Here is a 72,089-nt window from a genome sequence, read left to right on the forward strand (position 1 = left end):
GAAGTATTTCATGGTGGTTACATTTGCAGGGGGTATGGGTGAGTTGTGGATTGCCATGGTGATTAGTTTGTGGTTGGATCTAACTAGGGACGATTTGACTACTGGTGTAGAGCAACAGTTGCCCATGTTAGTAATAACCATGTCAAGGATGTTGTTTCCTCTAGTGGGGTTAAGAATGAGCTGGTCCAGGGCATTGGAATTTATGAATTCCAGGAAGTGTTGGGCCAGTGTATTGGTGCATGAGTAGTTTTCCCAGTTGATGGAGGGGTAGTTGAAGTTACCTAGTATGAGAGTATTGGGTTGGACCCTAATAGTTTCCATGGTGCTTAGGAACATGGAGTGACAGTTTTGGGACATGGTTGGGGACCTATAGCAGGCTGTGACCTGAATCGCCATCTTAGCCAATGTTAGTTATAACTGACATATCTCAGATGTGTTATGCTGGGTAACTAGTCTGGAGGTGTGCATATCTTTTATGAATATGGAGACACCACTGTCTTTAGAGCTTCAGTCCATGTTCTAGGGCCGAAAGGTGTAGAATGAGTTATAGCCTGGTAGCACAAGGGTGCTTTCTGCTGCTTTAAACCAGTTCTCTGTTACAGCACAAATGTCGATGCTCTCCATTTTGAGGAGTCCTTCGAGCAAGTGCATCTTGAGATTTAGACTTCTAGCATTGAGCAGCATGACCCTCAGATTGCATTTATTTATAGCTGTTAGATTAGTAATTTGGTCTTTGGAACATCGCCTAAAAAAAGGCACTATAGGGGTGGCAAGAGCCTTAGCCGGTATCCGGAAACCCAGGGTGACAGATCTAGGCCATCTCTGGCAAAGCATCAAGGTCTGTCAATCATGTCATCCCAAGCAGACAGATACTGGATCCCCTTAGAATGACACCAGAAACTTAACCAATTGTTGAAGTCAGTCATTTTCTGCTTGTACTGTGGTATAATTCTGGGTGATGGTAGGATTCTGCTCCTTCATGTCTCTTTTCATGTAGTCCAGGCAGGTGCATCTCAGGTCATTCACACCCACATGGACAATGACAAAGTCATACCTGTACATGTTGTGGAGTGACCTGAGTGGGTGTGGTATGTGTCAGATTCTGGCACCTGATAGACAGCTGACTGTTACCTTCTCCTTATTCAACCTAGTGATTGGGACATCAGTGTGCCTCACTATTGAGTCACCTATGATTAGTGTATTGGGCAAGCTGTTTTGCCTTAGGGGCTTAGATTGAGGGGCACACTGTGTAGGTGAGCCATGTGTCTTGTGGTTTGTGCTGTGTTCTGGTGGTCGAGTGCATTTCTGCCTTGGGGGTCTCTGCTGTTTGGGTAGATTTCTATTGAGGTCCTCCACGAAGGTGAGTGCGTGGTTTGTGTTTTTATGTGAGAGCTGTGATGATTGGTGTTCTGGAGGGCTATGTGTTGCATGTGGTGTGGTGCAGGTTTTGACCTTCTCCTCTTGACCAGCTTCTTCTCTCATCAGAAGCAAAATGTTAGCACCAATCCCACGAAGAGAAGCAGGCCACGGCCTGTTTGGTGATCCACAGTCTTGTCCCAGATGATGTAAGGGTCTGCAGGCTTGTAGCCTTTTTCTGGTAGATGCCATGAATTGCAACCAGACTAATCAGGTACATTAAGCACAGACACTCTCCAACCAGAAAAAGTCAGGAATCAATGCACTCTGCTCCTACTTTCACCAGGATCAGAATATTATCACAGATTCCAAGCTGTCACCTATAAAGCAGTTATTAAGCTTTCTGGTGATCAGCAGTCTCCAGTAAATAATTTAACTGCACTCCTTCTCTCACCAGGAGAAAACAGAAGCACTGATCTGACTACTGAGAGGCAGAATGTGGGCTCTCCAATAACTGGTGGTCTTGCAATAGATGCTTAAAGGTAAGATGAAAAAAATGGTTTATCCTGAACACTGCAGTGCGCACTGGAGGAGTTAGATATGAAAGTAGATAAGTTAAGTTTTACCTGTCTAAAAAGTTGAGCTTTAGTGGAGAGTCACTATTTTAAAACAAGATAGGTTGAAAGGGGGTGGTCACTTCTGTATTCTGGTACTATGGAATACAGTAGGATGGCCAATAAATTTAAATAGTTGAAGGGGACTGATTTCACAAAACGATAATTGTGTCTTACTCAAACCAGCCAGTAAAAGCCAAGAGGAAATGAGATATATGGTCAAATTGACATAAGGGGCAGGCAGCTAGAAAGACAGTGGTGTTTAAGAACATAACAGTAAACGGATAGGAGGGTGGGAAAATTTCTGTCTGACTCACAAGAGACAGAGCTGTGGTCTCTTTTCAAGTTTTAATATGCAGTTAAAAGCAGAATACAAGTAAAACACAGTATAAAGAAAAATCACAGTATACAAAATAGAAAAAGGCAATAAAGTAATACAAAATGCAACAAATAAAAAGCAAACTAACCTTTCCCTCACAGCAAACTGTAGCAGAGTTTGGGTAAGCTTTATTTATTTTATTTTATTTTAAAATATGCAACTCTGACCCTTGCTGGACTTAACATGGAGTGCAATTGGAAATCTCTTGTTTAATTTTGCAAATATTTTAATTAACTGATTGTGTAATCGGTGGCAGATTTGTTAATACTATTTAAAATGTGTGTTTTATCAGTGTCTTTACTCCTTGAAGGCTTTTTCTGAGCCGAGGTACTAAAGTGTTATTTTATTTTGTGACAATAAGTTTGGTGACCTGGCCTTTATTGTTTTATTTTGATGTAAATATAGACTGGAACAAAATCAACAACCCTAACCCCATCATGTCATTCAATCTATTTAACTACACTCAACTTACTAACACCATCACTAGACCCAACAAAACCAACCCCCCAGGCTCCATACTAGACTGGATCCTAGTATCTCATCCCAATAAAGTGATACAGTCTGGTTTCATACCAGACCCATTAGGAGACCACCTCCCTGCCTTCACCCATCGAGCTTCTCTCACCCCCCCCCCCACACACACACACACTCCCACCAGTTTATCCACACTTGGAACCTCTCTAACTTTAACCCTACTACTTTCTCTGATTCATTCAGGAATACCAATTGAAACCCCCTGAAAACTCTTCCATTAGACTCAGCCGTTGACTTTTTCAATTCAACTTTCTTAAATGTCCTTAACTCCCTAGCTCCAGTAAAAACAAAAAGAGTAAAACCTAAGACCACCTCGTGGCTTAGTAAAGACACCAAAAAGATTATGCTACAAAGAGATAAAACCTGGAAAATATATCTCCAAAATAAACAATCAGACATCTTACTTAAATACAAACAACTAAGAAACCTTGCCAAAAAACAAGTTATCAAAGATAAAAAGTCCTACTACATCAAAATGCAAACAAATCATGCAAAAAAACCCAAAAACTTTTGGAACTCTATCAACTCTGTCCTTAGGCCAGGTACTAAAAACAATCCCTGCCCCGACACCAGCAAATCTGACCTTGAAATTGCCTCACTATTCAACACCTTCTTCACCACTTCTATTGCTGAGCTAACCAAGACCATTACCAACAACAACCCTCAACCCCACCCCAACCAAACATCCTCTCCCTCTTCTCCCCCCTACTTTCGAACTCAAACCCATCTCCACCTACCAAATAAAGAAACTACTCTCTAAACTAAAGCCTTGCTCCAATGCCCCAGAAAAAATTCCCTCCTCCTTCTTAAAAATAGCCTCCAATGGTATTGCTCTCCCTATTAGCATCCTGATCAATAGATCCCTACTTGAATCAATGTACCCAAAATATGGCACTCTGCATATATTCTTCCACTTCACATGGGTGGCAAAAAACGTAACGTATCTAATTTCATCCCATAGCCATCATTTCCCCTCTCTCTAAACTCCTTGAAAAATGCATCCACCTCCAGCTCTTGCCATTCCTTACCAAACACCAGCTACTCTCTCCTACCCAACACGACTTCCGCCCAGGACATAGAACCAACACCGCCCTTCTCTCCTTTTTACATCCTGTCAATTTAGCCCTTGACTTCAGTAATTTAGTATCCTCAGTTCTGCTGGACTTATTTAAAGTTTTTGATACCATCTCCCACCTTCTAAATCATCTGTCTAATCTCAATCTCTCCCATAAAACTCTCTCCTGGTTCTCCAGCTATCTTTCCAACAGGTCCCAGGCTGTCAAATGGGGCCGGGGCACCTCCACCTTCTGTCCTACCCCCACTGGAGTACCCCAAGGATCCATACTTGTCCCAATTCTATTCAACATCTTTATCAATGACTTTTACAAGGCCATACCCAATACTAAAATTGTTCAATATGCTGACAATTCTACTTTGATCTGCTGCGCCTCCAACTTAACAGATCTCCAACTACTGACATAAACAGCCTTCTCAACTACCAAAAAGTGGATGCTCCAAAATCACCTCTTATTAAATGCTAACAAAACTAAAATCCTTTTATTCTCTCCTTCTAAGTCCTCCCCTATTGATAAAAACTAATTCCAAATAATCAGCCATAACAACTCCATTTTAGAGGTCGTTCCCTCCGCCAAACATCTTGTTGTAACCATTGATGAACACCTAAAATCTAATACTCACATCCAGCTAAACATAAAGAAAACCCACATAAAACTCAGCCTACTTTATAGAAACAAACACTTCCTCTCTCCTGCTACCAGACTAACTCTCACCACTACTTATCTCCTTCCCTCTCTACTGTATGGCGCCCCTCTACTTACTAATTTATCCTCCTCACTATCCGCCAAACTAGAAATATGTTACAATAAAATCTCCAGATTTGCTACCAAAGCCAAATCTTCCTCTCATCACTGTTCCTCCCTTCCCTCATTAAATTGGCTTGAACTCCATAATCAACTTGACTTTCTCCAAATCATGACTGCCTATAGACTACTATTCCAACCTACCAAGTGCCCTGCACTATCCAATATCCTACAACCATATACTCCCCATAGAACACTTAGATCTACCCACCAAAACCTAATCACCATCCACAATCCCAAGCGCCCAGCTGGTCAACTTCTGCTTTCCTTCACCTTAGCCAAAAAATGGAATGCTCTTCCCTCCACACTTAGGACCTGCGATAACCTCAAAAACTTTAAAACTCTTCTTCATTCTCACATTTACTCAAACAGGAAATGCAACTGTACTCTTCACCCTAATCCTCTCAATGTCTCCTCCACTTTTACTCCTGGTTAACCTCTCACCTAGCTAACCTTGCTCATTTGTATTATGTATATATAACTATACTGTAAAATCTAGCCTCAAGGCCATTTGCCTGTCTTTTACACCTAAACAAAATTGTAATTGTTTGTTTCTTTATGAATGCTACCTGTTTATTTGTAATTAATGCAAAGTTTCTTAGTAATTATTCATGTAACTATGTATTGTTGGAGCTTTTCTCCCCGAGCCTTCACTGAAAACTGGCTCCCTGAGCCCAGTGGGCCTCCCTGGTTATCAAACTAGAATAAATAAATAAATAATAATAAATAAGTTTATTTTATTTGTTTGTGGTGGCATCACCTTTTGTCAATGCTCCTTTTGACGGTTCCTCCTTATTTGGCCCCACAGTAAAAGACACACACTCCAGGTGTAAGAAGGATGGGAAGACCCTGTCTGCAGTGGGCATATGTTTTTCAACTCCTCAACAGACCTTTTCCATGAACCAAAGAGGAGGTCGTAAGATGTGGTTCAAGAAATCGTAGGGTCCTTTCCAGGACACACATGGAGGTAGCTACCCCAGGAGCAGGGGGGAGCAATAATGGCAGAAAACACCAGTGTGACAGAGGAGGCCTGCAAAATCAGGGGCCAAGGGATTCTTTTTTCTAACTGACCCTTTCAGCTCTCCTGAAAGTAGGCATGATTGCTTTCCTCTGGAGGCAATCAGAGGTCACATCACACCAGGAAGCCCATCGAAGTTTAACAAAAGATACCTGGTAGAGAGGATTGCTTCCAGAGGTTATATTATTCCCTTTTCCCTTCCGCTACATGTATTCAGGAAAATCCACAGTGTTCCACTCAGAGGGAGGTAGCAGCACCAGAAGTACAAAAGCTGCTAGATAAAAGAGTAATCCAAGAATTCTCACCAGACCAGATACAGTACAGAACTTCCTCAAGATTCCTTTTAGTGCCAAAGAAAACGGGACTGGAGACTGATTTTGGATCTCAACATGTTAAACAAAGCACCTCAACATACCAAGTTCTGGATGGTCATGGTTCAGTCCATTTTGCCCTTTGTGAGCAAGGACAGTTGGATGTGCTTGATAGACCTTCAGGATATGTACTATCACATAAAGATGAATTGACAATCCAGAAGGTACTTACACTTCCGTCTGGGAGCCAGTCATTATCAGTTCAGAGCACTGCCCTTTGGTCTCACCACAGCCCCCTGGGTGTTCGCCAAGTGCATGGCAGTGGTAGCAGCTTGCTTGAGACTGCAGGGATTCTGGGTGTTTTCCATATGTGGACGACTGCCTCATCACCTCCTAGACCAGGCATCAATTGGTACAAGCGAGATACCATGTGTTGCAAACTTGTTCACATCTTGGCATAATGGGCAGTTACAGCAAGTCACAGTTTCAACCCACTCAAACTGTAGAGTTCATAGGGGCTATATTCAACATGGGGTCAATAATAGCATCTCTTCCAATGTCGAGACTGCAGACGATAAAATCTCAGGTCAGGAAAATACTCTGCAGTACCAGGATTTCTGCACAGTTGGTTTTCAGCAGAAGGATCAATGTCAGCAGCAACAATCCTTCTGACCTTGGCAAGATATCACATGAGGGTTCTGCAGTGGATACTTCAGGCACAATGGTTGATGATTTCTTAGCACATGTCTGCAAAAATACATATTTTTCAGGTTTGCAAGTGATAGCTTTCCTGACGGATGCAGTTATAGCAACTTTTACCGGGTCTTCCCTTTGTCCTCCCTCCACCCAAGACCATAGTGACCACAGATGATTACCAGATCTGGTGGGGGACATTTCTTGGGCAGGACATTCCAAGGCACTTGGTCTACTGAAGAGGCCAACTTGCATATCAGTGTCCTGGAGATGATGGCAGTGCTGTTGGCATTGCAGGCATTCCAAGATTATCTTCCTCTCAGAACAATTGAGACTCAAACAGATATGTCAGTAGTTTAGTACATCAACAGAGAAGGGTGAACCAAGTCCTACCCCCTATGTTGAGAAGCCCTAAGAGTGTGACAATGGGTGATCACCTCCAAATGGTTTCTGATTGCAATGCACATTCCAGGGAAGGCCAGCTTGATGGCAGACAAATTGAGTAGGTCCATTTTACTTCCTCTTGAGTGGTCCCTCAACAACAGAGTGTCAGACATGATCTTCTGGCAGTGGGGCCAGCCTTGCTGTGATCCCTTCCCATCTCTCATGAACAACAAGTGTAAAGGCTTTTTTGCCCTGATCCCCCCACTGGGGGAGACACTGAGGGATGTTGTGCTCCACAATTGGCCCCTGCTATTCTATATGCTTATCCCCCATCTCATTTGATCTCCAAATTCCTTCAGAAAGCAGTCAGGTTGAAGAGCAGAGTCAGCAAACCACAATAAGAACAAAAGTAGAAATAACCACCAAAATGCTGCTGATCCAGGAAAGACGAATTTAATAAAACTTAGCACCTCAGCTTACAAAAAGCCTTCCAAAAGTAAAAGACACATTTATAAATAGCCCTTATATACAAAGAGTAACAATTAAACAAACAATCAAATTATTATTAAATAACATACTTCCAGTTACATTCTTTATTGAGCCCAAAGGGCTGCAAAGTACCATACTTTAAAATTAACAATGTTTCCTTCTTTAAAAGTCGTGCATTCACCTAAACATACCTCTACTTTATTCAAAATACAACCCTGTAAATCTTCAGTAACAGAATTATGAAAAAAAAATAAAATGACCACCCAACGGATTATCTATTCTTTTATTCCTAATATCTCTTAAATGCTCTTGAAAATTAACTTTAAAGCTTCTATAGGTTTCCCCAATGTAAAACAGGTTACACATACATCTTAGGGCAAAGTCATCCTCATTGCCCCTTTTTGGCCTTGGTAAATTTGGTTTCCCTTTCTATGGCCTCACCTCCTGCGTCCTCCTTGTATTCTAGATCCAGTACTGAACTTACTATCTCATCCAACTGGCCTGGTTCACTCAGACCTTCACAATCTCAAACTGACTGCATGGTTTCTCCAATTCCATTAGTAGCCAGGCAACCTATGCTTTCCTCACCTGTCTGTTTTATTCTCCTGTCATCACATAAACCCTTCACGAGGAAGCTCTACAAAAGTAAGTTGAGAAAGTTTGCTTATTGGGCTAAGCAAAATCAGGTAGATCCCTTTTCAGCACCCATTCATTCTATTCTTGAATGTTTGGCCAAATTTCTCAATAGGGGTGCTAGTGCATCTACTGTCAAAGTCCTACTCACTGCCATTTCTAAGTTTCATGTGGGGTTTCAGAATTAATGTTTAGCTTCTAAACCATGTAAAGCCTTTTTTAAGGTCACCCTACTTCTCAGGTCACCTTATAAAGACCTTGTGCCACCTTGAAATTTGAACCTGGTGTTTTAGACCTTAACACAGTCTCCCTTTGAATCAGCAGCTACATGTGATTTGAAGTTTTTGTCATGGAAAACCATCTTTGTAATTGCTATTACTTCTGTCAGGAGGATCTTGGAGTTACAGGCCTTGTCTTCCAAACCTCTGTACTTGATTTTTGACAAGGACAGGGTCTCCTTGCATACCAATGCCTCTTTCCTGCCTAAGGTGGTGTCAGACTCCAACGTTAATCACCCATTCACCTGCTTGTATTTTCCCCAGCTTCACAAATAAGGGAGAATACTTATTATATTAACTGGATATTCATAGACAACTGTGTTTCTACTTGCACAAAACAAAAGATATTAGAAAGCTAAACCGACTTTTTGTTTCCTTTGCATTTAATAAGTTGGGGAAAACAGTTTCTAAAATAACTTTATCTAAATGGCTAATAGATTGCATTTCTTTTGCTTACAATAAATTGAATTCTTCTTTGCCAAAAGCATTGAAGGCTCATTCAACCAGATCTATAGCTACTTCCACAGTATACAAATCCAGAGCATCCATGGATGATATCTGTGCGGCTGCTACTTGGTCCAGTCCCCATATCTTTATCATTCATTACAAATTGGACATGGAATTAAGGGGGAGAGCAGCCTTCAGATCAGTCGTACTCAGGAATATCCTTCCTTAGAGTCCACCCAAGAATTTAGGTAGCAGGAGACTCTGTCCCATTGGTTCCGGAATGAATGAAAATTGACAACATTAGATAAAAAAGGACTTCCAAGATGGCTGCACATTGAGTAACAGTTTTATTCTAGCTCTCCCAGTGTGAAAAGAGAAACTCAGCAAAGAAGTCCAGTACACTTGTTTTTATGGGTAAATTTCAGTAACTAGCTAGTAAGTGTGCTGCCTAGATGCCGGTAAAAAAGAAATACAGAGGACCTGGAAAAATCAGCTACAAAAAGTGAGGAAGAAACACTGACTAGGGAAAGTTCTGCAGCTGTTCAGCAAAAAGCAATGCAACCTCTAGACATGAATTCCAGTACACTACAGGAAGATACAAGACAACTGCACACAGACCTGGTTAAAATAAACGAAACACTGATGGAGTATATTGGCACAAACAACAAATGGCTAGAAAAAATGGAAGACACTTTAAACAAATATTCAGATGAGGTGATAAAGCTGCAAAAATTAGAGGGTGAAATGAGGAAAAGGCTGGCTGAATATGAGACTGCTCAGGAAGAGATGTTTCAAAAAATAATAGGATTAGAGGACAGAGCACATATGGAAAACCTGAGATTTTCAGCTGTACCAGAGAAGCTGGAAGGAACAGACTGCATTAATTTTATGAAAGCAGAAATAAGCAACTGGACTGGTATTCCACAACAAGAGTTATTAGTTGAAAAGGCAGATCATGTGTATGTTGCAAACCTGGCTATGAGAAGGCATCCTAGACTTTTAATAGTAAAGATGCAATCCTACCAGCAGAAGGAGCTGACTTTGACAAAATTGTGGCAGAAGGACAAAGTAAAAAAAGTGAGGGACAGGAGAGTGTTTGTGCAGAATGATTTCTCATTGTATACCAGACAGAAGAGATGCAAATTTATTCCACTGTTCAGGGAATTTCAAGACGCAGGTGTGAGATACAAACTGCTGTACCCAGCTGTCTTTAAAGTATTCTTTCCTGGGAGGACAAAACCAATTTGTACTGAAGTACATGCTAAGGAGGAAGTACAAAAGTTTGTCCTACAAAAAGTGAGCTGTGAAACAGAAATATATTCTGCTTCTTGTTCTTCTGGTAATAAAGACCACAGGGAGACTGTACCTGTGTAACCTTTTTCCAATGTTTCAATGGAAAATGTTGAAGTGAAGGAAGGGAGGCTGAGAGTTGACTAGAAGAATTGAGAGTACATTAGAAATGAAGCAGAGACAGGATTTGGGAGATGGAGATGAATAGTACAAAACCTGTAATTTAATGTGGGATTACAATGGAATAATTATATGTGTGTGAAATATGACAGAACAAGAAAATCTGGAAATATTGGACTTTTTCAGAATTTGTTGGACTTGTGGGAGAGTCTAAAGCATATGCCCTACTTCATGTCATTAATGTTCAAAGAATAGTTTGAAGAGGGGAAGAGGAGGGATAAAGTTATCTGTAAGTAAATAACTTTTTTCTTGCAAGCACTAGTTTTGTGGTAAATGGTTTTCTTTTCATGCTATACAAGTAAAATTTCCTCAGTTATTTTAAGTGTAATGGGGATTGTAAACAGGTGCTGCTTTTCTTTTTTTTTTTTTTTTTCTTTCCCCCTTCTCTCCTTTTTTCTTGTTCAGTTTTAAGACATGTAGGCAATGCAATAAAAAAAGTCTGGTTAAAAGAGCATGACAAAAGAAAATGTAATATGCTTTTTCTCATTCTTACATGGGGAAATGACTGGATTAATTACCTTAGATTGATTTAGTAATATGTTTTAGGAGTAAGCAAGTAAATGAAAAATAATATTGAATATTATGAGGCTTTTTCTAGCAAATACATGTATGCTTAGTAGCAGTTCTGCAGCTGATCTTCATGTTTCCATGGAAACAATCTGATAAAGAGAAACTGGCTGCCTGTTTAGGAGGGTAAAACTTCAGTATTTGAAGATGTACATAGTTTTTTGTGTTAGCATTAAATGAATAGGTTTTAGGGGTATTGGGTGTGTTTTTTTTGAGAGCTTTTAGTATAACAAAAAGTTTTTTAAGATGTGACATAGGCTCAAATGGATATTTTATTTATTTTTATTTATTTTACATTTGTTGACTGGGATAGTCAGACTGGATGCATGTCCATTTTCAGCAGAGGCCCGGGGAGAAAAGCTCCACATTGACAGTAAGTTACATTCACATTAGACAGACTACATATCATTTCTTTTGATAATTAATACAAAAGAGGAAACAAAGACATACGAGTATATGCAATTACATTTAGAAAACTCCTTATTAATGATAGTCTCCGAGAATGAGCATAGCTTTTTATACCTTAGGTACTCCATTATTGATATAGAGATTGAGGAAGTGAGGGGTTAGTCTGGGTTAGAGCATTGGCAGAGCCACTGGGTTTTAAAATGGTAGAATAGACTTTTCTTGAATTTGTTTTGGGAGGTGGCATTGGTGAGTCGATGAGGAAGGGAGTTCCATATTTTACCAACGGCATTGGCAAACAGAGAGTCACCCCCTGAGTTACAGGATTTGACCGTTTGTACAAGTAACCTGTTTGATGAGTGCAGACTATTTAGATTTGTGTAGGGGGTGATTAACTTACTCAGTGCAGGAATGTTGTCAGGTTGATTGAGAATTTTAAATGCTACTGTTAGTTGGTTCTGCTGGAGTAGGTTTGGTAGCTCTATCCAACCAAGGTTATGTAGGTTAATACAGTGATGGGTTTTATAGGACATGCCAGTAGCAAATCTAGCAATATGATTATAACAACATGAGAGTTTATTTAGGTCTGATTTGTTAAGGTTAGTGAGTATGGGGGAGGCATATAAGAGGGTAGAGAGAAGATGTGAGCGGATAATGGCCACTTTTGCCATGGGAGTCAGAAAAGATTTTATTCTATATAGGGACCCCAGTTTCTTATTAACAGTTTTAATAGTTTGGTTGATGTGCAAATAAAATCTAAGTTTATTGTCAATGGTAACGCCTAGTAGCTTGGTATTGGAGTCAGGGGAGATAGTAGTCCCATTTTTGGATTGTACAGAAAAGGGTATAGGAGTAGGTTTATGGGTAGGATGGAAGAGTTGCAGTTTGGTTTTCTTTGGGTTGAGGATCAATTGGCATCCTAACAACCAGTCTTCTACTGCAGTGAAACAGTCTTGGGTTTTGGATAGTAGATTAACTGGCGATTTGTCTGAGCAAATTAATGTCGAGTTGTCTGCGTATTGAATACAAGAGGTCTCAGGGATAACTTTGTAGAGATCGTTAATAAAAATAGAAAAGAGAAGAGGTCCCAGTATGGAACCTTGGGGGACCCCTATGGAATTAGGTAAGAGGCTGGAGAGCTTATTATGCCAGAGTACAGCTTGTTGCCTATCAGAGAGATAGGCATGAAACCAATCCAGTGTTTTGTTGTCTAGGTAGAGAGTTTTTAGAGTGTTATGAAGTAGTTGGTGGTTGACCATATCAAAGGCCTTTGATAGGTCCAAAAAGAGTGCTGATGATATTTTTTTGTCATTCCGGTTATGGTTTATAGTGTCTGTGAAAGAGAGGAGGGCAGTAGTGGTACTATGTTTGGGCCTGAAACCATGTTGTGAACTAGTTAGAAGATTGTTCTGGGTTAGGTAGTGTGCAAGTTGTTTGTGTATACATTTTTCCATGATTCTGGCCAGTGGTGACAATATGGCTATTGGCCTATAATTTGACAGGTCAGTGGATGTGCTACCTTTGTGGAGAGGGATTACATAGGAGATTTTCCATATAGAGGGGATTGTGGATTCTGTTATGGTACGATTAATTAAGATTGAGATGGGGTAGGCTATGACATCTGCAGCTTTTTGTAAATATTCAGCTGGAAGAAGGTCTGCAGAGAGGGTGGTTGACTTTAATTTCTTCAGTAAGGATCAAATAAAGGAAGTGGGAACAGGTTGTAGGTTGAAGGAGGCGTAGTCTTCGGGATGGAACCTGTTGTAGGGGAGTAGGTGGCAGATTGTTGGTCAGCTAAGGATTTGATAACATTGATAAAGAAAGAAAGAAGGATATATAAGGCAAAGCTAGAATTTAGTAAATTATCTGATGAAGTCTGTAATAGGACGAAAACGTATGGGAAGAACAGCGTTAATGCCTTTGCTTGTTGTGGATATTTTTATTCTTGTTCCAGTTCGTTATTTTTGTCTTGTCAGTGTTTTGTAAGAGGAGTAAGCTAATAAAACTGTGTTTCATCTGAAGACTTCCAGTATTTCCATCTACTTTTTGGATTATTGATAAAGAAAGTGTTAAAGGTATTGGCCACTTCTTCTGGGTTTTTATCACTTAGATCTACTGAAGTAGGAGTGGAGGACTTGCCTGGATGGAGAAGATTATTTAGACCCGCCCAAAACTTTTGGGGATTGTGTCGGTGTTTATGTTGTAGTTGATAGTAATAGTTTTTTTTGTCAAGTGAAATGGATTTTTTTGTCTCAAGAAACAGCTGTATAAAAGTTCAACCTGTCAAATAGTGTATGCATGTAACACAAAAGCTGGAACTAGACATTTAACAAAAAAGGTATTATACATAAAAGATGGGAATAATACATTTTTAATGCAATGATGCTTTCTATAATGTCTTAAAGGTCAACAGTCTCACAGATAAATACAAAAATGAAAGAGTAGTGAACTATATTAAAAATGTACAGTGCAAATATCTATGTTACAGGAGACATACTTAGAAAGAACTGAACATGTGAATTTGATAATGAAAGGTTTTCAGGATGGTTATTCAGTGGAATACCTGAGACAAAGGAATAAGAAGAGTACTTATATTAATTCAGGATAGATAAAACAACATGAAGAACACTAAAAACCCTTCAATAGAAAAGTAGCTCCAAACGATAAAAAACAACAGTAGTAGGGTCACCATGGCAGAACAATGATCTATAGATCTGATGAAGGAATATTTCTGAAAACACTAATCCTGTGTTTTAAATAAATTTATGCATTCTGCAGTGGTGACTCTACTACCGTTGGTTTTTATTGTTACTTATACTAATTACAAGAAGAGTTCCAATAGTGATAGAAGAGGATAAAAAATATAATAATGGCAGATTTGTAGTGCTAAGGGGCTAGTGGCAAGGGAGGAGGATTATACTGGTATGTATTTATATTCCACCTAAAACTGCTATTATGGAGCTTAAGAAAATTCTGGGAGAAATAATCAGTTTTCAGCAAGGAATATTACTTATAGGTGGGGACTGGAATGTGATTTGCAACAGTGAAGATGTCTCTGGGGGGCCCACAAGGGAAAGTATAACAAAGGAGGATAGATTTTTTAAGAAATTTATGAAAATATTTGGCATGGAAGATGTGAATTCAGTAATAGGAGTTTGGAGTGATTTTAAATAAGGGTAATATGCAGAGCTGTCATAACTACAGAGGGATTAAACTGATCAATCACAGCATGAAGTTATGGGAAAGAGTAGTGGAAGCTAGGTTAAGAAGGGATGTGATGATTAGTGGTCAGCAGTATGGTTTCATGCCAGGAAAGAACACTACAGATGCGATGTTTGCTTTGAGAGTGATGATGGAATAGTACAGAGAAGGTCAGAAGGAGTTGCATTGTGTCTTTGTGGATTTAGAGAAAGCATATGACAGGGTGCCTAGAGAGGAGTTGTGGTATTGTATGAGGAAGTCGGGAGTGTCAGAGAAGTATGTAAGAGTGGTACAGGATATGTACGAGGGTAGTGTGACAGCGGTGAGGTCTGCAGTGGGAGTGACGGATGCGTTTAAGGTGGTGGTGGGATTACATCAAGGATCAGCTCGGAGCCCTTTCTTATTTGCAATGGTGATGGACAGGTTGACAGACGAGATCAGACTGGAGTCCCCATGGACTATGATGTTTGCAGATGACATTGTGATCTGTAGTGAGAGTAGGAAACAGGTGGAGGAGACCCTGGAGAGGTGGAGATATGCTCTAGAGAAAAGAGGAATGAAGGTCAGCAGGACTAAGACAAAATATATGTGTGTGAATGAGAGGGAGGATAGAGGAATGGTGAGGATGCAGGGAGTAGAGGTGGCGAAGGTGGATGAGTTTAAGTACTTGGGATCAACAGTTCAGAGTAATGGTGAGTGTGGAAGAGAGGTGAAGAAGAGAGTACAGGCAGGATGGACTGGGTGGAGAAGAGTGTCAGGAGTGATTTGTGACAGACGAGTACGAGTAAGAGTGAAAGGGAAGGTCTACAAGAGGGTAGTGAGACCAGCTATATTATATGGGTTGGAGACCGTGGCATTGACAAAAAGGCAGGTGTCAGAGTTTGATGTGGCAGAGTTGAAGATGTTAAGATTTGCACTGGGTGTGACAAGGATGGACAGGATTAGGAATAAGTATATTAGAGGGTCAGCCCAGGTTGGAAGGTTTGGAGACAAAGTCAGAGACACAAGATTATGTTGGTTTGGACATGTGCTGAGGAGGGATGCAGAGTATATTGGGAAAAAGATGCTAAGGATGAAGCTGCCAGGTAACAGGAAAAGGGGGAGGCCTAAGTTAAGGTTTATGTATGTGGTGAGAGAGGACATGGAGGTGGTTGGTGTGACAGAGCAAGATGCAGAGGACAGGAAGAAATGAAAACAGTTAATCTGCTGTGGCGACCCCTAACGGGAGCAGCTGAAAGAAGAAGAAGAAGAAGAAGAAGATTCTCCAAGATATAAAAACTGGGCTAGGCTAAACAGAATTTACATTTCACAGGAGCATGTGCATTTAATTGAAGATCTTGATATGCACCCAATTACTATTTCAGGCCATGCGCCAATAATAACTAAAATAAAAACACAGGGTAATGAAACAAAAATGACACACTGGCACTTTCCCAACTATCTGTTGAAAAGAGAAATTTAAGAAATGGGTAGTGGAGATTATTCAGGAGCTATTAGAGAGGACAGAAATTTCTTCTGAAAATATAGCTAGGGAGTGGGAGAAAATTAAGATGGAGTTTAAAAATAGAATGGAAAAAAGAAAGGGAGCTATGCTTAAGAAGTAACAAGAATTTTTTAGAAGGACTGACAAATGTTAACGTATTGCAGAATGGGGGAATCTCACAGAACAAAAAGAGGATCAACTGCAGAATACTAAGCAGAAAATAAGGGATTACCTCGATAATATGCATGAGTTTAGAAATTTTGCTGTTAAGCAACTGTTTTTTGATAACAGTAGAGCACAAAAACTTTTTAGCACAATGACTCAGGCAAAAGAAAGTAGAAAGGGCTGTTGCCAAGCTTAGAAACCTATAACAAGGAAGGTAACGAGATCCTGTAGAGGTATTAGAAATATTTTGGAAATTCTATGAAAATCTGTATAAAGTCGAGAAATATGGAAATCAAGAAAAGATACAAATGGAAATGTTTGTGGAAGAATTAAATATGTCAAGGCTAGAGGTAAATGAGGCTCAATTACTAACAGGATAGGAGGAGATGAGATAAAAATTGTGATGTATAGCCAAGCTACAAGAAAGTCCCCAGGAATAGATGGTATTCCTTTAGAAGTTTGGAAGCTAGAAGGGGAAAAACTGATAAAGATCAGGAAGGTTTTGTTTAACTCATTTCCTCCAGTACAGCCCTTTGGAGTGTGTACATTTAACATCCAGTGGGTGTGGCTTCAGCCTTTAAAATTTAAGTTATTACCTTAGAGTTCTAACAGTCATTGACAGGGGTCATATAGCAATACAGTTGTGTTTGCCATCATGTATGCTTCATGATAAAATATTCTGATACCTTGTATGTAGCATGGTTTTGGAATTATTAATGCAAATATGAACAGGCAATATTTAACACCTAGAGGCACAGTAGGTGGTAACTGCAGAAACGCCTGGAGACGTCACTCGGCTGTAATGAGTTAACAGTATTTTAATAGAAGGAGAAGTACCAACATCCTGAAAGAAAGCAGTGGTAGCTATAATACCTAGAGAGGGTAAAGATCCATCAGACCCAACTTCATTCAGGCCCATTTCAATACTAAACCATGATTATAATGTGTTCATTTCTATAATGGCTAAAAGAATGACAAAGGTAATGCCAAAACGGATGGATATGGATCACTGTGGTTTTGTGGAGGGGAGGCAAAAATTTGACAACATTAACAGAGCAGTGATGATCCAGAGGGAAGCATAATGCAACATTGTTGTTGGTAGGTCTTGATCCAGAGAAAGCATTTGATAGAGTAAGCTGGGACTTTACGAGCAGGGCAATGGAAGCATTTGCATTTCTTGAAAAAAATTATAAATTTGATTAGGAGGATATATCAGAGATTGGAGGCACAAATTAAAGTGGGTGGGGTTCTCTCTGATAATTTCTGCTTGAGCAGAGGAACAAGGCAGGGGTGTCCTCTTCCCCCTTTATTATTCCCATTATATTTCAAACCATTGGCAAAGGAAATAAGGGACACAGAAATTCAAGGATATAATTGGGATGGTAGCCAGGAAAAACTGGCTGCATTTGCAGATGATATTATTTTATACCTGACCAAACCAGAAGGAGACATTACAGTGTTGTGGAACATTTTGAGACAGTTTCAAATCTTTTTGGGATACAAAATTGATGAAGCTAAAACAAAGTCAATTGCAGTAAATTATGTACCCACACATGAATTAGTTCAGCAATATCCATTTTTATGGGGACATTATAAAATGAAGTATTTATTATGGATTAAATATGATTCTGGTGTGGCAGCTAAGGATATGTGGGAAGAGACTTAAAAGATAGTGCAAAAACTGAGAAAATATAAACTTTGTTATATGGATATGGATAATTTTTAACTGTTAATAACTGCTTTTTAGCTACTAAAGTGATGTTAATATGTGCACTTCTAGAAATTGTGCTTGAAAATAATATTTTTGTTTTTGAAAATGATATATATCTACAAAAAGTTGGCGTAGCGATGGGCACAGTTTGTGCTAATACGTACGCCAACTTTGTCTTAGCACATTGGGAGCACACACATATTCTTACACCGACAAATCAATACTTTGATCATATTCTCTGGTGTGTGGGCTTTGTGGATGACATTTTTTTGTTATGGAAAGGAGATTTAGTAGACCTAGATCATTTTGTCACATTTATGCATAGTACTACACATTTTCTTAAATTTACATGTAATCATTCTGACAGTCAAATTGAATTTCTTGATGTGTTACTTATTAATGTGAACTTAATGTCTCTAGTAGTATATACAAGAAGCCCACTAAGAAGAATACCCTTCTCCATAAAAAGAGCATGCATCCTAGACATATTTCTAGAAATGTGCTTAAAGGGCAAGTCTTTAGGATATTATGGTTGCATAATAATGATATAGATGCTAATAAAGCCCTTACAGAACTTAAATCTGAATTTTTGGAGAGAGGATATTCAGAATATGATAGAGACAATATTATTCAAGAAGCATGGACATACAGAGCCACTAGATGCAAACCATTTTTAAATATTGCTAGTAATAGACAAATAACAGCCAAATCTTTAACTCAACCTTTAGATAAATTCAGAGTGGCCGTACAATACTCTAGTGACATTGATAGTTATTGTAATATTATTAAGAAACACTGGAATATTTTAAGTGCCATTCCTAACTCTATGAACATTTTTGGTAATACTCCATAATTTTCTTTTAGGAATAACAAATCACTTAAACAGCATCTTTGTTACAAATATATGCACTCTACTAGACCACCTTCTAACAGGATAGGTACTTTTTCATGTAAAAATTGTTCTGCCTGTAAGTACATTTATAGTCATGCTTTTTATATACACCCCACTTGTCATTTTAAAATTTCCTTGCATAGCTATGCTGACTGCAAAACTGAAAATGTTATTTACTTTGCTTTCTGACAAATTTGGCATGCATATTATGTAGGGAAAACTAATAGGTTATTTAAAGATAGAACTTTGGATCATAATAGAGACATTAGAAGTAAAAAGTCAACTAATGCATTAGCTACTCATGTTATGCACACGGATTCATCACGTTTTTAAATTTTTAGTTCTACAAATCATTGATAATACTATTAGAGGTGGTGATCTAGAAAATCGTAAAGAAGCCGCTGAACAAAAATGGATTGTTTTACTTAATGCAGAAAAATCTCCAGGCTTAAATAATATGTCTTCCCTGAAACCTTTTTTAAAAGCACGGCCTCTTAAACACAAGTATTAAACATGTATTATATAATTTGTGAAGTATTTATGACTGTTTTACAGACTTTTAAGCATATATTTATTCATTTATTTATGTATTATACATGGACTCTAGTATTAACTGTTTTATAATGTTTTATTTTTATTGCTTATGATGAGTATTTATTTCTTTAAATGCCTAATTGTGCCACATGATTGCATAGCACTATATAAGGATATGACCTTATCTTTAGTATTGTCTGATGAAGCGGCCTGTGAGTATTGAAAGTGCTTAACTTATTTTGTTTTACATTGTTATTTATGAAAGTTTCTGCTTTGTAGGTTGTGTGCAGTTTTTATATTTATTTTACTTTACTCTTACTGCACCCAACTGCACTCTGTATTCGTATTATTTTGCTCTTATTTTTCTTCCTTATACGAAGAAAGGGGCTTGGCAGAAATTTTGGAGTCTGATCCTGTGATGGACTTGAATAATGAAACTACCACCTGTGAATGTTTAGTTCAGATTCCTAACATCCTGGATAACCCTCTGCTGAATACATCTACCTTGAATGAGATGGATAATGATGTCAACGTTTCACCACCACAAAACTTTATTCAACTTTATAAAGAACTCAAAAATAAATTGTACAAATACAAATGTTTGCAATGGCAACGTTTGCATCTTCAAGCCTCTCTACAACACAAGGTAATTCCTAGGGGCTTACGTGTATTAAATATGCCTAGTTATGGTAATGAATATCCGGAATTGTTGAGACAATGGCAAGAACTCAATTTGCAATTCCGTGCACAATATATAAATTTTCTCATTAATTTTTTTCTACCTATAGAGAATGATTTAAAAAATGATATTCTTGTTTGTCAGAATGACATTTTTAAACGTTTTAAATCTAACATTGTTGCTGACAAACTTGACTCACTGCAAGATAACATTGTTTCTTATGAGAAATGCTTGCAGTTAACTAAAGTTAAGAAGTTGCAAAGGGATTATAAAGATTTTCGAAATCAGCACGTTTTCTCTAAGCCAAGGGATTTTGCTGCTGAAAGAACGTCTGTTAGAACTGCAAATTTAGAGATGAACCAATCAAATGTGCCAAACCATAATGTTAGCGTGACACCCACAACTCTCTGTTCTACAGTTGAAGCAGTTTCCTCGCAGCCACAAAAAACTGCTGCATTAACTGACAACATTGTAACTAAATGTAATGCAGAAGCATCTACATCTATAACTTCAACAGATACTTCTTCTTTAAACAAGTACACTGTTTCTACTGATGTTAACAATGTTCTTTCCATTTCTAATACACACAATTGTACTGATAAGGATCCGTTTGGGCTTACTGAACCTACTACCTCAAACAATATCTTCTCTATGACTGAAACGAACATTTCAGAGGTTTTTTTTACAAATAAAAAAACCCCTACCAATCAAGAATCGCTTAAGAAACAGGTCAAGGAAAGGGAGCTTACAGCGACCTGCAACCATGGGCAGAAATCAGTCAATGGTAAAAAGGAGATGCCAGTAACCACAGGTCTGATATTTAACATTTCTTCTATTAACTTAACAAATGAACAAATTTCATTACTAAACAAAGGTCTATCCTTTATTCCCTCAAGGAAGGTAGACCATGCCGAAATGCTTAAAGATTTGAGACTCCTAGGAAGACAATTGACTTTAAAAACAATTTTTTTCTAGCAATAATGTCAATCACACAAGTTCTTATAAAAAACCTAGTACATATAGTCCGATTATTGATTCAGTAGTTGAGTCTTTTATTAATGTCTGTGAAGTTGATTTTAGACAGCTTTTGTATGAAGGAACTAAATGTAAGATTTATAATATGACTAGTAGTGACATTCTAGCTTTAAGTGAACTAAGGAATATACAGTCACTTGTCATTAAGCCAGCTGATAAGGTTGGAGGAATTGTAGTCTTAGACAAAGAATTGTATAATAAACAAATGATGCTTCTATTAAATGATACTAGTACTTATCAATGTATTTCTAAGCCTATTGCCAACAGCATCATGTAGAAAGTGTCATTTCTGGTATTTGATCTATTAATGACAGAGCTTATAGATGATGAGTTATTCAATTTTTTTAACATAGCCCATCCACTAATTCCATCAATATATGGGCTACCTAAAATACACAAGAATTACAATACCCCACCTATGAGACCAAATGTAGCAGGCCATGGCTGGTGTACTGAGCCCTTATCTATTTATTTAGAGAACAACTTGCATATTGTTTTAGACACATGCCATACTGTTTTGAAAGATTCTATGTCTTTTCTTGAAAGACTTCATGCCTGCCTGCTAACTATTGATAGTGACTACATTTTTGTTACACTTGATGTTGAATCACTTTTTACATGCATTCCTAATGATATAAATATTGACATGGTCAGAGAATTTTTAACTGTTAATAATTGCTTTTTAGCTACTAAAGTGATGTTAATATGTGCACTTCTAGAAATTGTGCTTGAAAATAATATTTTTGTTTTTGAAAATGATATATATCTACAAAAAGTTGGCATAGCGATGGGCACAGTTTGTGCCAATACGTATGCCAACCTTGTCTTAGCACATAGGGAGCACACACATATTCTTACACCAACCAATCAATACTTTGATCATATTCTCTGGTATGTGCGCTTTGTGGATGACATTTTTTTCGTTATGGAAAGGAGATTTAGTAGAACTAGATCATTTTGTCACATTTATGCATAGTACTACACATTTTCTTAAATTTACATGTAATCATTCTGACAGTCAAATTGAATTTCTTGATGTGTTGCTTACTAAATCTGAACTTAACAATGTCTCCAGTAGTATATACAAGAAGCCCACTAAAAAGAATACCCTTCTCCATAAAAAGAGCATGCATCCTAGACATATTTCTAGAAATGTGCTTAAAGGGCAAGTCTTTAGGATATTATGGTTACATAATAATGATACAGATGCTAATAAAGCCCTTACATAACTTAAATCTGAATTTTTGGAGAGAGGATATTCAGAATATGATATAGACAATATTATTCAAGAAGCATGGACATACAAAGCCACTAGATGCAAACCATTTTTAAATACTGCTAGTAATAGACAAATGACAGCCAAACCTTTAACTCAACCTTTAGATAAATTCAGAGTGGCCGTACAATACTCTAGTGACATTGATAGTTATTGTAATATTATTAAGAAACACTGGAATATTTTAAGTGCCATTCCTAACTCTATGAACATTTTTGGTAATACTCCATCATTTTCTTTTAGGAATAACAAATCACTTAAACAGCACCTTTGTTACAAATCTATGCACTCTACTAGACTAACTTCTAACAGGATAGATACTTTTTCATGTAGAAATTGTTCTGCCTGTAAGTATGTTTATAGTCATGCTTTTTATACACACCCCACTTGTCATTTTAAAATTTCCTTGCATCACTATGCTGACTGCAAAACTGAAAATGTTATTTACTTTGCTTTCTGCCAAATTTGTCATGCATATTATGTAGGGAAAACTAATAGGTTATTTAAAGATAGAATTTTGGATCATAATAGAGACATTAGAAGTAAAAAGTCAACTAACGCATTAGCTACTCATGTTATGCACACGGATTCATCACATGTTTTTACATTTTTAGTTCTACAAATTATTGATAATGCTATTAGAGGTAGTGATCTAGAAAATCGTATAGAAGCCGCTGAACAAAAATGGATTCTTTTACTTAATTCAGAAAAATCTCCAGGCTTAAATAAATGTGTCTTCCCTGAAACCTTTTTTAAAAGCACAACCTCTTAAACACAAGTGTTAAACATGTATTATATAATTTGTGAAATATTTATGACTGTTTTACAGACTTTTAAACATATATTTATTCATCTATTTATGTATTATACATGGACTCTAATATTAACTGTTTTATAATGTTTTATTTTTATTGCTTATGGTAAGTATTTATTTCTTTAAATGCCTAATTGTACCACATGATTGCATAGCACTATATAATGATATGATCTTAACTTTAGTATTGTCTGATGAAGCAGCCTGTGAGTCATGAAAGCGCTTACCTTATTTTATTTTACTTTGTTATTTATTAAAGTTTCTGCTTTGTAGGTTGTGTGCAATTTTTATATTTATAAAGTTTTTTTTTTTATTGAGTGGCAGTCTCTAATTTTAGGGATGGAGAAAGGCAATCACAGTCTGCAAATGGTTGCACTGCCACTGATTCTCTGTGTACGATAAGATTTTTAAGCTTATTTCTGAGTTATGTATAGCACTTTTATTGTCTGCATATACTTTTCTAGCTAGTTTCACTGTGTGTGAGGTATTAACTAGAAATTTTCTACAATTGTTAAGCATCTGGTTGGGTTTGATTGTTCTGATTTTTGTTTCCTACCCTCCCTCCCTATTGGTATCCTGATTTTATACTTGGTAGCTTTACAGTTGCCCGCCCCTACTGTAAATTTGATCTGGGACACTCCTCCCAGTCTAGTGTCATTACCTCATTCTACCTAATCCAGGGAGAACATTTGAGAAGGCCATCCCAATTAGCTTCTGCTCCTCCTTTGCCCTTTCCACTTTAAAAAAAAAGAAAAAATGTTTGTAAGCTTCTGAGCCCCAAAGCCTTTTTGTGTTGGAGGGAAGCCTTCTAGCTTAATTTTGTTCCTTAGGACTAGCCAGTTTTCTAGTTCCAGCACTCAAATCTGTTTCTTTGAGCTCAGCACTTGTTCAGACTCATTGTAAGCACTAAATAAGCTACAAATTACTACAGCACTGAACTTTCCTCACTTGTCTAGAGGAAAGCAGTTTTTAGTATTTAACAAATAAGCACCTATCTAGGCTAAGGGTCAGCTCCCAGTGTTTTCTCCTGTCTACCTGATGAATCTGGGCATCTTGGGGCAATGCAGCAATTGCCTCGTGTACACAGACAACCCTCTCCTCCTACCACTCAACACTACAACCTGTGAGAGATGCAGTTATTTTGCCAAACTGGAAGCAAAGCTCTCTTCACCCAAGACTGGAGTAGACAGTCAAGAGGAGAAAGTAAACACTTGCACCACACCACACTCATCACATAGTCCCTCAAAACCTACACCACCAAAACACACACATAGAAACACAAAACACACACCTACATTCGCGGAGGCTCTCAAAAAAAAAATTTACCCAAGCAACAGGGACCTCCAAAGCAGAAACGCAAGCAACCTCCACCCCCCCCAACACAACCCAAATGACACATAGCCCACAAACTCAGTGTGCCACTCAACCACAGCCCGTAAGGCATAACAGCTAAAGACAAATGACAAACGGAGTATCTCAGTATTCAGTCCTGGGACCGCTGTTGCTTGGCATCTACTTCTCTAAAGTACAGGCCAGCACTAAGGGACTCTGGCTAACAAAGTTCACAGATGACTGCAAACTGGGAGCCATTATTAAATCCCCAAATGATGTGGATATTCTACAAAAGGGCCTTACAGAAACAGATGCTCAGTGCCAGACCCATGGGCTCAAGCTCAATGCCAAGAAATGTATAGTTATCGCCTTTGGGAAAAAACAAGTACCCATGAATTGCCACCTAAGTGGCAGTACGCTAAACATTGAAAGTGTGATGAGGGACTTAGGGACACAAATGGACAGTGGTCTCACTGTCGATAACCACATCCCCACAACAGTCAGGAAATCCTTCCATGTGGCACACCTCATCATTAAGGGCTTTTCATCCAGAAAAAAGGAGGTCATTGTCCCACTGTACTCATCCCTCATTAGACCCATTATAGAGTACAATGCCCCATTTGGTATGTACCTCACAAGTCATCTGCAACAAGTGGAAAGGCCACAGAAATACCTCACTAAAAGAATCACAAGCCTAAAGCAGATGCCCTATGCTGACCATCTAAAAAAACTCCAGCTATACTCTGTCGCATATCGCCTGCTCAGAGGCCTTCTCTGCTTAACATACAAGGCCATGTCAAACCCAGAGCTGTTGGATATGCTACACTTAAAGAAATCCCAATCCCTCAGAGCCACATGCTCCAGGGATCTTAACCTGGTTATCACAATGAAAAGAACATGCTGGAGGGATAGGTTACTGACCCAGAGACTCCCCATACTCAGGAATAGACTGCCCATACATGTCAAGCTGAGCGCCTCTTTGGCCCTCTTCAAAAAGAACCTTGACGATTGGATGGGAGATAGGAAATTCACCCCAGGGATCACTTCAATCACCCTGCTAGACAGGGGACCAGGGAAATAATAGCCAGGGAATTTTTATGGCTAGGCTTTTATAGGCCCTAGGGCCGATAACCTAGTACCAACCTATGAACCTATGAAGAACGTACCCAACACTCTAGTCATAGGTGACTCTATAGTCTGGCACACTGATGTTCCACTCACCAGGCTAAACAAGGAGAAAGTTAATGTCAGCTGTCTGTCAGGTGCCAGGATCTGCCACATAATGCATGCACTCAGGTCACTCCACAACAAGTACAAATATGACTCTGTCATTGTCCATGTTGGTGTGAATGACCTGAGATGTACCTCCCTGGACTACATGAAAAGAGACATGGAGGAGCTGTCTGATCTTGTAGCCCAGTCATTTATGACCCTCGCCCTGAGTAGCATCCTGCCATCACCCAGAATAATATCACACTACAAGGACAAAATGATTGACTTCAATAATTGGCTAATCTTCTAGTGTCATTCTAAGGGGATTTAGTATCTGTCTGCCTGGGATGACATGATCGACAAACCATGATGCTTTGCCAGAGATGGCCTGCACCTGTCACCCTTGGGATTCTGGATACTGGCTAAGGCTCTTGCCACCCCTATAGTGCCTTTTTTAGGCAAGATTCAAATGACAAATTCACCACCATAACAGGTACAAGCAAGCAAAATCTGAGGGTAATGCTACTTAATGCTAGAAGTCTAAACCTCAAAATGCACTCACTCGAGGCACTCCTTAAAATGGAGAACATCGACATCTGTGCAGTGACAGAGACCTGGTTCAAGGCTCCAGAGAGCACCCCTGCATTACCAGGCTATAATTCATACCACACCTTTCGGCCACCTAACCTGGACCGAAGCACTAAAGGTGGAGGTGTGTCCATATTCATTAAGGATATCCACACCTCCAGGCTAGTTGCTCAGCATAATGCATCCGAGATTATCCAAGTGCAACTAACTCTGGACAAGGCTGCAATTCAAATTGTAGCTTGCTACAGATCCCCCACCATGCCCCAGGATTCCCACTCCTCATTTCTTGATACACTGGAAAATATTAGGGTACAGCTTAACATCCTAATAATGGGTGATTTCAACTACCCCACCATTAACTGGGAAAACTACTCATGTGCCAACTCTTGTGCTCAATGTTTTCTGGAATTCATAAATTCCAACGCTTTGGATCAACTTATCCACACCCCCACCAGGGGCAGAATATCATAGACCTGGTCATTACCAGCATGGGCAACCGGTGTTCCACACCAGAGGTCAATTCCTTGTTGGTCAGATCCGACCACAAGCAAATCACCCTAGACATTCACATGTCACCCCAATTAGGGAAACCATCATAAAAGATTTCTCTAAAGCCAACTTCATGCTTCCTAAGACAGAAGTGGCAAACTTCACGACACCAATGCTGACGGACAATAGAGGTATGACTGCTGAATCCTATACAATTGCACTTTATAAGCACTTACACGAGTGCATGGATCATGCAATCCCTAACAGAACCAAAATGCTATCTTCCAAAAAAAGGAAGCCAATCTGGTGGTGCCCTGCCATAAACAAACTCTACAACAGAAGAAAGGAACTGTTGCAAAAAAGAGTAAAATCCCATAATTGGAGGAACTCCGTGGTCAGCCTCGGTAAGAAGCTGAGCTCCCTCATAAAATCCTCCAAAGCTAGTTACAAAAACAAAATCACCACTGATTCTAAGGACAACCACAAAGCATTCTATAGCTATGTCAATAATATCAATGGCAACATTCAGATCTGATCTGAGTTACAGCACAATGGCACTACATATACAGAACCAACTGATATTGCCAACATCCTGGCAGATAGGTTCAGTGCTAACTTTACCCCTCTCTCATCCCCTAAATGGCCCATCTCTATACCAGAAGAATGCAAAGTTCCTGTAATCACGGCTGCACAAGTAAAAAACACACTCTCCAAAGCCAAGAACACAGCATCCATGGGACCTGACAACATCCCAGGCTGCGTTCTACATGAACTACAGAATGAACTGGCATGCCACCTAAGTACCATGTTCAATCATAGCCTCACCTCTGGCTTTGTGTCCACTGAATGGCACACAGCAATGATTATCCCACTCCACAAAAGGGGAGCCACCACAGACCCTGGGAACTACCACCCCATTAGCCTGACGAGCCTGGTCTGCAAGGCTATGGAACATATCATCATGGAACTTATAAACAATGACATTGGTAATCTCCAAACTCTGGACCCAATCCAGTTCAGGTTTGTAAAAGGCAGATCATGTCTCCTAAACCTGATAGATTTCTTTGAAGCGGTCACCAAAGCCATAGATGTGGGTAAGGTGGTTCACGCAGCCTATCTAGATCTCACCAAGGCTTTCGACACCATCTCCCACTCTGGAATTATAGATAAACTCACTAAACTAGGTATAAATCCCTATGTCACAAGATGGGTTGCCAACTGGCTCACTGACAGAACCCACACTGTGAAAGTAGCAGACTCTAAATCCAACCTCAGACCAATGACAAGTGGAGTATCACAGGGTTCAGTCCTAGCTCCTCTCTTGTTTTGTATCTACTTCTCTGAAGTACAGGCTAACACAGAAGGTCTTTGGCTAACAAAGTTCATAGATGACTGCAAACTAGGAGCCATAATCAAAACTCCTAACGATGTGGACATCCTGCAAAAGGGACTCACTGAGACAGATGACTGCTGTCAAAGCCATGGCCTCAAGCTCAATGCCAAAAGTGCATTGTCATCCCTTTTGGTAAAAACTATGTACCCATGAGCTACCACATAGGCGGTAGTCTACTTAACACTGAAAGTGTGATAAGAGACCTTGGGACACAGGTGGACAGTAGTCTCTCCTTTGATAATCACATTGCCACAGTAGTCAGGAAATCCTTCTACGTGGCACACATCATCACAAAAGGTTTCTCATCCAAGAAAAAAGAGGTCATTGTTCCCCTCTACTCGTCGCTCATTAGACCCATTATAGAGTACAACGCCCCTGTTGGTATGTACCTCACAAGACATCTACAACAACTGGAAAGGCCACAGAAATACCTCACAAAGAGGATTACCGGCCTCAAGCAGATGCCCTATGTGGACCATCTCAAAAAACTCCAGCTTTACTCTGTCGCATATCGCCTACTCAGGAGCGATCTCTGCCTAACATACAAAGCTATGTCAAACCCAGAGCTGTTGGACATGCTCCACTTAAAGAAATCCCAATCCCGCCGAGCTACACGCTCTAGGGACCTCAACCTTGTTACCACAATAAACAGAACATGCTGGAGGGATGGATTCCTGTCCCAGAGACTTCCCATACTGTGGAACAAACTACCTATCTATATCAAACAAAGCTCCTCATTTGCACTCTTCAAGAAAAATCTTGATGATTGGATGGGAGATAGGAAATTCACCCCAGGGATCACTTCTGTGGCTCTGCTTGACAGGGGCACAGGAAAATAATTCTCTTAGGTGGCAAAAGCCAGGGTACCATTTGGCTAGGCTTACCTACCTATGAACATGCCATCTGTGGGGTTTCTGTCTAGAGTCAAACAATGGATGTCAGAGAGTTTATATGGAATCACAAATTGGATAAGATAGAATGGAATTAGTTGCTTCTCCTAAAGCAGCTGGGTGGATTCCTGGAATCTAACATTTCCAATTATTTACAAGCTAAACAACTGAAAATGTATTTACTGTGTGTAACACAGGTGTATTTTTCAAGCTGGAGGAAAATTTTACTAGCAGCTGTGGAGCAAGTGAACAGCTTAGATATATTCAACTTTTGGAATCTCAAGCCCTGTGATCTCTCTAGGGTGGGTTTACTGAGGAATGCATTGACAGTTGAGCAATTGTTTTTTGTAATAAGACTTACATATAGTGGTTACCTAAATTAATACTCATAGCAACCTGTCCCAATGAAAAGCAATATCAAATTTGTTTTTTGAAATGGAGACTAAAATTTTGGAGTTATCTGAAGAAGGCTGGAAAGATGATACATTTGATAAGACAACAGTTGAATTTGAACTAGTCATTCAGAAAAGTTGATGTATCAGGCCTTATGTCAGGAAGTGAGAAAAATTAAATGGTATAATAGAGGGGATAGTGATGTACCAGCTCTGCTTATTTCGGTAGCTGAAGGGAAGGGGGTGTAACAATCTCAACCATTAGATTAGTGTCTTGAGGGAGGTTAATGGATTTTCAGAGCACAAGAGAAATGTTATTTTTTCGGTCAGAAATATGCCACTAAATCCTATAAATGTCTGATATCTGTGTTGCTCTTCTTGCAGTACTACTGTTTTACTCCAGCATACCAGCAATGATGGTTTCCTAAAATGAGAGGCATTTGTTGGAGTTACAAAGCAGAAAAGCACAGTAGCTGGCTATGCATATTTTGGGCGTGATTTAGCTAAGCCTCATATAAGGAGGAGGTTCAGCAGTTAATAAATCATGTTTCTCATATACAGTTGGGTAGTGAGTTGCCTAGATATAGTCAGTACTATTTGGCCCTATTTATGTTGCCCCCCCCCAAAAAAAGTGAAATAAATAAATAAATAAAAATTCTTAAGTATGCACTGGAACACAACACACATGCCAGAAGTACAAGAATTAAGAAAGTTGATAAAGTGCCTGAGGAAAGAATATAACAGGAGAAAGTTATGAAGGGTTTTTAAATAAATTGTTGTCATGGTATAGTTACCTGAATAATAACTCTAGGGTTCAGGGTACTTACAAGGGGTCTGGAAGATGAATACTGGATTAAGATTGAGGACTGTGGAGGTGGACCACCATCACCATTTGCCATTTAAAAATAATTATTTTATGTGCTATTTATGATTTGTTATATCTTCAGTCACAAGCAGCAAACTGATGTTACTTACCTGCACTTACATCATGTAAAATGTATTTATCTTTTGCTTTTTTTTTTTTTTTGAAAAACAAATACACAGATATAGCTTAAGTTCATTAAGCAGTAAAAAGAAAAGGATGAAGTAAAGTGTCCATTGTGTTTGAATGTTTTTTTTTATATTTCTCTTTGTGCATATTTCTTTTGGAGTTTATATTCAGTGTATTCATTTTAATTGATGGTTTTATTCTTCAGTAAAACCTTATTTGGAGGGCACCTTTTACTTAACTAACATTGAGATATCACAGCCAATATTTTCTGATGTATTTTAATACTTATACAACACCGAATTCTCATTTTTCCCATCTGCCTTTTCTTTATAAATATATTTATATTTCAGATATTTATCCACATATTCCTAATCAAACAATGGAAAAAAAAATACAGAATACTTTTCTTTGTTCATCAGTTAAATTTCTGTAAAATTCATAGCTCCATTCTCCTCAACGTGCTGTTCTGTTAATAGATACTATCAATTTGCTATTTTTTTCTGTTATCTTTTTTTCTATTTACTACAAAATCTACAGATCTTTTACATCCCCTTTCCTCTGTTTCTTTTATAACGCATTTTTATCCCCAAACCCCTCAACAGATTCATGGTTTGTTTTTGTGTGGTTAAAGATATTCCCCTGTCATATATCAGTCCCCTCACCATTACTTATCTTTTTAATTATTTTTTTCAATAACAGACCTGTTTGGTCACTCTTGCCAGTCATTCCAAGCATGTATTTTATACATTTCCATTATAGTTCCCTCTTTAATTTTAAACACCTGATCTCCCTCATCATTACTCAGTCCCCCTCCCCATCACTTTTGTCTTTCACATGAAAATGTTCTTCCTGTATCACTTCTTCCAGTCTCTTTCATCTCCTCTCTTAACGTCTAATGTACTTATGACCACTTTTCAGTCTGTCTTTAAATGTTACCCACACTTTTATCTCTGATTTATACAACCTCTCATCCCCACATGATTATACTAAAATACTTACACATTTCATATATTTTTGCTTACCAAATAATGTAGCATCTATCCTCAAAAAACTTTCAGTATGTAGTATACAAAATGTATACTCTTTGGCTGTAGAAGACAATCCTACTGGAAAAATCCTTACAGGACATGTTATGCTCTTTCTCCTAAACATCTGCCACCAATTCGTAAAGAAGGTTAAGGTATATCCATTTCAAGTCACTGTGCCTGTGGCAACACTGCTGATCAAAAGCGGAGATGCCAGTGACATACTCAAAATTCCAGCCATTTCATGTCAGACATCCACTTTACACAATGGCCAGTCATAACTGCCCAGCTGTTCTCCCTAAAGTTCTTGTACAAGGAGAATGGAAGAATCCTGCTCTCCCTGACACACCATGCTGGAGTCCTGCATCCCCATGTCTCTGAGAATCCATGACCACCCAATAATGTCCATCTGAGGAGCAGAATGGTAGCATGGATACACATTTGTGAGTCATGTGTCATGCAGTGTAGCATTGTCCTACAGTGTTAGGATATGTCTTTAGTGCTGCATCAAAGTAATGCAGATGTACACATGCTGTATGCATGAGCATGCACATACTTTGTAGTCATTCTAAAAGTACTGCAGATGTACACATGCTGTATGCATGAGCATGCACATACTTTGTAGTCATTCTAAAAGTACTGCAGATGTACACATGCTATATGCATGAGCATGCACATACTTTGTAGTCATTACAAAAGTACTGCAGATGTACACATGCTATATGCATGAGCATGCACATACTTTGTAGTCATTCTAAAAGTACTACAGATGTACACATGCTGTATGCATGAGCATGCACATACTTTGTAGTCATTCTAAAAGTACTGCAGATGTACACATGCTGTATGCATGAGCATGCACATACTTTGTAGTCATTCTAAAAGTACTACAGATATACACATGCTGTATGCATGAGCATGTACATATTTTGTAGTCATTCTAAAAGTACTGCAGATGTATACATGCTGTATACGTGAGCATGCACATACTTTGTAGTCATTCTAAAAGTACTGCAGGTGTACACATGCTGTATGCGTGAGCATGCACATACTTTGTAGTCATTCTAAAAGTACTGCAGATGTACACATGCTGTATGCATGAGCATGCACATACTTTGTAGTCATTCTAAAAGTACTGCAGATGTAAACATGCTGTATGCATGAGCATGCACATACTTTGTAGTCATTCTAAAATTACTTCAGATGTACACATGCTGTATGCATGAGCATGCACATACTTTGTAGTCATTCTAAAATTTCTGCAGATGTACACATGCTGCATGCATGAGCATGCACATACATTGTAGTCATTCTAAAAGTGCTACAGATGTACACATGCTATATAAATGAGCATGTACATACTTTATAGTCATTCTAACATGCATGGCTACCACCGACATGTTTGGATAATTCTTTGAGCACAGGCAGATATTCATAAACAGTGGTCCTAACTGGCCTCATTAGCATAATCTCCATAATAACTAGCAGTTATTAGCATGAAAGAAAGTAGTGACACCATTTTACACACCACTTACAACTGTACAAGTTGGAAAGATAGGAAGTTCACTAAAGTCTTTGCAGATGTGGAGCTTCTCAGTGTTAAGGAAGGATCCTGCCAAATAAACTACCTCAGCAACTCTGTGGTGGATGTCAGGGAAATGAGGCAGATATTATAGTAAGTGGGAACCATTTACACTAGCATGGGACTAGACCACCCGCCTAACCATGAAGATATGAAATGATATGATGTCCATACCATAATCAGTACACAAATGGAGGGAGCTATCCATAGCTCTTACTGCAGCTCATAGCCTGGTGTATAAATGTGGGGGGCGGGGTTGCAAATGGACATAGTTATGTGTATCCCATATAGGGTTGCCACCTTTCATTGTGACTAAAATCAGACTAAGGCCACATCCCTCATTCATCTTATAACCCCTCCCATCTCCTCCCATGTCCCTCCCACTTCCTGCTGATTTTATGATGGTATTGTCATGTCAGATGAGGAGGCCTGCCCTCTTTTTTCCATTCGTGATGCCTTCTCTCTCCTAATTTACTATGCTTTTTGGTAAAATGCATAGTAAATTTGCAGATTTAGCAAATTATGATAGTCTGTATCTTTTTTTTTTAAAACAGAATAGCAGAGTTTGTTCTGTGTTTTCTGGACTACCAGATAATCAACTTAATTTCTGGATAGACTGGGAAAAATGGTTAGTTGGCAATGCTAATCCCACAGCATATTATACACACAGACTGGCTGGCATGGTTTGCCCCCTGGTGTACAGGTACTGTTATAGCCAACAAATGCAGGCAATGCCTTGAAAAGTTCTCTAGCCAGAATAATAAAGTGCTATTGCAAGCCCTGTACATATACAACATGCACCTGTTGGGCAAAGGTGCCATAGACAAGCATTATTTGAACCAGAGTTAGCAGGTAATGGAACAGGATGTGAATGTTGTTGGCAACTAGAATAGGTCTCTACAATATCTGTGTTGAGGATTACTGATATGATATTGTATGCATAGGAAAAGGTACAGAGCCCTGTAAAAGATAAGCCCATCACCACTTTATTTTCACCGTTGAACAGTCATGCTATCTGTGTCTTTGAATTAGTCACGCCCTCTAAGTTGCTGCTAGCCATGATGATTTGTTCAGCATATGCTAGAGATATTTATGAATCCCAAATATTGTATTTAAATCCTTTCACCAATTTCATTATAAAAAACCATGCATGTAGTTATACAACAATTAATCACACATTATCCATGCAGGCCACTGACAATTATTTGCTAACACTTCAACTTAAGCTATTACACTCTCATTTAACAGCTATGTATCTGTAAAAGAATACACAGGTAAAATGTGTATGCCATAATGTCAGAGTCTACTGTATCATGCAAAACACTAAATATGTAATGTAGTATTTTATATAGTGCAAATATGATATGTTCATTGCTTCTTAATGGTCCTGGATGTATAACCAACCAAAAACCAGATCTCTTTGGTCTGGCAAGCTCAAGCAGTACTTAATCTAGGATAACTGATATAAGTTCACTAACCCAACAGCCATTTCTAAGGCTTCTGTTTGATAAACTAATATGCCATTCTCCATTATTAATTTTTTAGAGCATAAGAGATTTTCTTGTTCATGAACTTGGATTGGAAGTCATTGACATAGCTCATGCTAAAGCAAATTACACATTATTTTACCCAAGCTGAAGTGATTACTACTTAAATGGAGTTGCTGGAGCCAATATATATGTTAGGTTTCTGTGCATCACAGACATCCTCTTCCTTCTCCAGACTTTGCTGTCAGGTTTGGATCTGCAATCAGATCTCCTTGCAAACCAAAATTAGAATCTATAAATCAGTAATCATCAGTATTCTGCTCTGCACATACAAATCACAGACCTATATCAAGGTGCAGCTGAAACAACTAGTTTCAGTAGTAGGATCATACCTCTCAATTGTCTAGATTTTCACAGAACATCCAGATTTTTGGCTCATATCCTCATAAAATCTGTGGTTTTCTGGCAAATCACTGAGTTGATCTGAGGATTGACGTCACTAAATAATTACATACATTTGAGATTCAGACTTCAGATCCTTCAGAAAATATAAACTGAAACAAACCCTGTTACTCTAGCAACTTTCTAAGTTTATAACAGCAATATTTAAAATATGTCCCTATTTTTGGGCCTTTGTCCCCCCATTTTGTCAAGCTTTGTCCAGATTTCTTGCTGTAAGAGGTTGAGAGGTATGAGTGGATGTTAGCTGCATGCCCATTGCATACTAGCGACGCTTACAGTCCAATTTACCACTCACTAAATGTGATGTAATACAAAGCAATGAAATAAAATAATATACCTTTATTACAGTGATGTCATGCAATTATATGTAATAATTTACTTAAAGATTTTCCTTCTTCTAGTTGCAACTTAATCTGGTATTCATTGCATCCCATTAACAGGTTTGAAATGCAGAAATGACTATCATAACCTTCATGTTATGTTGCAAGTATTTAACAAAGCATTTAGCAAGCTTCCTATTACTGTTGTTTCAAACCACACATGCCGTACCTGGACAGTCACAATCTACACAGTCTAGCAATGTGGTCACAAACATCATATTATCTTATCACTGCAGGTAATATGAGGTAACATGTCAGTGAGAATGCGATACCATTCATTGGAATACTACACTGCAGATATGCTATGACATTAAATAAGTGCATTATCCTCCACAGATACATGTAAGCCTGTTGGTCAAAGGCCAGATTACTGTCTACATATGTTCCCAAAATTCTAATTACTGGGTCAACTTTTAGGGATGTCTTATCAATAAAGTAATATGCCTGGATAGATGTTTCCCAAAAAGGCACTATAATGCACTTCTTTGCATTGAGTTTTAATTAGTGGCTTTGGCAGCAGTCATTTGTCTGTGATAGACCCTCTTGCAAGATGGCAGTGTCAAGGGGAGAATTTGTGATAGCTCCCATTTTGCAGTTGTCTACAAATTTGGTGACCCAGAGACCATAGACATTGGCCTTGGCCTCTGAGAAGTAGATGCCAAACAGGAGTGGGTCCAGCATAGAGCCCTGTGGTATTTCACTGGTGACCTGCCTCTTATGGAGGTGGTCTCACCAATCCTGTCTCCTTGGGTCCTATCTGTAAGACAGCTAGCAATCCAGCGAGTTGTGTAGGGATTTATGCCTAGTTCGATAATTAGCCTACAATACCTGAGTGGGGTATTGTGTTCAATATCTCAGGCAGGTCTAGGTAGGTGGTAGGCACCATTTTCTCCTCATCCATTGCCTTCGTTACCTTCTTAAAGAAGTCTACCAGGTTAAGTAGGCCTGACCTTCGTTTGACAAAACCAAAGTGGGATGGGCCATGTGTCTGTAGGTTTCCAATGTATTTGTTGATCATTTCCATGATAATTCATTCCTTGGCTTTGTATAATTAGACTTGTCAGACTAATGTGTCTATAGTTTCTGAGGTCAGTTGATGGTCCACCTTTGTGAAGGGGGATAACCGTTACCATCCTGCATTTGCTTAGTTTGTAGCCTGTTTTGAGGCTGTAGTTGAAAAGGGACTCAAATGGTACTGATAGGTTATGTTTCAGGCAATTTAGGAGGCATCCTGGGATATTGTTGAGCCCCACTGAAGCCGTGTTTTTAGCCTGATTGAGCACCACTATGAGCTGCTCCCTGCTGATAGCTGGGAAGTTTTATGATGGCAGGAATTTCACAAGGAGTGGCAGATGGAGAGTGGGGGGGTAAGGTTTGAACTGGATTTGTCATCCAGTGGATTCACTATGTCACTCTGCTTAGTGAAAGTGATGGTGATACCATTTACTGCCAGTTCTGCATGCTGTTGCATATTGCCTTTGAGGTTTTGGACATAGCTATAGAATGTCTTATGGTTGTTTTTAGCTTGAGAAGCTATCTTATCCTCATAATTGGCCTTTTTGTATTTAATTAGTAATCTCCTATGATCCTATACCCCTTTTAAGTGCAACCTGGATAATTGGATGGGAAACAGAATATATACCCCTGGAATTTCCACCCGTGTCCCTGCTAGACAGGGGAATTGGGTGCTGACTTGTCTAAACATAGGGTAAACTCTTGGCTAGTCTTATAAGGTCCTCAGAGCCAATAGTCTAGTAACCTCCTATGATAATTAGTCCTCTCAGTTTCCTGTTTAATTTTATTAATGAGCGCTTTTTATTATGAGAGTTTGTCTTTCTAACTTTGGCCATGACTTTTTTCCTTTTGTTATATACCCTTATAAGGTTAGGATTCCACCAGTGTGGTTTGATCTGATGTTGTCATTCTTCACATAATCCTTGACTGTGGGATCAGTTTTGAACTTCGGAACTGACTCAGCAGTTTTTCCAGCTCGTGCCTCCCAAAACCCTCGAGCTAGGCTCTACCCATAACACTCCTCACTAAATTACCTCACATCTTATTTGCCACTTTGTGGTGTCAGACACGTTCAACCAATCTCTCGAGCCTTGGTAGCATATCATTGTGAGTCTCTTAGATTTTTTTATCCTTATCTTTCTATAATTATATAATTTTTCTGTATTTCTACCCGCTCCTCAATTATATTTAGTGCGTGCATGACTGTTTTCTTTCCCTTACCTCAGTTTCTACTGTTAAGTAATCTAATGTACCATTGTTGGTACTTCCTTTCCCTGCTTCCTTTACCACAGGTAACCTCTATTACTATCGTTGGTAATTTTTCTCTTGTCCGTTCTTTCCAAAAAAATAATAATAAAAAAGGAGATTTTCTCTCTGTCTCTCTTTCCTCTCTGTGTGCATGCGTGTGTGTGTTAGCGTGGCTTAGGCCCCTATTTTTTGACTATGAACGATAAGTCAACTAAAGGCACCTCTGGGTTTAAGAGGTGCCAAAAATATGATATAAAAATGCCCAACTCAGATGGACACACAGCTTGTGTTTACTTTTTAGGTGCTGTCCATCTCCAGCAGGATTGTGCTATTTGTCATGGTTTCTCCACTAGAACCTTGACAGAGTGGGAAAAAACAAGCTTATTTTAAAGGGACTACTGAAGGGTGATTTTGAAGAGGCAATTTCTGGTCCCAAGACTGAAGCCAGTTCTTCCTCTTCTTCTTCATCTAAAACAAAAAAAAACTATTGTATTTAGTTCCAAGTTCCTCTGAACCGCCTGCAAAATTGACCAGACCTCCTTCGGTGTCGACTGCATCTTTGGTGCCTATAGGTAAAGATGACTTGACTTCAACTCCAACTTCAGTGCTGACATCTGAAGCTTTGGTACCAGCTGAACTCTCAGTACTGAAGAAGCTTTGGCCTATTACATTACCAAGGACCTCTTACTCTCCATTGGTGGACCCATTTTCTGACCATCCACCAAATCCTTTTTTGGAACCAAGACCACCAAGGTCCCATCAGCTTCCTCTATAAAAGCCTTTCTGAGTCAGATATTATGAGACTGGTTGACCAACTCCTGATGGTGAGGGGAGTGCCTCCATCTTCTGTTCCAAGACAACATGGCTGCAGAGCCAGTCCTTCCTCAACACCCATTCAGATTCCTCCTCCGACTCCAGCTGAGATTTCAGAGCCCCTGGTGCTGACTTTCCCAGCTCAGACTGCCTCAGTGCCAGTTATAGCTCCTTCTCCAGCACCGATAATTGCCTTGAGATCTTCCAGTTTGTCACAACCAGAGACCACCTGGGGTTGAGGCTTTGCTTCTGGTTCAAAGGGGCAGGGTTTGATTTTGATACTTTCAGAGCCCTCCATGGCCCTTGGGGCCTTGGCATTCATAAGCTCGGCCTTGGCTTCAGCCTCGGAAGTGGTTTCCTCGGTGTGCAGTGGGACCATGGTTCTGAAGATTGTCTATTTCAATTCTGGGCTCCCATCTCTCTACAGTGGGCCTGCCTTTCAGGCCATGGAGAAGGCTTTGTCCATTGTGGACTCACAGTCTATGCCATCCCAGTCAGGCCAAGTATCTTGTACATCCCATAGACTGGAGCTTACTCCAGGCTCATCCCTGGGGCAGAAGGCACAGAATCCTCAGGAATGAGCCACCATGGTAATTTCGTCTTCGGATACCTCTCCAGAACATCCCACCAAATAGGTACCTTCGAAGAAAAAGTGCAAGAGGAAGTACATGGACTCCCTGGAGGAGTCTTTCACAGAGGATACTGATTTCCATGAAGGGAAAGGTTTCCCTAGGACACCCCCTGATGATGTTTCCTTTGGGGACATCCTAGAAATCTTGAAGCAGAGGGTGGCTGGATTTCCCTTCAACCTTCCTCAGAGAAATTGGTATACCTGGAGGCTGTTCATGCCCAGCCCTCTACCTGTTGGATCTCTCCACCCACTGATGAGCTTATTAAGCTGATCACACAGTGGGCTTGGTAGATTCCTGACTCCATCAAGCCAATCCCTAAGAGACCTGACTGGATTATGTCTGCCCCTAAGGATGAGCAACACTGGGGCAAGCGTATTCCTGTAGACACCATGATGATAGCGGCAGCCACCAAAAAGGAACTTGCAGAAGAAAGTCCTGCTATCCATCCTCCTAACAATGAGTCTAGGACTATGGATAGGTTTGGGAAGTGTGTATACTCTTCATCGGCCTTTGCTCTCAGATCCTTGAATTATGTGGCACACTTCACTAGGTTGCAGAGTGATCTGATCAAAGAGCTTTCAGACACTGTCACAGGAGCAGTAGCTGAAGGGGTCCGAGCAGCAGGTTCAGGTGTAGCCATCAGGAGCCATGCCTGGATGCGCTTGTGTTACTTTGCTGAGCTATTGAAATCTTCTTTCAAAAACGCTCCATTTGATGGATCATTCCTGTTTGGACCCAAGGTTAAAGATACACTAGCCAGATGTGAGAAAGATGGGAAGACTCTTTCTGATGTGGGTGTATGCTTCTCCACTCCTCAACGGCCCTATTCTAGGAACCAGAGAAGAAAGAGGCTATGGTTCAAAAAGACCCAAGGGCCTTTCCACAACTCATGTGGCAAGGACTTCTCCCAGGGCAGAGTGGAGGTAATGGAAGATGCCATCCAAGAGGAAGAAGTGGCCCATAGAACCTGGGATCCAGAGATTCCTTCTCAGGTAACTCCTACCATCGGTCCTGAATGGAAGCCCAATTGCCTTCCTCTGGAGGCATTAGGGGTATGATTATCCCTGCACCAATCTGCCTGGCTACAAATTACAATGGACAAATGGGTGCAGGGGATCATTTCCAGAGGATACATCAATCCTCTTTCAATAAATCCGAAAACACAAAAAAGATCCCAGATGTTTCACCCAGTCACAGGGAAGAAGCAGTCTTAGAAATCCAAAAACTGCTTGACAAAAGAGTTGTCCAGTCAGTCCCACAAGACCAGAGAGGATCTGGAATCTACTCAAGTTTCTTTTTTGTGCCCCAAAAGAACAAGGGACTGGAGACCCATTTTGAATCTCATCCAGTTGAAGAAATCAGTTCAACAAGCCAAATTCCGGATGGTCTCAGTACAGTCAATACTTCCATTTTTGGAAAAAGATGACTGGATGTGCGTAATAGAGCTTCAGGATACCTATTACCACATAAAAATGGACGAACAAAAGATATAACAAACTAAAAAACAAACAAAAATAAAAACTGAAGAAACGGCAGGTCCGAAGTAACTCTTTAATCCAAAACAGATAAGTGCTTTCGTCCATTAAACAATTCTACTGGACTTCATCAGAAAACAAGGCACAATTAACATTACATTTAAACACAAAACAAGTCATTTCCTTCTGAGCTTAAACCAATAGGAAACAGTGAGTAATTAAGATAAAACAAACACCAGCACATATTCTGTCCACTCTAAACCCCCCCCAAAAAAATCCTACGATTGTACACTTAATACTAATTAAAAATACTATTTTCTGATTACTTTTTATGTGTAAAAAAATGTGTGATGATAAAAAAATTAAAAAATTAAATAATAATAAAATTCATCTTTCCAACGCTTTCAATCTAAGCAGACAATAAATACAAGCTATTTCATTCAAACCAGGGCAGGAATATGAATTGAGTATTAACTGCCAAATTAGCTCTTTCCTCTCCAAATAAAGGGCAGTTGGACCACCTCTGGGATTAACCTTAATGTCATCAATAACCTTATAATAAAAAGAATGGTGTGGGTATTCAAGAACATGCCAGGCCAATGCATTAGTCTCTTTACATTTTCTAATATTATCTTCGTGTTCATAAATTCGGTCACGCAACCTACACTCAGTTTTACCCACGTGGAATCCAAGGTAGTCCTTACATGTTGCCAAGTAAATTATGTTCCTAGAATCACAATTATACTTACTGTTCAAGTGATATTTTACACCTTTTATACAAAACTCACTACCTGTTCTGATTTTACTACAATAAGGGCAATGACCACATTTTGACATGACTTTATTAGCATTAGTTTGAGTTTGATGAACCCAATTCATCTGCTCAAAAATATTCTTAAAACACATCCCCCTGTGAAAAACAAATTTAGGTTTCGGTGTCAATTTATCACTAATATGTTTATCATTCACTAATATGTCCCAGTTCTTATTAAGTACCCACTTCAAAAATTTGGAATCAGTACTGTTTGCGGTGATGAAAGCCTGAGTAAACTGTGAATCATTAAATAATAAATGAACACTTCCTACATTATTATCAATACTATCCAATACCTCATTCCGTTGGTTATTAATCAGTGGGTCATTCTGTTCCTTAATGATAGGACAAAAATGTCCCTCCTTTCTTTTGTTAGTTGCTTACATAACCAGTTCCTGTTTCAAACTTGGTGGGTAACCCCTTCTCAAGGACATGTTACTCATAAGTTTACATTCCCTGATGAAATCAACTGCCCCCTAGACACCATCCTTGCTGCTCTAACCAGCTGTACATTCGCCACAGATCTTTTTTGGTGGTATGGGTGTGAGCTGGTATAGTGCAGTGGGTCATTCTGTTCCTTAATGATAGGACAAAAATGGCCCTCCTTTCTTTTGTTAGTTGCTTACATAACCAGTTCCTGTATCAAGCTTGGTGGGTAACCCCTTCTCAAGAACATGTTACTCATAAGTTCACATTCCCTGATGAAATCAACTTCCCCCTAGACACCATTCTTGCTGCTCTAACCAGCTGTACCTTCACCACAGATCTTTTTTGGAGGTATGGCTGTGAGCTGGTATAGTGCAGAAAGGAGTTAGAATAAGTTGGCTCATGGTAAATGGTGGAAACATATTTGCTATTTCCAAAATCCTTTGTTATGTTAACATCCAAATATGCTAGTTCTTCTTTGCTATATGTGAAAGTAAATTGCAAAAATGATATTGAGTTATTAATATAATCTAAAAATTCTTGCAACTTTTCTTCCGTTCCATTCCACACCAAACATATGTCGTCCAGGTATCTTGTATATAATCTTAAATTGGCTTTATATTCACTTTTCAACACATAAGTGTGTTCCCAATGGGCCATCACCATGTTCGCAAAAATTTTATATATTTAACACTTGTTTACCGAGAAAGTCTGACTTGGAACAAAGCCAGTTTTCAGCAGAGGCCTTGGGAGAAATGTTCCAGATGCATGTCTTTGTAACATTGCCCCACATGGTGAGCATATCACGACACCACTTACCTGCAAAAAATTCACAAAATTCTTCACTTCAACTTTTAAAACAAAAAACACACACTGGAGCCAGAATAAGTTGAGCACTTTTGTCCCGTTTATTACAGAACTTCTTCAGAACAATAAAATAAATTACATACATCATTTCCTTTTATACCATTATTCTCCTGACATCATTTCCTACATTACTAATCCTTAAAAGAACATACACATTTAAGATATAATTACCCAAAACATCACTTTCTGTCACACTTTGCAATAATAATAAACTATAAAGCAATCCCTAAAGCTTATACAGGAATCTTCTGTTATGTAACCATCCATATATTATAAAAAACTTGAAGAATACTAGCCAATATTGTTTCTTAGTCAAAAGTTAACATAGTTTAAATAATGTTTGACAGAAATCTTGTCATTAATACTCGGTGCTATATCAGCTCTTAAATAAATTGCCATTTAAGTTCTATTTTTTCTAAAAAATTATTAAAGGATCCCACAAATTTATCTGTATTCACTTTTTCAACTAAAAAAAGGGTAACTTTCTGAAATTTTCACAGTTTACAGAATGTTTGGCTAAAGTGTTACTCATATCCTTTTTCTTTATAGCCAAATTGTGCTCTCTAACCCTGTATTTTAACTTTCTAATGGTCTTACCTATATAGAAAGTTTCACAATTTGAACACACTGCAGTGTATACCAATCCTTCACATTGACAGTCATAGCTATCTTTAGCTATTAAAGTATACTTCAGATGTTTGAAATGATGGCTCTGCACCCCCATCATAAATCTGCACTGACTACAGTTTGTATAAGGAAATGTTCCTAGATGGGTAATAACTCTATCTTGACCTTCATTCTTGTGCCCCCCTTTCAAAATTTCTTTTAAATTTCTTGTCTTTTTATTAATAAAATTTGGTTTAGTTCCAATAATTCTAGTCAGTTCCTCATTGCCCAAAACAATCTTCCAATTTTCCTGAATCAATATTTTAATATTTGGCCCATCAGTAGTCATAGGCACCGGAAATGCATATTTTAACCCGTCATTCTTATCGACACTTGGATCAGAGTTCTTCTGCTGAAATCCTGCTCTCAGAATGGGTGAAAATCTAGGTTCCCTATTATTTTTAACATATTGTATAACTTCGTCAAGGGTTTCACTGGGATATTCTCTATCAATAAACAACTGTTTAAGTGTGTCCAATTCTGTTGTAAATTGATGGTCATCACTGACCATTCTACTAAGTCTAATCACTTGCCCTTTGAATACATTAATTTTCATATATTTGGGATGGTAACTATCAAAGTGCAAGTAATTGTTAGTAAAAGTTTTCTTTCTATAAATGTTGCTTCTAAATACTTTGTTAGCAACATCCATTTTAACTTCAGTGTCCAAAAATTGGACTTCTGTACCTTTATTACCTATAGTAAACTTGAACCAAGACACTGATTGATTAATTTGCTGGAAAAAAATCATCTAGCTGTTCACCATTACCAGCCCAGACAAAAAACAAGTCATCAATATAACGCCTGTAATATCTAACATACTTAAATAAATCCTTCTCCAAAAATGTGACTTCCAACCAACACATAACTGAATTAGCAAAGACAGGCACTACGTGTGCCTCCATTGCTACGCCACTCGTTTGTTGGTAAACTTCTTTACCAAACATAAAAAAGTTATGTAATACTATTTCCATTAGCTGACAAGTGGCAAAAATGTCCTGTTTAAACTTCACTTTATCCAAATAAAGCCTCATGAACTCTATTCCTTCATTTTGATCTATTACAGTATACAATGAACATGCATCCAGTGTACACAGAAATGTTTCATCTCCTTGGAACTTAAAGAGTCGAAGCTCATCCAGAAACATCCATGAATCTTTTAGGAACCATTTACTATTTTGTACAATAGGATTAAGTATTCCATCTAAATACATGGAAATTTTTTTAAGTTTTACTGAAGGGGGCAGAAACGATAGGCCTGAATGGGGGATGCTTTTCATTTTTGCATATTTTAAGGATGCCAAATAGCATCCCTAATTGAGGCTGTTCGACACACAAAAACTGAAATAAATTTATCGAAATGTATTGCTGGTATAATAAATCCAGCAAAATAATATCTAATTCTTGGAACCTTTTCTGTAACAAAATCCTTGGACACTTTAAGATATTTGTCTCCATCTGCCAACATCTCCTTAATACTTCCATAGTAGTCCTTGTTATTCATAATAACAAGTCCTTGTCCCTTGTCTGCTTTCATTTATCTTCTGTTTCCATAAGAAACAAGCTGTTTTAAAGCCATAGTTTCTTCCTAGGTCAAATTTCCTCTATACCCAACTTGTTTTTTACTATCCTGTAAACTGTTAATATCATTCTCACAAATAGTAGAAAAAGTGCTCAAAGTGTTAAATAATATGGGATTAACATTCCTTTTCTTTCTTAAATACCCAGTATCTTGAGTGGATAAACCATCAAACAAATATTTCAGATTTAATTTTCTTACATAAAGTTTAAAATCTAAAGTAGTATCAGTAAGTCTTGCTTTTTTTGCAGGCAAAAGGGAAAAACCTTTTTTAAGCACCTTAATTTCAACATCACTAAACTTTTTGTCACTTAGCCTTCACACAAGAGATATTTAATTTAACACTACCTACAAAAAATATTTACCATCAAAAAATATATAATTATTATTAAGGACTAGATCGAGCAATACTTCATACAAATATAGTTCTTCATGTACAACGGCTTTTGCATGTAAGAATTCAACTATCCATTGCTGTGTATAAATCTTTCACGTCAATGGGAACCATTATGTCATCCTTATGAAATTCCAAATCCTTAATCAATCCCAAAAATTCCCAAGAGTCCCTACAATGTTTTTCATCCTTCAGATATTTTTAAGATCCAAATACAACAATTTAGCACAACCAGAATTATAAGAATTCCTTCTGTCCACAATCAGACACACAGGTGGGTTGCTAATACTCTTGTACAGTTTAGGGATGACAAACATTGTAGGAATCTTAGGGGATAAAATATTTAATTATACTGATCCAGAGACGTAATACCCTCAATAAGGAGATCATTCAATAATCCACTTATTCTATGCTTAGCTTTACTTACTTAATTCAAAGAGACTTCTTTATAGGCCTCAATACCTAGTATTTCAAAGATTTTATTATTATTATAGTCACGCAAATCCATGATAGCCAGACCACCCCCTTGTCTGGTTTCATTATCCAGATTTTCTGCCCCTTTAAGAACACAATCAACTGTTTCTCATCCTGAGTCATATTTTTTCCTGTTGTGCCATTACTCTTACTAATACATCCCTTATTATGTGAATTTCTTATATGTAGCTTGCACATCCTTTCAAACAATTGCAAATTCGGGTGCAGTGGGGGGTCAAAAGTGCTGGCTATTCTATATGTATTCATAGTCATTACATCATTCATACACAATAATTTTAAATTAATTTTCCTTAAGAATAACTTCATGTCAGTTAATACATTTGAAATACTTGAACGTTTATCAGGGGCAAATGTAAGTCCTTTCGCCAACATATCAGCTATTTCTGTGTTCATTATCAAACTAGAAAAGTTAAAAACCTTAAAGTCTTTTTCTGTGTTACATGTCACTTGTACATGTAATACCTCAGTCATTTGATTATCACCAGGAAGACAAAGTACAAGACTTGTCAATTCAGCCCCAGGAGACAGAATTAATTCCTCTCCCTGCCATTCTTCTGTAAATACTGCTTTGCTGGGGGTTGCGGCCACTTTGTTGTGTTCCATTGATCCCCCTGCTAGTATTGCCGAAAATCCTACCACTGTGAATGTGAATCAGACTGGTCAAAATTCTCCACTTGTTGTCCATGCTGGTTTTGCTTCTTTTTGATCCACTCAGATCTCCTAAGTGGTGGATATTCAGCATCATAGTTCATATCATTTGCTTCATCATAAGGGTTTACCCAGAAGTTGTCATCTGCCACGTTCCCCTTGTCAAATGGTACATAGTTATGTGATTTTGGTTGTTGTTGCACATGATTGGTCCTTCTATTTTTTCTATTACCCCATACTTGCAAATGGGGTGGTGGGGATAAGCTTTCCCATTCATATAATCAAGATTGTCCCTTTCAGGTTTTTGCTTTTTAGTGGCCTGCATTTTAGATAAATGCTGTTGGATATTATGAAATATCCTCATATGCTCAACGTTTGCTCTTTCATATTCAGCATCATTAACTGATCATGATCCAACCTATTGAGCTCCTGCAATAGGTTGTCCATTTGCTGATTATTATATTTAAAGGAAAACAACGGGATATGCCCTACTTCAACTCAACTTATTTGAACCTTTTCTCCCTATTCTCTCCACCAACCAAAAAAATTAACAATGCTGCCCTGAAAAACTGATTTCCTCTGTTTTCCTTCAATGCTACATTCTTTTCCCGTACTGTATAACTTTCACTTGAAAAAAAATTTCTCGTGCCCTGTAAAAGTTAGCTTTTGGCTCAGAAGCTGTGATGTTACAGGGGCTACAAATCAGCAGTAGTTCCTATACAAGATACCGCCCAGAAACCTACATCATCCCGGCACTATTAGCATGCTATTGTTAAACGTGATGTAAGAGAGTCAGACCTTCCCACACCTGTAAGGTGTTAAATACTTGCTGCAGGGAGTGAGAACGCCTTTTCCATAGTGCTGTATCCTGCCGAGTGGTTTATCTAGCTGGACATCTGGGAACACGTGGACTCCTTATCCAGAGGCTCCTACTGCATTCAGAATTTGCATTTCAACTCATTTCAACTGTAAGTTTTTTTTTTTACAGTCTGTTACCTTGCAAACATGAAACCTCATGCTAGGACTAAAGAAATCCTGTTTAAAACATCCGCAGCATATTTGTGTGTTTTAAACAGGATAGCATGAGGTCTCATTTTAAGCTGTGTGCAGTCGCTAGCATGAGGTTTGACTTTAGATGCTTTAAAGTCAAACCTCATGCTAGCGACTGCAAAAGCTGCTTAAACAGGATTTATTTCAGTCGCTAGCATGAGGTTTCACCGCAGTCGCTAGCATGAGGTTTCACTTTAGATGCTTCAAGCGAAGCCTCATGCTATTAAAAACACACACAGGGTTTGGTGTAGTCTCTTCATGCTAGCTACTGAAAGAAATCCTGTGTAAAGCACCGGACAGCATATTTTGCAGTCGCTAGCATGAGGTCTCATTTTGTTGTCTTGCAGTCGCCAGCATGAGGTTTGACTTTAAAGCATCTAAAGTCAAACCTCATGCTAGCTTATATTGAAATATGCTGTCCAGATGCTTTAAACAGGATTTATTTCAGTCGCTAGCATGAGGTTTGACTTTTAAACCATGTGTTTTTAAACTTTTCTGCAGTCGCTAGCATGAGGTTTCACTTTAGATGCTTTCAAGTGAAGCCTCATGCTAGCGACTGCAAGAAAAAGTTTAAAAACACACACAGGGTTTAAAAGTGAAACCTCATGCTAGTGACTGAAAGAAATCCTGTGTAAAGCATCCGGACAGCATATTTCTTGCAGTCGCTAGCATAAGGTCTCATTTTTAAGCTGTGTGTTTCAACAGATTGGTTTCCATTCTCTAGCATGAGGTTTGCTAGTCAAACTACCAGGTAGTTGTAGCAACTAGTATGCATAGTCTTTTTGTATAGCTGGTGCAATTATAAATACTTTTCTTCATATTTGCGACTTGGTGCTTTTATCCAGTACATTCAGAAAGAGTGACTATGTTTTAGGCAGGAGTGGAAGCTTTGTGTTGCTTCTTTGCAGTGCATAAAACATCATTTTTAACTGAGTTATCTTTACCTGAAAAATATCGGATCATGCTTTTCTCTGTAGGTTAGCTGTATAATCCTTTCCTCATTTTTGGTAATGTGAATAACTTTTGGACTGCTTTAAGTGAGCCTTCTGTAAAGGCAGCAGGTAGTTGATGACTTTCTTTCAGTCACATTCAGCCTGTGCATACCTCCGAAAATGAGAGCATTTTAATTCTTTAAATGTCAGCATTTCTAAACTTTTAAGTGCATTTCCTTGTATTTTATTCTAGGTTTTTATTTTGACAGTATGATTCGGGAGCTTTCCATCCTTGCTGTGTGTGTGTGGGGGATGTTGCTGCTTTCACTTAGGACACCATAGGATACTCGTGGCTGCATTTAAAGAATACAGCTGTTTGAATTACATTCTCTTGACCTTAATGCTGTTTCAACCCAAGTATCCTAATTTACATCAGATCTGTTGTACATGGTGTTGTAGGACTTTGTCAGACAATTCACCAAACTTCTTAGAGCTCCCTTCTCATCCTGCACTGTGAGCAGCTCTGTAAAAGTGCACAGATGGGATGCTTCATTTTACTCTGGTGTCCCATGTGACAGCTGGCATTCTGAATTTGATCGCCATTTCTTTGTTATGGGGAGGGAGGACTGAGCATGTCAAATGCTGATGCTTCTTCTTAGTGGATGGCAGGATGGGGTAGCACATCTATAGAAGTATCTCTGTGTGGATGACCAGAAATGGATATGCAGCTTGGGGCATTGGAGAGACTTACATCACTGCGCTTCTCCCACTCTACAAGCTGTTCTTTGCAAAGATTGAAAAGATAAAATAGCATAAGCTTGCAGATAGCATTGCATCAAGCACTGATTGTATGCCCTTGTGGTTTTTAGGGTTTGGGTAGGGTACCCATTGGAAATTGCTTTTTAAAGAAGGGCTAGACCGTCACTGCATTGTGCCTTGTAGTTTATGTAAAGAATTATTCCACTAATTTGGATACTTTTGAGTTTTGGCTTGACATGATACCTTGTGAAAAGACATGGCACACTGTTTAATTGGTAATGATCTTGCAGTTACAATGTTATTATAAGAAATGCCGACCAAAAAGTGATTCTGAAATCAAGCTAGCATTTCTTTAGTAGTGGAAAATTACACCTAATAAGAAGAGGCATGCCTTCTGCAACTGGTAGGACTTGCTTAACTGACATTAGGGCTGCTGAGTAGAAAAAAAATTTTAAGGATGCCAAACCATTCCCTTTCCAGTCTTGTCACTTGGCCTGCTCCCCCCCCCCTCTCTCTGTCTCTCACCAGTGCTTGCATGCTAAGAAAAAGCTTAGGCTGAGGAAAGAAAGGCCCCATGCTGCCTTTTGAAAAACTTTCAACAAATACTGGTGTGTTTTCAAAGCAAGAATAGTCATATTTGTTTTTTGTTCTTCTCCTGTTCATCATCCCTGTTGCATTTTGTGGAAAGTATTTCTCCTTTCTATTAATGCTAGGCCCAGGCTTAGATTAACAAATGCAACATCCTTTTCCATGTTTAGGAAACGTACTTGTGTATCCCAAAGGTGACAGGTACGTTAGATGTCTGTGCTGCTTAAGTACCCAGCATGATACCTGCCGATGTTCTGTCTGTAAAGGGTGTAATAATGCAACCAAATGCAGTTACCACAAGGCCATGGAAAAAAGACTACTTTACCAGTAGCTAGGCACATTACAGAGAAGACCACTGTTCCACTTCTTGGTCGCGTCCTCTTTTGCTTCAGTAGTGTGAATGAATAGATTTTTAAGTCTGGATTTCTGCTGTGAATTGCTGAAGAAGCCTCACCTGCTGCACAGGTATAACAGCATAGAATACTGTGGCTGGAAACCTCACTTCACAAGGGCAGGTTTGCTTCTGGCAGGAGAGTCTGTAAAGTCCCTCACTATTATAGTTATAGAACTAATATCTCCTTCCTCTCTAGGGCCACAGGATCCTTTATCTTCAAAATATGTTTGCTGTGATCCTTTGCAGGATTCCTTCATCCTTTCTGATAGATTTTGACCATGTAGCTTTTGCTTTAAGGCATTTTGGCAGCAGGAGTTCTGAAGACTGGTTTGTTGATCCTTCGCTCCTAGATTCCTTCTTTTCCCCTTATGGTTCCATTGTTTGTGCCAGCAGACTAGTCTGGTCACTGCCGCTGAACTCTTTTGTATTATCTTATTCAGCATCTGCCCCTTTGAAATCATTGGCTGTTGTGCTGGTGTTGTCCATTTCAACATTTTGCATTTCAGTGGGTCCAGTATTTCTGCTGTTGGTTTCATGGATGTTGGTGGTTTTGACTAATTTTGGCACTCACAGTGCATGTTATCCAGTTTCTTAGGTTAGTTATGAACTCCAGTCCAGATTACAGTCTTTCTAGGATCTGTGTTCCCAGGCTGTTATTCCCAATCTCTGGCTATCTTTCTTCTTGCCCTTCTGCCGTAGTGGAGATCTCCTAGTGGCACCAGTTGCCAGAAGATCAGTAGGTGCCTTAGATTCTCAGCCACCTCCAAGTGATTTCTTAAATGGTTATGGTAGTCCATTTACCTAGAGCCTGAAATCAACTCCTACAGAGCACCTTGATAAAGTAGCCAACCACTTCCCACTAGATGACCCTAGACTTGGGAGATTCTGTTTTTTTTAATGTAGTAATACTGCAGCTGGTCATTTTTCCTCACTAACTTTGGCGATCCATCCTTTACCAAATATTGTTCCTTTACCAAATATTGTGTAGGATGCCACGGATTGCACTGAACACTCTTCCCAGTGTAACTTGTGTCCCTAAGAAGGCAGATAGGATTATGCGAAACAGAGCGTTTTTATTATCTACACTTATTTCCAATATAAACTGCCATGTAACCTTGAAAATAGCTTTCTTATTACGCTACTTTAATTCTTTTGGAATTGACAGGTATGCCTCATTGGTTCGGACGTAAGCATAGTGTGCTGTGACTGATTTCTTGCAGCAGTCTGTGGTTTACTTATCACTAACTTTTGTGTTTCTGGGTGTGTGATCAATTTAACAGTTAAAACAAGGTTTTCCAAAATTAAATAAATACATAATAAAGTAATCCTTTCTTCACTTTTGAGCTATTGACAGTGTGGGAATTTGTTTTTTTCAAAAGCGATGGTCATCCTGTGAATAACTTCAGCACAAATTAAAATGTCTGAATGTCAAATGACTTTAGATTGGAGGGAAGTTATATGTTTACTCCAGTATATAGTATGATCTTAGAGAGTTTATAGATTTCTTAATTTAATTTTTGCTGAGCGGTTTGTTGATTTATTGATGGTCCTTTTGATGGTGGGAAATTGCATGGATAAATCCATCTCTATTATGATTTTTTTTTCAGATATTTTGACTTCCAGACAATTTCAGTCAGTGAGACTGTGTCATGTGATTACAGAGGTTGACTATTTTACAAGTAGGGGCTCCTTTTCTGTGTGTGTGTGTGTGTGTAAGAGAGGGAGAGATTCAATATGTTTACTTAATATATATTTGCAAATGGTATTCGTAGTTAAATAGGCTCTTCTAAGACAAGTAGATTTGAGTAACCAATATTAGATCTTAGCCATCCAGCTAGGACAGTTTAGTATGTGTATTTTTCTTCCGGTTTGATGAAGGCTATGCTGCTTACTTGGCTATCCATCCAGTTGTAGTGTTGTAGAACTACATTGTTTGATAATGAGAGGAGCTTTTTACAGAAGTTGAAAGTTTTTGTGTCAAGAACCTGTCCATACAAAGTGGCTTGTTTATGTTGCAGTGAAGGTTGTGGTCTTTGTGGTAAGTCTTTTAAATATAACCAGTATTTCTGAGGTGGAGAAATTCTCTTAAGGCAGGATCTTTCTTGGCCTGGAAAGCAAGCCAGTGATGAAATTTATAGGGGCCAGTGAGACAGAGGAAATAACCTAGTATAAACCTATGAACCTATCTGCCCTAAGGCATTTATAAGCCTAGCCCAAAGTTTTGTGGCTTACGCCACCCCTTATGTTAAAAAATACTGTGCCCATTAGTTTGTTGTGCCTCTGTCCAGCAGTGACAGAGATGATTCCCGGGGTAAACCTACGATCTCCCATCCACCGGTCAAATTTTCTCTTTAACAGAGCCAGTGAGGTGCTCTGCCTCACATGGACCGGGATTTTATTCCACAGCATAGGGAGTCTCTGGGTGATAAATCTATCCCTCCAGCACATCTTATTTATATCCGTGCTAAGGTTTAAGTCGCTTGCTCTAGTGGTTCTGGTGGATTTGGATTTTTTGAGGTGGAGCATGTCCATTAATTCCGGGTTGGACATGGCCTTGTATGTCAGGCACAGGTCACCTCTGAGCAGACAGTATGCAACTGAATAGAGCTGGAGTTTCTTCAGTCTGGCAATATATGACAGATTTTGAGTTCCTTTATCCTTTTGGTGAGGAACTTTTGGGGTCTCTCCAATTGCTGCAGGTGTCGGGTGAGATACATCCCGAATGGGGCATTGTACTCTATCATTGGTCTGAGTACAGGGGAACAATGACCTCACTTGATCTGGACGTGAATCCCTTCATGATCAGGTGGGCAACGTAGAAGGTCTTTCTAACCACTTTAGCAACGCAAGTGTCAAAAGAAAGGCCACTGTCAACCTGGGTCCCCAGGTCCCTGATAACCTCTTTTGTGCTTAGTGGATTGCCACCTATATGGTAGCTTGGGGTTACCTTGCTTTTCCCGAAGGGTATGACTATACATTTTTTGGCGTTTAACTTCAGGCCATGGCTCTGGCACCAGCTATCAGTTTCCGTGAGACCCCGCTGAAGGATATCTGTGTCCGATGTACTTTCCACTATGGCGCCCAGTTTGCAGTCATCTGCAAACTTTGTCAGCCATAGTCCTCCTATGTTTGCCTGTACTTCTGAGAAGTAGATGCCGAACAATAGGGGGCCAAGGACTGAGCCCTGTGGGACATCACTTGTGACCGGCTTGGAGTCTGACATGGTGCCAGCAACTATAACCCTGTGGGTTCTGTCCTTTAGCCAGTTTGCAACCCATCTTGTGACATATGGGTTTACATTTAAGCTGGTAAGTTTCTCTAATACCCGAGTGGGGTATTGTGTCGAAAGCTTTTGCAATGTCAAGGTAGGCTGTATTTCCCTCATCAATGGCCTTGGTGACTGTTTCGAAGAAGTCAACCAAGTTCAAAAGGCATGATCTGCCCTTGACAAAGCCAAACTGGGTCTGGTCCAATGTCTGCAAGTCCCCTATGTCTTTGTTTATGAGTTCCATTATGATCCTCTACATAGCTTTGCAGACCAGGCTTGTTAAGCTGATGGGGTGGTAATTACCAGGGTCCATAGAGGCACCGCCTTTGTGGAGTGGGACCACAGTTGCCGTAAGCCACTCCTTGGGCATGTATCCTGTGGTAAGGCTAAGATTAAACAGCTGCCTTATGTGCGGGTTTAGTTCCTCATTGAGTTCGTGTAGCACACAGCTGGGGACACCATCCGGTCCCATTGATGCTGTGTTTTTAGCTTTAGATAGAGCAGCTTTCACCTGGGCATTTGAGATTTCTGGGAGGCTACACTCCGCTGGGATAGTTATCTCTCCTTTTGGGGGGGGGAGGGGGGTGAAGTTTCCACTGAACCTGTCTGCCAGTATGTTGGCAATGTCTGTGGGTTCAGTGATTTTTGTATCATTTTGGACTAATTCTGAGCATACCTGGGAGTTTCCACCCAGGTTTCTGACATAGCTGAAGAAGGCCTTATGATTGTCTTTTGAATCTATGGCAATTTTTCTCAAAGTTGGCCCTGGATGATTTTATGAGTGCTCGTATTTTTTTACTAATAATGATAAAGGGTGTCTTCCCTTTTATGGATTTTGCTCTATCATGTAATAGCTTTCTCCTCTTATTGTATAGTTTGTTTATGGCTGGGGTCCACCAGACTGGACGTTTGCCCTTGTTGGAAAGAGTCTTGGTTTTATTAGGGATTGCCTGATCCATGCAGTCCTGGAGGTGTTCGTAGAAGGCATTTGTAAGGGCTTCCAGAGCTTGGGTTGTGGTTTCCACTGGCTCGGGGGCCTTGAAGGATACCACACCAGTCTTGAGTAGTGTGAAGTTTGCTTTATAGAAGTTCTTCACTGTGGTCTTTTTTTTGTTTGGGGTGGGGGGATCTGGATTTCCAGTGAGATTAGTTTATGATCTGATCTCACCAATGAGGGATATACTTCCAGTGTGGAGCATTTTGTCCCCATGTTTGTGATGATGAGATCTAGTATATTTTCTCCTCTTGTGGGAACGGTGACTAGTTGTTCCATGTCATTTGAATTTATGAACTCCAGGAACCTTTGTGCTCGAAAGTTGGGGCTTGAGTAACATAGTCACAAACAAGAAACTTTTAATGAAGCTTTCAGTTTACTTCATCAGCATACAAAATCACAACACACACTGTTAATGTGTTGTGATTTTGTATGCTGATGATGTAAACCTGAAAGCTTCATTAAGTTTCTTGTTGTGACTATCGTGCTGTGGATGTTTATGGTATATAGTACTTCTGGAGTATTTCTGCTTGAGTAATGTTCCCAGTCTATATTCGGGTAGTTGAAGTCACCCAATATAATGGTGTCTGGAGATACATTTATACCCTCCAGTGTCTTCAGGAAGGCTGTGTGGGGTTCCTGAGTTTGAGAGGGTGGCCTGTAGCATGCTACAAATTGTAGAGCAGTTTTGCCTATGGTTAATTGCACCTGGATGATTTCCGATGCTTCGTGCGTTGCCACCAACCTGGAGGTGTGGGTATCCTTGATGAATATGGATACACCCACTCCTTTTGTGGTGTGGTCCGGGTTTTGGGGCCGGAACGCATGATATGAGGTAAAACCTGATGGTGCCGGGGTGCTTTCAGGAGCCTTGAACCAGGTTTCAGTCACAGCACAGACATCAATGTTCTCCATACTGAGAAGGGCCTCGAGTGCTTGCATTTTGCGATATAGACTTCTGGCATTGAGCAGCATTACCCTTAGTTTCTTCCCATTTTTGTTTTCTAGGGTGGTAGGTTTAGAATTGAGGTTTGCCTAAAAAAGGCACTATGGGGGTGGCAAGAGCCTTAGCAAATATCAGGAATCCCAGGGGTGACAGGTGCAAGCCGTCCCTAAGCAGCATGGCTTGTCAAGCATGTCATCCCAGGCAGACAGACACTGGATCCCCTTTGAATGACACCAGAAATTAAGCCAATTGTTAAAGCTGATCATCTTGTCTCTATATTGTGGCATCATTCTTGGTGAAGGAAGGATACTGCTCAGGGTCTGGGTCATACCTGCCTGGGCTACATAATCAGGGAGCTCCTCTGTCTCTTTTCATGTAGTCCAGGGAGGTACATCTCAGGTTGTTCACACCAGCATGGACAATGGTCATATTTGTACTTGCTGTGGAGTGACCCGAGTGCTTGTGTTGTGGCGGATTCTAGCGCCCGATAGGCAGCTTACTGTGACCCTCTCCTTGTTCAGCCTGGTGAGTGGGACGTCAGTGTGTCTGACTATGGAGTCACCTATGACAAGTATGTTTGGTGTTCTATTTGGCCTTAAGGGCTGTGACTGCTTTGCACACTGATTTTGTGGTTTGTGTTGCCTGTGGTGTGTCATGAGGTGGCAGTTGCTTGGGTGTCTGCTTTGGGGGCCTCTGCTGTTTAGGTAAATTTTTGCTCAGAGCCTCCGGGTATGTCTGTGTTTGTGTTTGATTCATTGTTGTGATAGCTTTGTGAGACTGGTTTTGTGGTGTGTGTAGTTGCCTTCTCCTGTCTGGTCTTGCCAGTCCTGAGTTGAGAGAGCTCACCCTCCAGTTTGGCTAAATAGCTGCATCTCTCACAAGTATTTGTGTTATGTGGGAGGAGGAGAGGGCTGTCTGTGTACATGAGGCAATTGTAACCTTGCCTCAATATTCCCAGATTCACCAACTGGACAGGAGAGGACGCTAGCATCTGGCCCTTCGACATGCTAGAGAAATTAAGAAGTTAGGGGTGTAACTGAATAAGAGAGGACTTAGTAAGGAAGTGGGTACTCCTGGGGGGGGTTTGATAGTGAGGGACTTTGTATAATATAGAAGTGCTTAACCTGAAAAGAAGATGCTTTTAAGAGAAGTGCTGAGCATTTTTTTTTTGGAAAAAAAAAAAGCTTTTAGGAACAAGTGCTGCGCTTTTTAGTTAAGGGATATACTGTTTAGATTACTAGTCGAGCAGTTCTAAGGGAAAAAAATGAAGAACAGACTTTATGGAGCCAGAAAAAGTTTAATCTTGTTAAACCGGTGCTGCCCGATGCTGCTTTAAGTGGCAACTCAGCGCTAAAGCGTGCTTTATAGCAGGGGGCAGGAAAGAGCCAGGAATTGACCCAAAACGGTCAATAAAACTGCAGTTTCAAGTGGACGAGGTACAGAGGCTTCAGACAATAGTTCAAAGTCAAGATTGACAATTGTACATTGTAACCAAAAGCCAGCTTTCACTGAACACTGACACCATGTCTTTGGAGACATGGTATAGTATGTTGGATGAGTATTAAGATAAAATTGCTCTGGAAGGTATGACCTGAAGAAAAATTGACATGGAATCTATGACATTAATAACTGAATATTATCTTCTACTGACAGGTGTTGTGCAAGAACCATCACGGTCAGATTTATCCATGGAGCGGTAATGTGTGGTATCCTGGCAACCTGTTATTTCATGAAAAAATAAGTGGCCTGGCTGACGTATTGTGCAAGCATGGAACTGACTGGGACAGTAGTTCTCCAAACATCTACTAGTACTTGGACACTGAGATGGGCTGCAGCACTGGTTTGCAGTGACCTTGTGTAAGGTAAGTGAATTACACTTGTAAATCCTTCCCAAGAAATGTGAAATGCAGTGACCGACACTGATCCATACTGCCTGATCATAGCTAAACATAAAATGATGATTCTGGTGTGCCTTGTGCAAGACTTATGTAACTGGCAACTAAGTCCTGAAAACTGTTTGTCTGATACAGTCATGAGCAAGTGTGTTTTTTTTTTTTTTTAGCAATTGGACAGTGTTATGGAAAGTGCACTGAGGACAGTCATTTGATTACAGATATCCTGTAATATACAAAGATAGTTACTATTAAGTGAATAAGATTATGGAGAGATTGCTCGCAGGACCATATAGAAAGTTTTGTGATAGGTTCATAGGTTGAAACCTATATGCCCGAAGGCATAAGACTAGCCAGAATGTGTTGGCTTTCAAGGGCCCATATGATTAGTTCCTGTGCCTCTGTCCAGCAGAGCCACTGAAGTGATCACAGGGGGAAACTTTCTCTTTCCCATCCTATCAAGGGTTTTCTTGAATTAGCAAGGAGCTCTGCGTAATGTAGATTGGAATCTTGTTACAAAGCATGGAAAGTCTCTGGTTTAGATCCCTAGAGCCTTTGGCTCGAGGGAATAAGCTTTTCTTTCGGTGGTGCATGCCCATCAGTTCTGGGTTGGACATGGCCTTGTATGTCAGGCAGAGATCACCTCTGAGCAGGCGTTATGCAACCGAGTAAAGCTGGAGTTTCTTCACTCGAGCTGCATAGGGTATCTGTTTGAGGCCAGTGATCCTCTTGGTGAGGTGCTTCTTTAGTCATTTTTCTAGCTGTTGCAGGTGTCTTGTAAGGTACATCCAAAATGAGGTGTTGTACTGTATGATGCGTCTGCGTACAGGGGCACATTGACCTCTCTTGATCTGGACGTAAACCCTTTTGTGATTAGGTGGGACACACAGAAGGATTTTCTAAACACTTTGGCAATGTGATTATCAAATGAGAGAGTATCTACTTTGGTGCCCAGATCCCTTATGTGTTTCAGATTTAGGGGAATACCACCTATGTGGAAGTTTGTGGTACTTTGTTTTTTTCCAAATGGGATAACTATGCACTTTTTGACATTTAGCTTGAGGCCATGGTTTTGACACCAGGTATCTGTCTCAGTGAGACCCTTTAGTAGGATGTCCGTGTCAGCCAGAGTTTTTATAGCCCATGTATACCAAAACCACCAAAAGTCTTTCGAATAATAAACTAACAAAATTAGAATGGAATAAACTTCACAAGAGTCTTCAAAAAACACATAAACACCTTCATGGAATACAAATTCATCTACAAATGCTGTTTATATACATTATAAAAATTAAACAATAAAATAGGTTCATAGATCAGTACTAGGTTAACTGCCCTTTTGGGCTGATTTGAAACTTGGCCAGTTAGCCTATGTGAGAATTAAACGCTGAACCATGTGTTTTTAAGGTTAACACCTTAACCATTATGTCATCCTCCCACCCACAGACTCTTGTGAAGTTTATTCCATTGGGATTTTGGTTGTTTATTATAGCCCCTAGTTTGGGCGGCCACGGTGGTACAGTGGTCAGCATTGCCTCACAGCAAGAGGTTCTCGGTTTGATTCTCGGCTGGGGTGCCTTCTGTGCAGAGTCTGCATGTCCTCCCCTGTGGTGGGTTTCCTCGGGTGCTCGGTTTCTTCCCACATCCCAAAGACATGCTGCAGGTGGATTGGACACTCTAAATTGGCCCTAGGTGTGTGTGCCTTCTGTGGAAGGTTGGGCCGGCTGGCAACTCTACACTGTAAAACTCCACTGCCAATCAATGTGTGGACAAGGTGATCCGCTGTGGCAACCCCTAACCGGAAAAAGCGAAAGAAGAATTATAGCCCTAGTTTGCAGTTGTCTGCAAACTTGGGCAGCCATAGTCCTCCTGTACTTGCCTGTTCCTCCAAGCAAATGCTGAAGAGGAGGGTCATGGGACTGAGCCCTGGGGAACACCACTTGTAACCGGTTTGAGTCACACCTAGCTCTCACAACTCTCACCATGTGTGCTCTGTCCATAAGGCAATTGACAACCGATGTTGTGACATAGACGTTTATGTTCAGGTTGGTGAGCTTGTCTAAACGGGTATGGCATGAAATGAGAGGCAGACATTGTAACATTTCATCTTTATTGTCCATGACAAAATAGTGGCAACAGTAGTGAGACCTAATGTAACGTGAAGTCCTGCATTAACAAGACAACATCTTCCAAAGTTATGTATGCCCAGTTAGTAGAAACAGTCGCAGTTGTAGACATTCCAATTATCTGTGTAGCATTTAGTTGTCCCTAGTTGGCTACTCTTTGGCTGCAACTATCTTGTGTAGTCTGCAGTGAGGGAATAGGCAAAGGCAAACATACCCGTGCTATCGAATGAGGAATTGCATGCATAAAACAAAGTTGTCTGCCAGGAAAAACTATCACTGCTGTACTATTGGCAAGTTTTGTATGCAAGTATTGGGGCACTAAGGACACAGCAGCAGACATGGACCCAGTTTTTGAATCCAAAACTGATATTGTGTAAGCAGTTAATGGCTGTCTGATCAGAAGCCCCTCCAGCAAGACTGTCATTTTCTGCAGTTCACACACTGTGCAGTGATAATTCAGATAATGGGCTGCTGATGAGGGCTGGGGAACCACAATTTCTTTCAAGTATGAATTGCAGGGTTTAGTTGTACAATAGAAGAAAAGTAATTGTACAGGCATTTGAATACCTCTTAAAAGCAAAATGCATTAGGGAATAGAAGCTTGTGTTTGGGTGAAGCTGTATGGGCATGTGAGGGCTGTTACACTGCTAATGTAAGTTTTACTACTGGTAGTTTTGGAAACTGTTCATATGAGTGTATTTCACCAGTAGACAATCGTTCGGAAAATAGGAATTCAGGAATGCATTTCTACTGCCTTAGTTCCTTAGTCAGTCCAGGGAGTGATGCATATTACCTGGGATACCTGTTGTCTGTGTACTGATAATGAACAGATTTTCATGTTACAAGGTGACATGAAGGCATTCACCATGGGCCACAGCAGTTTCCTTGTAGATATAGTTCTTGTAATATGTAATCTGTACTGTGTGTATATAATATATATGTGTGTGTGTATGTGTGTGTATATATATATATATATATATATATATATATATATTATATATGTGTGTGTGTACATATATTTATATCTGTGTACATATATTTATATCTGTGTATGTGTATGTATATATATATATATATATATATATATATATATATATATATATATATATATATATATATAATGCATTTGCATATGTAATATATTTGTGTTAAAGCTGAAAACAAAAATCTCTGATATATGATGAATAGTGATGTGGCTTTTTATAAGGAGAAACACAAAAAGGGTGTGTAAGCAGGTATACTTATCAAAATGCAATTAGACACTGTCTTGCAAAAGCCTCCATGGAACATGTTGTTGCTGTACTACATGTATTACTGTTTGCACATAGTGCTTTTCTGCATGTATCTACATTACAGTATGATCACACACTGGGCCACTGTTTTCACGTAAAAAAATCAAGAAATACACACCAGCAAACCTGTTATTGAAATCATGTAATAAGACATGTGTAACTGTTGGCATAATGGTAAACTATAAACAAAATGTGTACATGGGCTTTACAAGACTTCGTATAGTGAGTCAGCAGTGATTTGAGTAAGCAGATGATACCTGAACCTTAAGCAAGTCAAATTAGTATTTTTTGTCCATTAACTATTCTGTTTACAGCACTTAAAATATTGTGTGTATTTCAGGCAAACAGGCTAGCCCAGAGAAAGTAGGTAGTTTTATTTGACAAGCGTGTTTCCAAATACTCTGAACTATGCATCCCTGTTTCATGACAGGAAGCCATGGTGCTGCATAAATAAGTGTCCCACTGTTAGAAAGAAAAGGCTAGAACTAGGAAACATTGGATGAGTCAAGTCCCCTGTGGTGAGGTGTCAATCAAAGCAACAACAGGTCAAATTACTTTTAGCACTTTGACAGCTTGGGAGGGGAAGTGTGAAGGGGGAGGGGAGATGATCTAATGAGCTATGGCTCAGGCATCACAAAAGAGTGCAAATTAGGATCTCTGTAAAGAAGCAACAGTAAAACAAAGACTCCAAGTCTGTTCTTTGGCTTTGTCTCAGTTAGTTTTTTTAAGTAGGCATTTAACAGCAGGATATTTTAGTTGAAATTTACAGAATGAAAAACCCTTGTGTATGCATGTAAAATGAATGCAGTGACAGAAGTTTCTGAACAAAAAAGGCTGCGTGATGTAATGTGTTAAGGACAAACACTGAATTCTGGGATACATGGAGGTTTACAAAAATGTTTATCTTTCAGCAAGATGCTTGACCCCATGTGGCCAGACTCTTAAATTACACATAAAAATATTTAAAAACTTGTAAAGAGTCCCACAGTGGTGTTAAAATATTGGAAACATCTAAACATGATGAAATAAACATGTTTTTTTAGTCTGTGCATGCGATTCTCCTTTAATTAATATAGTCAAAAAGTAACAGCCCATATTGTTAAAAAACTCAAGTAGTTCACGATGCAATGGAGAATTACGTTCTAACCCTGTTGGATATCTCCAAATTCTTAGTCCTTTAGGGATCTGCCTTTTCCAAACACACTCCTAAAAATGGACAATTACTCCAGAAAATTCCTGCACTTCTGGCTAGGAGCCAGTCACTATCAGTTCAGGGCACTGCCCTTTGGCCTCACCACAGCCCCCAGGGTGTTTACCAAGTGCATGCCAGTGAAAGCAGTGCATCTCAGACTGCTAGGGTTCCGAGTGTTTCCATATCTCGATGACTGGCTCCTTACCGCTACGACCAGGCATCAACTAATAAAGGCAAGAGATTACACCTTTCATCTTTGCACCACCTTGGGAATCACAATACATTACATAAAATCCCATTTAGAACTAACACAACAGCTGGAATTCATTGGAGCTATACAAGACACAGTCATGGGATTGGCATCACTCCCATTAGAAAGGCTCCAGAGGATCATATCACAAGTAAACCACATAATTCAGAACAGAAGTGTTCCAGCAAGACTCATCCTGCAGGCTCTAGGGTCAATGACAGCCTCTATTACCCTAGTTCCCATGGCCAGATATCACATGCAGATTCTTCAATGGCTTCTGGACTCTCAATGGCCATTATTAAACCAAGCAATGTCTTATCAGATTTTGATCACCAATCATTGCAAGCAAGACCTGTCTTGGTGGCTCCTTTCCTACAAATTCTTGTTGGGCCGTCCTTTGTCTTACCTCAGCCCCAAGCCATAGTAACCACGGATGCTTCCCAGCTGGGGGGGTCATTATCAGAGAAGGACAGTCCAGGGCACTTGGTCCCAGATTGAGGCCAATTTGCATATCATTGTTTTAGAGATGAGGGTGGTACTCTTAGTGCTGCGAGCATTTCAAGATACCATCCTCTTTGGAACAGTGGCAATAAAAACAGTAAACATGGCTGTAGTCTGGTACATCAACAAACAAGGGGGAACCAAGTCTTACCCACTTTGTTGAGAAGTCCTCAAAGTATGACAATGGGTGATTTCTTCCAACTGCTTTCTAACTGCAATGCACATTCTCGGGAGCTCCAACATGATTGCAGACAAGGTGAGCAGAACTATCCTAATGCCTCACGAGTGGTCTCTCAATCTAGTAGTGGAGGAAAAGATATTCTGCCACTGGAGTCAACCTTGCTGCTATCTGTTTGCATCCCCTCTGAACAACAACTTCAGCAGTTACTTTGCCCTAACCCCCCTTCTGGCGGAGTCAGCCAGAGATGGTCTTTTCCACAACTGACCCCCGGTCTTCTGTATGCCTTTCCCCCGACTCCTCTGATATGTCAGTTTCTAAAGAAAGCCAAGAGGTCAAAGAACAAAATAATCCTCATTGCTCTATTCTGGCCTCGACAAGTTTGGTTTTCCTTCCTTTAGCCTCACCTACTTCGGAAATCTTGGATTCTGGACCCAGCTCCAGACCTGTTATCTCACCCAGAAGGAATGGTTCATCTGAATCTCCACTGTGTGACTTCTCCAGTTTCCATGATTGACAAGCATTCCTCTCTTACTTCCCTGGTCTGATAAATCATTTTGGCCCACCACAAGCCTTCAACTAGAAAGCTGTACCATACCAAATGAATACAATTTGCTAGATGGTCACTTGACAGTAATGTCGACCCCTACTCAACACCTGTGGATAAAGTTTTAGATTTTCTGGCCTTTGTTTATCAGTCTGGCTCCTCAGCTTCTATCATTTAAGTACATCTTGCTGCGATATCTAATTCCATGTTGGTTTTAATGGTTCTTCAGTTATGGCTCATAAACATTGTAAGGCCTTTTGGAAAGGAACCTTAATGCTAAGACATCCATTTAAAAAAAAAAACATTGCTCCATTGGATTCACCCTTGGTTCTACAGTCTCTCATTTCATCCCATTTTGAACCTTTGCAATTTGTGATTTAAAGTTTTTGACCTGGAAAACTTTGTTTTTGATAGCTATCACTTCAGCCAGAAGAATATTGGAAATTCAGGCTTTGTCCTGGAAGTCACCCTATTTAATATTTCATAAGGACAGGGTCTTCCTCAGGATGAATCCATCTTTCTGCTGAAGGTTGTTTCAGAATCAAATATCAATCAAACCTTATGTCTACCAGTCTTTTTCTCTAACTTCGCTAATAAGGGAGAGTACTGTCTAACTTATGAGACATCCACAGGCAATTACGTTTTTACCTTCACAGAACAAAGGACATCAGAAAATCCAACCAACTGTTCATTGCCTTTTCCTCACTTTCCTTAGGTAACACAGTTTCTAAGGTTACCCTAGCTAATTGGCTTAGGGATTGCATCACCTTCATTTATCACTCAAAGGGACTTCACCCTCCACGTCCTGTGAAAGCCCATTCAACTAGAGCTGTAGCAGCTTTCGCAGTTTTTCATGCTAGTGCTTCTTTAGATAACATTTGTGCAGCAGCTACATGGGCATCTCCTCATACTTTTATTACTCATTACAAACTGGACTAGGTCTCTAGGGGACGTGCATCATTCGGTTCGATGGTGCTCAGGAATATTCTTTTGTGAGACCTGTCAAGATTCAGGTAGCTAGGGACTCTGCCCCACAGTCAAGGATTATGTGAAGATTAACAACATCAGATAAAGAGCTTATGTCTTACCATAACATTCCATATGTGTTGTTGATCTTCACTAAGCCTTGATATTCCTTTCCTCCTTCCCCCTAAGACTCTTAGGTAGACCAAATATTCCCAAAGACTGGCTTCATAATAGAGACACAGATATGGTCTCTTATTTATTATTTTTTGTCTGTCACTATTTTAGGCAAACTTGATCTGAGGTAATTTAGTGAGGAGTATTATGGGTAGAGTCTATCACGAGAGTTTTGGGAGGCGTGAGCTGGAAAACCGGCCAAATCGGTTCCGGTCAAGGATTAGTGAAGATCGACAACACAGATGGAACATTATGGTAAGACATAACTTCTTTTTTGGGCTTACTTCTGGTAGGTACCATAGCCTGTATGAGGCCATTTACATGTTTGTGCAGTATTTCAGTGAATAAGGCTGTTGTAAACTCTGGATTGGGTAGGACATTGAATTCTGACAAAGTGCCACTTAATAGGATGCAGTTTGCTTTAGAACAGTTTCTGACTGTAACAGGTTTTGCCGGGGTTTCCCCAGTCAATTTTTTATTTTAAATGAGAGATCTTTGTGACCTGAACTCATCAGTGAGGATATGACATGGGGGGGGCAAGGTACAGAAGCCCAAGGGGGACACGTGTAGGCCATCTTTAGCAAAACAACATGGTCTGTTGACCTTGTCCTCCCAGGCTGAAAGATATTGAATCCCTCTGGACTAACACCAGACTAAGCCAGTCATTAAAGGCAATCATTTTTTGTTCATATTGTGGCATAATCCCTGGTGAAGGGAGAATGCTGCTTAATGCAAGGCACATATGGTATGAAACACATTTTCAGAGAGGTCCATAATGTCTTTATTCATACATTCCATAGAGGTATGCCTCAGGTCATTTATGCCCACATGGACTGTGATACAATCTTACTGGTACCTGTGGTGCAATGACTTGAGTGTGTGTTTGTAACTCGATGGATCCTGGCTCCTGATAAGCACCTGACTATAGTCTTCTCCTTGTCCACTCTGGTGAGTGGGGCATCTGTGTGTTATACGATAGAGTCCCTTGTGACAAGACTCCTGGGTAAACCGTTTGCTTGCCTTTTTTTTTCCAAGCACCTTTACTGAATTATCACTTGTGACATAGACAAATTTACATTCATATAAAAGTAATCACATTATACGGGACAGGCTTTACGTGTATCTAGACTAACTAGGAGTGATGTGGCTTATACGTCCCAAGAGAATGTCTTAAAGCAACAGCTTTTATTGAAAGGGTATGATGAGATGGAATGTGAAAACATTTTTAGGGTAGTAAGGGACGAAAGACAGAAGTCAGGCAAACCATATTTTGCTAAAAGGAATGAATTGCAGGCAGTAGCATCGACTAATTTTAATGTAAATAGATGTAGGATTTTTTTGCCTTTTACATCTGATAATAAGAGTATCATTAAAATTCTGCAGCAAAACTGGCATATTTTGACAGTTGATGAGGATATTAGGAGATTGGTGGGGGACAGACCTGCCATCACCTATAAGAATGTAAAATCTATAAAGAGATGCGTCTTTAATAATAAATCAGGTACTTTTAGGTCTGAGATCTCCTCACAGAGAGTTGCGAGATTTGGTTGCAGGCATTGTAATTATTGTGAATATATTTCTAAAGACAATAAGTTTGTACACCAGACTAAATCAAAAGTCTTTAAGTTTTCTTATTGTGCAGATTGTACTATGAAAATGTAGTTTATTTAGCTAGGTGTGAGAAATGCCCCAAGTTTTATGTTGGTAAGACCAATCAGGCACTTAAAGAGAGAATCAGAGAACATATTTATTATATAAATACACTTGATACTAAAAGTGCCCTTTATTTTTTCAGTTTTACAGGTTATATATACTGATGGTAGGATGGGGGATGTTAAGAATTTAACAGAAAAGGAGGAGCAGAGATGGATCATTCAGCTACAAGCCAATAAGAATTTAGGGCTGAATGATGTCGTTTCTCTCAGGTCGTTCTTAAAAGATATCAAATTAGTTCATTCGTTTTTATATTTTTTGCAACTGTTTTTAATGGTAATAAGGAGATACTGTTTGTTGACAGTTGCTAGGATAATGGTGAGTATCTATCTTCTCACAATATGTGCACCATGATTTTAGGGTAGTGCTTTGTTTTAACTTTGTCATCAGATATTTTTGGGATTTAACAAGAATTTTTTTAAGCTAAACATTGAAATCTTCTCACAAGTATATTTTGTGATGATTCTTGTAACTCGATTCACTAGTCATTGTTTTAGGTGTTTTGTTTTATTTTGTATATGCTGTTTACATTTAAGGAATAGGGATGTGTCATTAAAAGTTTAAATGATTAGGTTTAGATAACAATATGGCATGTAAGACAATTTTATATGAGAGTTTTATATTTTTATGTTATTGAATTTGCATTGTTTTTTTATGTATGTCCTAATTTGCGATTGATTGAAGTATTAATTAGCTGCTATGACAACCTTTTTTAATTATTGAGTGAGCCATTGGGTTCTTATTTAAATAACAGTTAAGTTAATTTGTTTTGAAATCTGATGAGGCATGGTTGATCCATGCGAAAGCACTTACTGTGTTTGATTTTTATTTTAATAAATGCTATTATTTGCCAGCATTTTTGCCATGTTTTGTCGCCACTACGTTTTGCTCTTGGATTTTGTGTTTTGTAAGGGTGTCGTGACTTAGTGCTTGGAGGTGGATTTTTAGTAGTTTAATATAAGTAAAATTATGTCTATGTGCTTCGGTGTAGATTATTTATGGTCATGTTGATATTTTATATACCTTCTGCATATGGGAAATGACTTAGTGTGATAGGGTAGGAAGCCAACTTTTGCTTTGTTATGAAGATCACAAGTAGGTGTGCCACAACCAGTTACAGTATTTCTGTACTTGATGTTACTTGTTCCATGGCACCATCTATAACTAGACCATGGCAAATATTTCTCAGAGGTCCTCAAGGATTTTCAGTAGTTTCAGGACCTCTGATAGGACAGTGGGAAGTACCTGGTCAAAGCTTCCCTGATCACCCTTTGATGTTTCTTCAACTATAGGAATACTACTATTGATGTATATTAAACAGTGGAACAACTCATGCTGGACTGCTGCTGCATGCAGCGCTAGAATGTTCAGAGGATACATCTGATGAAATGCAATGCACAGTTGGTCTGGGCTTTCTTCTAAGTTATAATGCACTTCCTGGTCATGGATCTGTGCAGAAAAACACATGTATATATCTCACTTTGTATTTAGACTTTTGATTGCTTAATAATGACCCAGCATTACTGCATATGAAATATTACCTGTGTGCACAAATGCATTTACCATAAGGTGGAGTGGACTGCTGTTGCCATCTTCAAAGTGTCAATGCATTCTTCTTGCCCTTTGTTGCACCTGCCAGTCATTACAGATATATAAAATGTATAGTGAGCCATCATTACAGCTTTGTTTTATGCAGAGGTGTAACAGTTCTAAGGAGTAAACACTAATATGTCACTTTCAGCCTCATCTAAAACTTTAACAGGAGGCACATAATATTACTAATGTATCCATATCCCACCCGTTTTATACCCTTAGGTATGCCTAGTTAAGGTCTGAGTTCTATGCAAGTCATGGTAATTAATTATGTTATCTTATTAGATAGTGCCAGTTATGTGATTTCATAGTATAATTGACAGAATATCAGTTATCACACATCTGGGCATTTATTTCCATATGTGCAACTGACTGATAAAAACGGAGGATCTGTCACTTTAATTTCTCTGACTGTTTTGGGTTTCTAATACCATGATGGGAATGGACCACATTCCTAAATCAGGCCACAGTTAGACTAGATGAAATTAGTATTTTGTTTCACTTTTTGATGTCAGCCAAGCATGCTCCTCTCAGCATCTGTAATGTGCCCAGAATTGCCTCCTTCTGCATTTCATACAGGGTTATATTTAATGGTAGCATAGTTAAGTAAGATTATAAAATATTTTTTATTAGTCCTCTTGCAACAACTACTATTGGAACTGTTTTGTTTTTCTTCCATGTCACTCTCATTTCTGCTTGCAAATCTAGTTATTTTATGACTTTGTGTCTCTGTGTGTAAACACTGTAATCATTGGGTGTGGCAATTTCATTGATCAACTCTACTTTTGTCTTTTTTCATGGACTATTTATTTATTTAACATTTGTTTACCGGAAAAGTCCGACTGGACACAGGTCCATTTTCAGCGGAGGCCTAGGGAAAAAAGGTCCAACAATATGAAAAACAAACATTATACCACAAGAAAATTACAGAGTACAAGTCAACAATGAAAGTACACATTGCAAAATATAAATAACCAAAAGAGATGACACCTTAGCAATTTGAACAAAATTTGTACATTAAAGAGAATATGGTATTATACAAACTAGACTAGCACATGTATTAGAAAGCACAGTATGATATTCTTGAGGAAGACCTAAATGATCTGAAGTAAAAGAGTAAGTATATATAGGGAAGGAAGAAGTAATAATAGGATAGTACTATAAAGTGTAGCTCTAAAGTTAGATATTGTGTATAAATAGTGGAGAATATAGAGCTAGTCAGGAGGGTAGCAAGAGCAGTCGGGATTTTTCTAAGTGAGTAAATAGAAGTTTTTTAAATTGTACTATGGGGCAGATGGAAGTGATACTAAGTAAGTAAGTAAGTGATAAGTGATATTGTGTATTATATCTGGTTTTCTTGTATCTATGTTTTGAACTGCTATATATAGGTGATCCCATGTGATATAAATGTTATCATTCTCTATAATGCTTTGTGGTTCATGTTTGCAATGTTTCTCAGATACTTCCATACCTCAGTTTTTGCACAATTCCCAGTGCAGCAGTCCTGCACATTATTGTGCCTTTCAGTATACAGGACCTCTGCCATCAGTGTATCACACACAGCAACAAGATGTGCGACTGTTTACAGTTCTGTTTTACATAGCCTGCATTTCCCTGTTTCTCCCACTTTTTCAATGGAATTTTTAAAACCATATATACATAGTCCACTATCCTGGGCTAACAAAGGGTTGGGATTTGGTATAATGGTTCAGGTGTTGACCTCACAAATAAGAAGTACAGGGTTTGATTCTTCCTAAGGGAAAATTGGCTAGGCTTAAAATGGTCCACAGCAGCAGCTTAGCCCAGTACCTACCCATGAATATTATTAGCCTTTCATCTTTGGTTTCAACTCACCTTTCCTTAACCATTCCTGCATCAAATCTTGGACAACATAACGTTGTTCCAGAAGATCTCTTTACTTGTCACTATATTTGTGACTTTCCAATGTTCTTTCCTTCTCGTGATGCTTTTCTTTATATTCTTTAGTTGTTTATTGTCGCTTTCAGTTGCCATCTGATTTTTGTCTACTTCTTGTTTAATTTTCATTCCCACTTTACTCCAAAATACTTCTGCCAAACTAAGCAAATATGTCATTTTAGATTTCTTCTCATTCTTTAGAATGTTCACTATGTTTGGATCTGATGAGGTCAGCAGATATGTGTGTAGTCCTAAAACTGCAGATCTATACATGTAGTCATTTTCAAGGAGGCCTTTACCTTTTTCAGAGTGAGGGATATACAATATCAGTGTACACTGTTTTTATATATCATTTGATATGCTTGAAGTATAAAGTATGAAGCATTTTCTTGTTGCTATGACCAGATGATGCAATACTTTTGGAGGTCAGTCAATCACACCAAAGATGTAACTTAGAACAGGAGAACTAGACTGATTTATAACTTGGACTTTGTTCCTAGATGTCAAATCAGTTTTCAGTATATTAGCTTTAGTCGTCTGAAGTATTCCTTACTAAGCTTTATTTCATTTGCTCATGTTTGGTTGTTGACCCTTCATCTATTCCCTAATATTTATATACTACCTCTTGCTGAAATTTCTTTACATCTCATTTGTGTCCCGGGTTGATTTTTCTTGGTGACTGACGCTTACCTTTTGTAAATGTTGCTTTTGTACATTTATCAAAACCAAGTGTCATTCTTATATCATCTGGGGAAGTTTTAAGTAATTCTAGTTGTGCTTTCAGATCATTGTCTGATGAGTTATTCAGTTTTAAATCAGCCATAAATAGGTAGATGAGAATGTGTTTAACAAGGTTGCTTTCTGGGAGTTAAACTATATCCATAACCTAACCTAGTAAGTAAACAGCTTAATGGGTTTAGGGCAAGACAGAACAGCAGTGGTACAAAGAATCACCATTGAATATCCCCCTTTGAATTTTTATCAGTGAGATATTAATTTGCCCTTTGTCATGACTTAGATACAAAGAGGTTTGCCACTGTTTCATAGTCACTGCAATATAGTTGATAAATGTTGGGTGTATCTTAGAAATCTCGAAGCATTTCATTTTCCATGAATGTGGGATGCTGTCAAAAATTTTTTAATCTATTTATGCCATACTTAGATTCTTTCTCTTTTTACAGCTCTTTATTATGGCTGTGTTTAGTAACAGATTATCCTTTGTTCCATATCACTTTCTTTTACTAACTTTTTGTTCTATTGTCATGGTTGATTTTTATAAATGACTATAAACTCTGTCTGCATCAATTCCATTGCATAGTTTGCATATTGTTGGAAGGTTCATATGTGTGTTATTGGTCTATAGTTCTTGGAATGGCTCACAGGTTAACACTTAAGGAGGAGTATCATTTTTTCTGTTGCTAACTGAGTCAGTGTCTGTTTGGGATATGGGTATAAGTAATTCTTACTCAGGATTAAGTATTTGTGCAAAAGTGTGAATACCTTTAGACAGACGGTATGTACTGTGTCTGGGCCTGGAGTTTTCCTTTAGGAACTTTTCTTAATTTTGTCTCATTTCCTCTGTTACTTCATCCCATTTCTACATTAGAAATTATTTCTTTAAATTCTATCCATTTGGCATTTTTTGTTATATTCAACAGAGTCTTCATAAATAGTTATCAAACATTTACCTATTTCTTCTTTTTCGGTAGCGTTTCTATTCCTTTTGGTTTGTTTCTCAATTCTGTATAAAACCTTTATGGGTCATTAGTGAAGTGCTTATTTTGTACTTTTCCTTTATATTTGTTTCCATACTTTCTTACTTTTTTATGCTTGTGCTGATATTTTTAGCTTATTATTGAAAACAGTGTATGATAAATACTGGTCTGCCTTGATATTGTGTGTTGCTTTTACCAACTCTGTCTACGTTTTTTTGATTATCTGCTCCCTTTTCAGTATTCTTCTACCAGTGATACCTCTTGTCTTAATTTCTTTATAGTTTTTTCCGATTGATGTTTCCCTGGTGACATTCCACACATTCCTTCCCTTTCCTTTGTTGATCTACATTTTTATTTTAACACTTTATCCTTTATTAGTTTAGCTGCATAGTAATCGATCCTATTTATTTATGTTACATCAAACACATTTCTCTTAATAGATATGATTACTGTGTTCATCTGTTTTATTAGTCTTCTAACATTTGGGTCTTACTTTCTGTAATCTGTTTCTTTCATTTATCTTAATATGTCTGTCAATCTCAGTTTAAACCAACCATACT

Source organism: Protopterus annectens, chromosome 2.part1, assembly GCF_019279795.1.
Source record: "Protopterus annectens isolate FY-2018-M chromosome 2.part1, PAN1.0, whole genome shotgun sequence".
Taxonomy (NCBI): Eukaryota; Metazoa; Chordata; order Ceratodontiformes; family Protopteridae; genus Protopterus; species Protopterus annectens.